Raw genomic sequence first — 67,529 nt, forward strand, 5'->3', positions numbered from 1 at the left:
ATCATTATTATTACACTTATTTTGTGTGTATGTATATGTGTATGCACACACATGTCACAGCACAGGATCAATTTATGGGAGACAGGTCTCTTCTTCCAAAAACAAACTCACAGTGTCAGGCTTGAATTCACTTTCACCAGCTGAACCATCTTCCAAAACATGGGTATCCAGGGAAGAGGCCAAAACTAATCCCTGTACTCTCAGCCCACTTCCGGTTTTTTCTCCTCTTCCGCTCCGTGCCTCGTGCTGGGTGGTACTGGGCGGAGACGTAGGCAGGGCTAAGAGCGAGAGGGCGAAGCCTATACGCAGACGGGACTCTCTAAGGTTCCTAGGCTCTTCCGGGGCATAACATGAACTACAGCACCCACAGTGCCTCGCGGTCCCGCGACTGTGTTGTCGCGAGAATTGGCGGCTTGGGGGCGTCTGCGCCAAGAAACCGAAGTGTAAGTGACGGTTCCGAGACATCGCCGCCAAGCTGGGCACCGGGGAGATGGCCGAGACGGACCCGAAGACCATGCAGGACATCACCTTGGTGGTAAGCGGCAGGATCACGTGGGCCCCGACACTCCGCGGCTTCTCTCGGCCCTGGCATGGGGTGTGGCCAGCGGCCTCGGCCCGCTCACCTGCCGGGCTCGCCCTCCCTCAGCCCCGGCGCGGACCCTCCCGACCTGAAACACCGAAGCCGACCTAGCTGGTCCTTGCTGAAGGCCTCGCACACCTACCGGGAGCCCCCCCCCCCCCCAGCCTGTGTCTTCGCCTCCCCCCGCGCGTCCCAGGAAAGGTGTCTCGGAATAAGCTGGAATCGACTGACTTGTTCTGGTTTCTCCTAGGTGGAGACGCTCTTACAGCAGATGCAAGACAAGTTTCAGATCATGTCGGACCAGATCATCGGAAGGAATATCCTTTTGATTCGGAGGCAGATTCGTAACTGGTTGGGGGAGGGTAGCGGTAGGGGGTGATTTGCAAACCGAAAGTCGTTTAGAAATGCCTTTTTCTCCCAAAAGTTTGTATACACACACACACACACACACACACACACACACACACACACACACATACACACATATATATGTATGTATGTATGTACTGTGAGTGACTGAGACCAGAGGCGTTGCATCCCCTTGAACTGGAGTTACAGGCGGTTGTGAACTGCCTAGTGTGGGTATTGGGAACCACACTTAGGTCCTCTGCAAGAGCAAGTGCTCTTAACCTCTGACCCATCTCCCCAGTCCCACTTAGAAATTTCTTTACCGATCTTAGCTATATTGTGTTCGTAAGGAGGACTGCCAAGAGCCAGACATAGCTGACCTACCCAAGTCCCTGTTGAAGAACCTCCAGAACACCAGCAAAGGGACTGACTGCATGCTAACTGGTGGCTGGGAGTGCTCATTAACTCCTTCAGTCTCCGATCCCCTTTGTAAGCTTACCAGTGGGATAGAGTCCTCTGGGGTTGATGAATGGAGAAACTGAGGCCTAGGGAACAGAACTCACCCCGGTTTGCTGTCTGCGGGGGGCCTGAAGCGTAGGGACTGAAGTGGGGTGTTGCTGGTGTGCGCTGGCTCTTTAACTGCGCCACTCGATGACATGAGCAGTCGCATTGACGATCTGGAGAAAAATATCGCTGACCTCATGACCCAGGCTGGAGTGGAAGAACTGGACAGTGAAAACAAGATTGCTACTGTGCAGAAGAGTTGAGGGCGAGGGAGAGCACTGGTACGTTAGTATAAACCACAGAACGTGGCCCATAAGTGCGATTTTGATGTAAGTTGGTAGCTTTCTTCTGTGTCGTTTCCCACAGGCATCTCTCTGCACCCCACCAACAGACTCCCAAGTTTTGACATTTTTCATGCCACACTAGTTCCTTGGGTAGAATTTTCATTTGCAGTTTTTGTTACTTAAAACTGTATTTCCTCCTGGCGTGCCCTTAGCCTTACTCATTGCAACACAATGTCGTTGTCTACAGAATTCCCACTTTAAAATGTAAACTTGATGGCAAAAGACAAAGTTGAGTTTTTTTAAGGTTTATGTGTGGGTGTTTTGCTTGCATACGCACCCAGGCCCGCCTGATGCTTGGGAGGCCGGAGGAAGGCGCCTGCACCCTGGAACTAGAGAACAGACAGGACTTGACCATGTTGGTCCTAGGAACCAAAATAGGTCCTCCTTTAAAAAAAAAAAAAATGCTAGAAGAAGCCAGGCCTGGTGGTGCAACATGTAATCCCAGCACTGGGGAGGCAGAGGCAGAGGCAGGCAGATCTCTGAGTTTGAGGCCAGCCTGATCTACAAAGTGAGTCCAGGATAACCAAGGCTATACAGAGAAACCCTGTCTCGAAAAACAAACCAAAAAAAAAAATGTCAAAATAGGTCTTCCTGAAGAGCAACAGGTACTCTTAACTACTAAACCATCTCCAACCCCTTGATGTTTTAAGTTTACAGTTTTGTGATGGGCCACACTCATGTCCTGGGCCCTAAATTGGACATATGTGGAACTTGGAGACATCTCTGGCTGGTAAGCTGGTAACTGAGGACCACTGGGTGATGTCATTTTGGGCATTTGGTCTTGGTGCCCTGCCCTGACTACTGCAAGATTATTTCATTATTTTATTTTTGGAAATGGCAGGGAATTCAGGCCACCTACATGAGCATCTGTCTTAAGTCCCAAAGACCTTTTTGTGACTTTTATTATAGACTCAACCCTGACTCCTTTAATCTAGACTGGATTGAATTTTCACTGAATCATTTCAGATATCAGGATGACAGAGGCATACAACCACCTAGTGTAGTGAATTTCTTCCTTGTACCTTCACCCATGGGGTTGTTTGTTTGTTTGTTTGGGGGGGAGCACTTACAGACCTTATTTTGGGGAGGGGACACAATCTCACTAGCGACCCTGGCTAGCTGGCGTGGACCATGGTATATAGGCCAGGATGGCCTCAAACTCAAAGAGATACACCTGCTTCTGCTTCTGCCTCCCAAGTGCTGGGATTAAAGATGTGCCCACCTCACTTTCACATACCGTTTGTAGCATTAGTATCTTCATTTTCAGTGCAGCTTACCAAGACTCTTTTGTGAGAATAGTATCAAGATGATGTGTGTTGGAAGACACTTAGCCCCTTTCTTATTTTCTAAGCATGGCCTGCAGTAAGCTTTTCAGTGACAGAAATAGAGGTTGTTCTGAAACCCAAGAGGCTAGATTGGGGTTGGGAGGGTCAGGATACATAAACAGCCCGCTGGGTTGCCTCACTGTGAGATGCTCACATAACTACTTGGTATATGCTGTGTCACCTTCAGGCCTAGTTAGAGATGAGCTGCAAGGTGTCCAGTGGGTCTTGAAAGCTGCTAGGGAGTTTTGCTTTGTTATGACAGAAAATCCCATTAGTGAAGAACTGAAAGACTGCAGGATTGAAGATGTTCAACTGATGGGAAAACACAAAGAGGGAAATGAAAATAGGAGGCAGAGTCAGAGGATTGTGAATAAAGATGTCTAAATCAGAGACTATTTACAATGGCATCTTTAAAAGATTTATAAATAATTTGAATTTTCTAGAGTAGTGTGCATGGAGAATGAGAAGTTCAGCGGATGGCTCAAGGTCTTGCTTGATCTGGGGGTGGCTTTGCTGTGCCTCATTGCTGATGTTGATGGTGTTGACTGTTTTCTTCTCCCACAGGCTGCTGATAATTCACACTGAATCCAGAACGTCGTCTTCCCACGCCAAGAGAAAACCAAGTTGCTTTCTGCAACTAACTACTATGTGTCGACAGGTTTATAAAAGTGCATTCTTATCACAGCCTGCATAGTCTTTAGAGTACCCCGACCCCCCAGTTTCTCAACCTTGCTATCGTCAGGTTATTAAACACTAAAACTTCGGAGATTTCTGCATAAAATTGTCAACGTTTTTAGTAATTTTTCTGAGATCCTTTCCCCACTGTTCTTTCGTGGTAGTTGCTGTTTGATAAAGTGGCAGAGTACTTTTTAATTAGGTGACTAGTCACTCCTCCCCTTGGCTGAAACCGTGCCGTGAGACATGGACGTTTAGGGTCTTTCCTTTTCAGTGCAAAGTGACTGTGGAGCCGACACTAGAGTGTCAGAAATACTTTTTCAAGTGGCCGAGAGCATTTAATAATTGTTTGTGCTGAAGTGTCTATCAGGGTTTGCATGAGATTCTAGTAGTAGGGCCTGCCATGCTCATCTGATGGGATGTCAGATGTCAAATCCCAGTGACCCCGTCCTCCCTTTGAGCTGCTGACTGAAAGGGAAGAGACCAAAAGACCCGGGTGAGTCCACCGCCAGTCACATGGCTGAGCAGGGCCCATTGACTGGTGGGAAGCTCTGGGTTTTAAAAATACTGTTTTACTTGAACTGTTTCTTGTCTAAATTCTTGCACAGTGAGTTCTATTATTGATTAAAGAAGATAGATAGGAAACTTTACATTTGGAATTCTGGTGTCTGGAGGCTTAGCCTCGAGGCCACTGTTGATGAATGACCTGGGAAGGCAATCTATGTCACTGTCCCCACAAAGTGATTTCATACAATAAAAACATGAATAATAAAAAGTTGAAGAATGGTGTGGTCTTTCCTAGAAGAAACCGCGCCCGATAGGGCGCTCTGTTTTCTCATTTGTGGTACAGACAGGTTAAAGACAACATTGTCCTAGTTCTTAATTCTTGAATGGAGGTGGGGTGGGATGGGGTGGACAAAAGCTTCTGAAAGTGTTTCTGGGCTTGCTCTCGGGCAACAGCAATTCCTGGCATTAGCCAGTGGATGGCACTGTAGGTTGAGCCCCTCAGGGTACCTCTGTCAAGCTGGGACAGACCTGCTGCAACCTGCATGCAGGACATTCTTGTTCCTTATAAATGGAAACTTATGGCCTGCTTGTCATCAGAAGTCAGATCAGGAAGCAGTTTGCCTTCCGGGCAGAGCCCATGGCCAGAAACACCTGTCATGAAAAAGGTACTGAAAACTTGCTGCTGCTTCCTTGTGTCCAGTGTGTTTGTTACCAGTTTTCAGATGGAAAAGTGGATGCCATGTGAGAGTGCCAGCTGAAGCCTCTGGAACAGGAGCCAGAGAAGGAGGGGCTGGGTGCAGGAGGAGTTCTGGGAGAAGGCTTCCCCAGGGGCACTGCCTGGGAAGAAAGGGAATGGTCCTGGTGGAGCCCTAGAGATAGCTCAGTGGTTAATAGCAGTGGCTACTCTTCCAAAGGACCAGGGTTCAATTCCCAGCACCCACATGGTAGCCCCAGGATCCGACACCCTCACACATACATGCAGGCAGAACGTTCACTGCACATAAAAAAAGTTCTCACAATGGGCCAGAGTCCTGCCTAGTCACAATGCAAACCAGCCTGGGGCAGGGAAGTGGGCCTGGCTTCCTCAGCTGCCTCCCATCTCACTGATGGGTAGGAGGACACAGGGAAATACCTGTCCTAAGCTCAGCCCGCTGGTGCCCCTGGCTCTCTGTAAATACAAATCTCAAGCTTCAGAGCAAAGCCTGGCCTTACATACATAAAGGCCTGGCCTGAGGAGAGCACCTGCAGGGAACGTGAAAGAGCTCTGAGTTCACCCCTTGTCCCTGTCAGCCTCCATCCCCCACCCAGGGGGACTCAGGAAAGGCTAACCCTTATGTTCCTGGGTCACTGCAGGATCCTGGGGAGCTGAAGATTGGATGGCCTCTGAGAACTTTTGGATCCCAGCCTTACCTTGCGCACTGATACCAATGGCTTCCTCCAAGCCAGCCAGTCCCTTGGAAACGAACTTTATAAACATCCTGTTTGCAGGTTACAGGCTTCCCATAAAGATAATTATTTTCCACTCTTTATTTTGTGTTCATTTATTTTTAATTAGACCAAACATGCCACAAGAATGTAGTATAAATTTATATAGTTGGTGCTAGCCCCCCAAAATGGGCTGGAAACAGTGCTGATGGCCCCATCTCGATGCACCTGGGAAAGGATTCTTGGTTTTCAGGCTCTTTTTAAGGGTTGTTATTCTTGTATATGTGGATATAATGTGCATGCAGGTGCCGTGCCACGTGTGGAGGCCTGGGAATATCTGCCAGTCCTCTGGCCGCCTCTGTAGGCTTGAGTTCCAGGCATGAAACTTCCCCCATTGGCTTTTACCCACCCGCACCTGACCAGCCGAAACGGTTTATTTAGAGGCACCACCAAGGGTCTCCTTCCCCATTCGCCTGAATCCACACGATGCCATTGAGTTAGGGTTTTATATGCCCTTTGAAAAAGGACCCCAAGGGTCTGAGTTATCTGAGATCAGAGCCATGTGCCATGACACCTGCCTGGTGTACGGCACCCTCTCCGCTGTCCCTCCCCTCTATGCACCGAGATGTCAATTTGTCCTTTAGGCTGCGCCAGAATCAGCCCCACAGCCAGGTAGCTCTTGAAATTTAGACTCAAAAGGCCAGTTTTGCAAATTTTTTTTGTTTTTGTTTTTGTTTTTTTGGGTTTTTTTGTTTTGTTTTGTTTTTTTAGTTGAATGTGGCTTAAAATTAAGTAACAAACACACTGGACTTGAGTTGTCTGACTACTTAGGGTTCAGGCATTGATTTACATGAAACACCCCCATATCTCTTTTTTACAGTTTCGCATGTATATACGATGTATCTTAATTATATGCCCCCCCCCCTTTTATTTTCCTCCTCCTCCCTCCTACCCCTGCAAGACATGACCCTCCCCCTCCTTGTCCTCTCTCTGCATAACCTGCTTGTCAAGTTCTATTAGCTCCAGCTGCATGGGACAAGCTACCAGCTCCTCAGCTCCTGAGGCGGAGCCACATAAGCTCAACTCCCACCTGTGCTGGATCTTGTGCAGGTCCCCACAGCTGCAGGTCATGGCCAGAAGAGCATTCTACAGTAAACCTCACCCCGACTCTTATATTTTGTGCACATGCGTATGTGTGTGGACGCAGATGCCATTGCACACATGTGAGGTCAGAGGACAACTAGTGGGAGCCAGTTCTCCCCTCCCACCGTGTGTGCCCCAGGGACGGGACATGGGTTTCCAGGCCCAAGAGGCACCATGTGTGCCCCAGGGACAGGACGTGGGTCTCCAGGCCCGAGAAGCACTGTGTGTGCCCCAGGCATGGGACGTGGGTCTCCAGGCCCGAGAACCAGGTGCCTTGTCCTGCTGAAGCATCCTGCCACCTTCATACTTTCTTTATTACAATCTGTGTGTGGCAGTGCACATGTGGAGGTCAGAGGACAACCTCAGGTGTCAGTCGTCACCTTCCACTTTGTTTGAAATAGGCCTTCTCAGCTGCATAAGCCAGGCCAGGTGGTGGGAATGCTTCTAGGGCACGGGCCACCACATCAGGCTTTTACATGTGCCCCGAAGATTTGAACGAACGTCCTCATGCTTGCATGTCAAGAGCCATCTTCCCACTCTAGGTATTCATATTTTTAATAATTCCCCCAGCTTGTTATTTTTAGTGTTGTCTCCTCCTCGTAGGGAGGGAGGGTAGTGCTCCCTACACTCACTCCTGTTAGTTACTCTGGCCCAGATCAGTCTGAGGTCATTGAAAAGACCAATTCTTAGTTACCAGGAGCAGTAGAGCCCTGGGTGAGACCCTGACCTCACTGGCCCTCTGAAGCCAGCGTCTGCCCCAGCCCAAGGAGCTCAGGGCCAGAGGCCACACCCTGGCAAGATGAGAATCACACCAAATAAGTCTGCTTCTTAGTAAAATAGGCCGCTAAAAAAAGTTTAAAAAGGGGGAAGGGGATGCAGATGTGGTGGCGCACGCCTTTAATCCCAGCACTCGGGAGGCAGAGGCAGGCAGATCGCTGTGAGTTTGAGACCAGCCTGATCTACCAAGTGAGTCCAGGACAGCCAAGGCTACACAGAGAAACCCTGTCTCAAAAAAAAAAAAAAAAAAAAAAAATTATTTTGACCCTTAAGCCACAAACAAAAGACACCCACTCACATAAGGCTTCCGAGTGTCAGTTGATTGAAAAGGCTTTAAAGAGCATGGTAAATATTTTACCGGAAGGATGAGTTCTTCAGTGAGATTAATTGCTGAAAGCTGGTCGTTGTTAGTTTGTTCTTCTAATCCACGCACACCCCTACCCTGCTGAGCTTGAGGCCACACGGGCGACACACCGCTCCATAACACATAATGTAGCTAAATGGGATTTCACTTGTGAAAATAAGATTCAATTGTAACAAATCTGTGAAGAGGGGCTGAGCTATCCAGCAGCCTTAGAAGGTAACAATGTTGTTGCCAGTTTAGAGACATAGAACAAAACGGAGGCACTATCTGCTCACTAATCCTGGGGGATCTACCCCTATCCGGCTTCTGGCGTTCAGCCCTTCCACCCCACATGGGTTCCAATATTGTCTGGCCTTTTTTTTTTTTTTTTTTTTTTTTTTTTTTTTCTCCTCTACAGTGAAAATATTAGAACCCTAACAGCCACCAGCAGTGACTAAAAGTGGCTTAAACAAAGAAAGAGTGCAGTGGCCGCAGGAGTCCAGAGGTAGATGGTTCTGGGTCTTTGCTGGGTTCGTTCCGGCTGGCAGCCCTTGCTGGTCTCTGTTTCCCATCAGTGGTCTCCGAACATATCTGCATTAACCCAACCCTCTCTCCCAAACGCCACTTTCCTGTCTACGTGGAGTGTGGATGGAATCCTGTCCCAAACCCTGGCTCCTGTGAGTGTGACCTTATGAAGAAATCTGGTCCTTGGTCCTCGTGAGAGGAGGCTCAGAGACAGAGCGCAGGGAAGGCCATGTGACAGTAGAAACAGATCAAGGAGTGCTGGCTGCAAAGCAAGGCCACAAGCTTTCCCCTAGGCTGTCCCAAGAGGAACTGAATTGGACTGGACTGGACTTAACAGCCTCTAGACCCGAGAGACCACATCTCTGTGGTCGAAGCCACGCAGGTTGTAGTAATGGGTCACCACAGCCCAGGACACAGAAACAGAAGTTAGAAAAGCTCCCGAATGCGCTTGTCCTGCCCCCACAACTAGATGTGGCCTCTGAGAGGAGGATTTGCTGCTGCCGGCCTGTGTGAGCAGGTTAGGGACACCCAAGCTTGGTAGTGGGGACAGGTATGTTGAATGTGTTTTCCTCATTCAGGGGCGCTTGGACACATCCTCACAAGAGGCAGCTTTCATCTGGAAGGTGACAAGTGGGGGACTTACAGTGCTGATAGAGGAAAATGAGAAACACAGAGCCTGTTACCATATCTGCTCAGCTCTCCAGCCACTTCCCTTCAAGACATAGAAACCTGAAGGTCTTGCTATCAAGGTCACAGCAACATTGTCACACCCCAGACCCCCACCCCAGCTCCCACCATCATTGGGCCCTACCAAGATACCACTTGCTGCTCGTCTCTGAACAACAGAACAGTGGTCTTGTCTCTAGCCCTGAAGCCAGAAGTCAGAAGCCAGGGTGTCCCTCTGAGGGTTCTGGAAGGATCCTGGCAGCCATTCTGGGCCATCCTTGGCTTACAGTTGCCCGACTGAATTGCTGCATCCTTATCACATTGCCAGTGTTTCATGTGGTTGTCTCTAAGTGATGTCCCCTTATGTCTGCATCTGTCAACTTCTTGTAGGAAAGCAGGTGCTGAATTCATCCCGCCCAGGCCCCGTGACCTCCACACAGCTAATAATATCCACAAAAAAGCCAATTGGGGTGGCGCACACCTATAATCCCAGCTCTCAAGGAGGCAGAGGCAGGCAGATCACTGTGAGTCCGAAACCAGCCTGGTCTACAAAGTGAGACTAGGACAGCCAAGGTTATACAGAGAAACCCTATCTCAATAATAATAATAATAACCCACAATGAACCTATTTCAGTTCATATTCACAAATTCTGGTGGCTAAAGGAGTGAGATACCTTGGGGGAGGGGGTGACATCAACCTCAACACTGTGCCTCTGTTTTCCCAACTCCATGCCTGTGGCCACTAACTCAGGTACTAGGCACAGAGAGTTCCCATAGGGCCTTTATTATGGAGTGTCTGCCTGGGTCCAAGAGATGGGGTTGGGGGGTGGGGGAGTGTGGGGTGGAGAGGAATGGGGGCTGGGGGGGGTCTGGGGAGGGGAAGCTACCTGTGAGGACATCTGCCTGTCCCTGAGGTTTTAGAGGCATGAAAACCTCGCCATGTCACCCACCTGTGCCACAAACTGTCTCATTTCTGGGAAAATGTGTACAGAGTCATTTCTTCCTCTGCCTGGGTAGTCATACCTTGACCCCAATCACAAAGCAGGCCTCCCATTTGCTGGTGCAGCTAGCCAGTCTGCGTGCAGACGGCCTGCTGACTCACTGACTGTCCCCAGGACAGTGGCTTAGCGTTCGACAGTCTGCTATTTAAAGAAGTTGTATCCCCAGTATGTCAAGGGTTGATTTGGCTTGCAGAAATTAAGGTTTGGTTTGGTTTTTTTTTTTTTTTTTTTTTTTTTTTTTTTCATAAGCAACTAAATAGGGAATTAAATTAGGTCTAAAATTCATGCAAGGCTTCTGACAACTTGTTTGCAGAAAGTAATTGCTCTGGAGCTGGCAACTTTAGTAATCAAAGGGAAGCTTAAGAAATATGGAAAATTGCAAGAGGAGGGAAATAAAAATGGGAATTAAAGTTCATTTCAAATGCCCCCCTCCCAACAGTTTATCATAAACATTTTCAAACACAGCAAAACTGAAGATTTTTTTTTTTAATCCTATTTATTTATTTAGGCAAGGTCTCACTGTGTAGCCCTGGCTGTCCTGGAACTCACAGAGATTCCCCTGCCTCTGCTCCCTAAGTATTGGGACTAAAGGCAAGCTACACCATACCCTGCGTGAAAGATTTTTTGTTTGTTTTCTGTTTTGTTCTGTTGTTTTCGCTTGCCTTGAACAACTGTATGCCTGCATCCTGGATCCAGGAAAGAAGCGACTGTGCTGGCTCCATGGCATCCCAGCCCACCTGAAGGGGAATTCTCATTAGGTGACAGAGTAAGCCCTGAGCAGACTGGGATGGAGGGAAGGCCCTTCGCCATCACCCAAGACCACAGTTACACTCTAAACTGCTCACGATGGCTTTAGAATGCTGTTCCTGGAATCTGGACTGTCCCTAACCCCTCAGCTGCCTGTGACCAAGCCCCTCCTCAACCTATCCCTTCTCGGCCACAAAAGAGCAGTAGCTACATCCTCTTGGGGTCCCTGGGTATGGTGTGAACTTTTCCTAGGGAGACAAACGTCTCCAGACAAAAACCCCAGATCAAGAATCAATGACAGGGGCTGGGCGTGGTGGCGCACGCCTTTAATCCCAGCACTCAGGAGGCAGAGACAGGTGGATCGCTGTGAGTTCTAGGCCAGCCTGGTCTACAAAGCCAGTCTAGGACAGCTAGGGCTGCACAGAGAAACCCTGTCTCAGAAAACAAACAAACAAACAAACAAGAAGGACAGACCAAAGAAATTCCATCCAAGTCCACCTTGGTCCACTGAGTTGGGCAGTGGCATCTGGGACAGTGACGCAGAGAAATAAGGAGGCATGTGCTTTCTAAAAAGAGGGAAGCAGTCCTATGAGTGTGTGTGAGTGTGCATGTGTATGTGTGTGTGTGTGTTTGTGTGTGTGTGTGGTATATGTAGGCAGGGGAGGATGCATTGCACATAAATGAGAGTCCAATGTCGATCAGCTTATTCCTCCATAGCTCTCTGCTTTATTTTTATTTTTTATTTTATTTTATTTTATTTTATTTTATTTTGGGACATTGCCTCTCACGTAAGGCTGAAGCTCTTTACTGTGGCTAGGCTGGCTGGCTTACAGCCTAGAGAAGCTTGTCTCTCCCGGCTCTGAAACCACAGAGCTTCACTGGTGCTGCTCTGAGGTGGCTGCCTTACCACAGCTTTCTCTCTCTGTTGACATCAGATGGTCAGGTGTTTGGTGCCAGGTGATCTGAGTTCTGTGCTTCCCTGAGCCTGAGATCGTTTGACCCACAAAGGTGCCTCTTCTCGCTGTGGACCCCGTATTTAGCTCCTACGAATCCGTGTACGGTGGGTCAGGAACCTCTAAACCGAGGCTGTCTACCTAAAGGCTCTTGGAGAAGAGAAGGGCGAGACTGGTTGCCTGGTCTTTCCAGCTCTCTCCAGTCCTGCTCACAGTGCTCGCCCCAGCTCTCTGCCCCTTCCAGCCTACTCCTGAGCGGATCCTCAGCGCCTGATTGCCTGAGCCACTGTTTCGACCCAAACATGGAACCCAGAGAAGAATCCTGCTCACAGCTCCATATCCTCCAGGAACTGCACCAGGCTCCACATCGCCCCTGCTCTGGTCTGCTTACTCATTAGAACCACCTGGGAAACTTTTCCACTCACTCAAGGGCCCTGTGGCAGAAAACCTGCTTCTACTGTGCTAAGTCCGGGCAAGTCCAGAAAGGAAACAAGATGCTGCACCCCCAGGTACCTAGGGTAGGGGATAAATGAGGAGGGAGGCAACAGGCTCACACTGGAGAAACAGCCCTAGAGCCACCAGTAGGAGCTCTCACTGAGTGCTGGGCTTGCCGAAGGCGGGGTGGGGGAAGGGGCTCCGGTCTGGATGCCTAGGTCCGGAATTGTCAGCGCCTGGGGGGCCTAGGGCAAAATAAAAACGGAAGGTCTTTGTTTAAAAACAACTAAAACTTTCAAGATGGCAACAGCAGAGATTCAAACCCACCCCCACCCTACTGTTCCCACCGGGACAGGGTTCTGTGCATCCACCCCGTGCCACCCTCTCCACCCTAGCCCCTGGCTTCCCTGTCTCCAGGTTTTACTGCTCAGAGCCTGGGAAGGTCATTTGTCACGCCAAGCCTCCTGACTCTGCTGCAGAGGGGACGCTGGGAGCTGATTGTGCACTGTTCAGGATAGGGAATCGCATTCCCAGGTAGAGTGGGGAAGAGAAGGTGGAAGGTCGCTGGCTGGCCATTCCCTGTGAGCAGATGCCCCTTCTCCGCCCACCATATGATGGCTGGGATGAAACTTGACCTCCAACTGTGGCCAGCAGAGGGCAGTATCTCACAGCTAAGGCAGACCCAGAGCTACTTTGTAAGAGGTGTGGCAGGGAGCTAGGACTGGCAATTCCTAAGCTACAGAAAACGAAGCCCCAGCGGATACTTTAAAGGCACATGACCTGCCTTCGGCTAAACAGACAATAGGAAGTGACCACCGTCCCAACGTCTATAAAATGTCTTTCTCATCCCTTTCTCCAGGGTGGAGAAACTTCAAAGTAGGAAGTAGCTTTCCAAAGCCAGAAAGGAAAAACAGTTGATGGGCCCTTTCCCCTGCCATATTTTATTTAATGTTTGTGCTGTCTTAGAGGGGTAAACATTTTAATAAATTTCACTATTTATAGATAGGGGTTGGAGAGATGGCTCAGTGGTTAAGAGCACTGGCTGCTTCTTTAGAGGACCCAGGTTCAACTCCCAGCACCCCCATGGCAGCCACTGTCAGCTCCAGGAGTTCTGACACTCTCACACAGACACACATGCAGGCAAAACACCAATGAACATAAAATAAAAATAAACTGTTTAAAAATAATAGTAATAACTAAATTAAGTCCTGAAAGCTAAGGCAGATCTTCCACCTTGGGCCCTTGGGTTCAGTGTCCCTTCTGCCTGCTGACTGAAACCTATGCTCAGCTCTGAAATCATGTCCCCAGGAGAGCTGTTCAGATTTCACAGACCTGATCAGGAGCCCAGGCTAGTTATTTTCCTGCCAGTGGCCTCTCACCCTCGCAGATCCCTGGGGCCACATGTGTCTGTGACCATTTTATTGATAGATTTCATTCTCACTTAAAAACAACAACAACAGGGGCTGGAGAGATGGCTCAGTGGTTAAGAGCACCGGCTACTATTCCAACGGTCCTGAGTTCAATTCCCAGCAACCACATGGTGGCTCACAACCACCTATAATGTGATCTGATGCCCTCTTCTGGCCTGTGCGTGTACATCACATTCATACATTAAATAAATCTTTAAAAACAACAACAACAAACATTTATTTCAGGCAGGTGTGGTGGCACACGCCTTTAATCCCAGCACTGGGGGAGGCAGAGGCAGGCGGATCGCTGTGAGTTCGAGGCCAGCCTGGTCTACAATGTGAGTCTAGGGCAGCCAAGGCTACTTAGAGAACCCCTGTCTCGAAAAACAAAACATGTATTTCGGTATTTGTGTGTATGTGTGAATGCCGCAGCATGAATATGGAGCTCAGAACTTGCAGAAGCCAGCTTTCTCCTCCCACTCGTTGGTTCCAGGCATTGAACTTGTGTTGTCAGGCTTGACGGCAAGTGCCTTTATCCATCCTGCCGTTCCTTCCACACTGATATTCTAGAAATATCTTTGCTGGCTAGATGGGGAAGTTTACTGACGAGGGCAGAGCCTCTGAGGAGCCTGGCAGCATCCCTGCCACTCCTCTGACCCTTCAGCCACTCCTCCTATTTCTGGTGCCTCGAGGCAACTAAGCCTAAAGTTGTTGCAGTGAGCTTTCCGAACCCATATAAAAAAAAAAAAAAATTGCCTGGCCTGCAGAGACTATAGGTAGAGTCTCTGAGCCCCGCCTCCTGGCTGAGCCCCGCCTCCCTTCATGACACAGGTGGTGTCTGTCAGTCTATCATCATTTTCCTTCACAAAGACCCACCTGTCTCTGCCTCCAGAGTCTTGGAATTAAAAGCAGGCAGCACCACTCTCAGCTCTGAGCCTGAGGTTTCGCACTGGTTCTACGCATCCAACTCAGGCCTTCATCCATGCACGCACGGCCAGAACTTGACCAACAGAACCCTCACTCCAGTCCCCAGTAGCTGGGATTTGATCGTAAGCCATATCTGATTCCAGAATTTACATCCTTCCACCATAGCTAGTGGTACTGCGGCCTCTGGCTGCCAGGTTAGGGCAAAAGCAGCTTCCCCTGGGGGTGGGGGTAAAGAGGGTTTCTGCAGCACACAGTAGTTGCAAGAATGTCCTCAGGCCAGGACCAGGGCACTCTCTACCCTGTCCCCTCTCACCCGCCCTCCTGCTCTCCCTCTGTCTTTCAGCCCCCTCCCCCTGAGGAAGCCCTCGCATAAAGCCACAATTTCTCTGTGCCCCTGTCACCCCTCCACTCTTCACCATCACTAACTCAGCTCTGACTCTTTTGCTCACGTAACTAAATGACTTTTACCAATGTCAGCCATAAATAGATTATGAGAAGGAAATCTTTTGTTTAAACAGAAATCCTAATTTTCCTAGAGGTGATGAGTAAATACTGTTGGAGCTCAGCAGCTGTGCTTGCTTAGAGCCAGGCTTCCGCGTTCTTTCTAGAAGTCACAAATGGTTACTGGAGCATCCTTGCCAGGACTTCTTTGTGCCAGAGAGTCAGTCTCGCCGTCGTGCCAGTGTGCTTTCGTGGAGCAGGGGAACCCATGGTCCCATCCAAGTGGGAGGACACCAAACTGAACCAGGTGACCTAAGGCTCGCCTCAGAGATCCAGGGCAGTTGTGTCCTCCCGCCCTCTTAGTCTACTGCAAAGAGATGTGGCTTCAAGGTGAGAGATGTGAGGAAGGGGCAAGAGTCACTTTGCAGTAGCGAAAGGTGACCCCCAAGCATACAATCCAGAGCCACATTATCTCCTGCACAAGTCATGATGGGCACTGGGAAGGGACAACTGACTAGCACCAGTGAGGCCCAGCCTCAATCTCCAGCACTGAAAAGAAAAGAAACAGAGAATAGATGTCACACTTGTCAGGGCACTCTAGCAGAATAGAACCAATAGAGCAGGTGTATGTTATAACAGGCAGTTTGTTAAATTAGCTTACACTGTATGGGCTAGGTAGGCTAATCATGCCTCTCAACATCCTGGAGAGGCTGAGAACTTGGGAGTTCGCCCATCAGCCTCAGCAGTCCCCATAAGGTGCTGAAGGTCTGGGAGTTTCCTAGAGAAATGGCTGGTCTTTGGTCCACATTGGAAGGCCAAAGGTTGCAGCAACAGAGTAGATGCACTCACCAGCAAGAAGCAAATGTGAACAGGCAAACAGCACTGCTTTTTCTTCAGACCTTTTTATTTCAGGCTGGAAGGTATCACCCATTCTCAAGAAGGGTCTTCTTCGCTCAGTTAATATCCCACAAATCCAACCCAGGGTTGTGTCTCTTGGTCAATTCCAGATCCTATCAGGAAAAACCATTACAGCATTTGCCTCTAGTTTTTGCCCCAGAACTCATAAGCCAATCTTATGATAAAACCACAAAGTAAACTCCAGTAGATGGAGGGCCCTACAGAACATCATCCAAGTCATCATCAGTAAGAGGGACCTGAGGAGCCAGCCAGCACTCTCAGCAAGTCCAGGGTACCATGCAGCCTGGTGGTGGGGGTGGGGCATTGGCAGGGATGAGATGCAGGACATCTGAAGAGAGGGACAGAGCTGACCACTGACAAAGGAGAGAGGGGTGGCATTAACATGTTCACGTGGTCTCACAGGGGAGCATGGCTTCTAGATGCTGGGAGAAGAACCCCGTGACCAGAGCTCAGAAGGAGGCGGGAGCCTGTGAAGTAGAGGTACCTCTCAGAGGGCAGGAGGGGTGAGGTGCAGGGGTGCCTGGGTGATCACCTTCTGAGAGACTGTGGGCACTCCTGAGCTGAGGAGGAAGACTTTTGTGGACTCAGATTTCAACCTGGCCCCAGTGTATTGGGCTGCTGACAGCTGTGGACCACCCTTCCAGGCATGACATGTAGGTTTCAGGAATGAAACCCTGTGCTTAGAGTTCCCTGGCAGGCATGGACCTGTGGGCATACCCCAAGCGAATCTCCGTATGGCACACAGGCCACTTCAGCAGCTCAGACTTCCCATGACCACAATGAGTTGGTGAAGGAACGCTTTTCCTTGCTCCCCAGAGTTTCCACAGCTTCTGCCATGCAGAGCCAATCAGGATTGGAGACCAGCCTTTGCTGGCTCCTGCAGCTGAGGCCCCTGAAGGGCCCAAGGCTTGGCCTTCTACGTGCCTTGGGCTATCAGGAGACATTGAGAGACTTGGATGAATCAAAGGCATATTTGGGAGGAGAGGGAGAATTAATAGGATTTCAGGGTGGACCGGAGAGATTAGTTCTTCATACAAGGAAGTGTTATTCTACACTCAGCTTCCAGGTAAGCATACCCCAAACCACACACACACACACACATACACACACACACACACATACACACACACACACACACACACACACACACACACACAACCCCATTATTCTCCTAGAGATGTAGGCCTGAAAAGAGGGGGCCCAACGTGTCCTACCAAGCATTTAATAGGAAATCACAGAAGATTAAGGACCAGGCTGAGGAGATGGCTCAGTAGGTGAACTGCTTGCCATGCAAACATGAGGACCTGAGTTCAAATCCCCAGCAGCCACATAAGCCAAGTGATATCGTGCATCTCTGTAACTCCCGTGCTTTCAGGACAAGAAGGACCACGCTGGAAATCAGAGAGAGTTAGAGGATCCCTGAGATTCACAGGCCAGTAAGCTTAGCCAGATTGGGGGTTCCAGGTCCAGTGAGAGACCCTGTCCCCCAAATAAGATAGAATACAGCAAAGGAAGTAATCTGGCAGTAGCCCCTGGCCATAGTATGTACACACATGGGTATACATTTGTACACACTCACATGCACACGTGTGCGCGCGCGCACACACACACACACACAACGCTAAAGATCTAATTTATCAGGATCTGCTTTGGTTTTGAGGCAGTCTCACTGCGTAGTCCTCACAAAATGCTGGTGCCTCAGCACTCAGCATTGTTATTACAGGTGTGAGTCATCACACTCAGTCTCCAGGAACATTTCCTATCCTTGCCAGTAAGTTCAAATAGCATTCCAATCCTAAGAATTTAGAATCAACACAGCCCAATCTGAAGTCATTTTTAAAGAAAAAAAGAAAACAAACACTGTATACAATCAGTCTCCTCTTTAGTAAAATTATGCCCCTTAGGATTCCAATATGATGAGACTTAAACTATCAGCACGTAGGTAGACATAAAGAGGGCCTTTTATTGAACCAGCTCCTGTCAAAAAGCTCAGTTCTGACTTCCTGAGCTTCTGTCTGCGTTCCCTGTGGCCGCTTTCAGGAGCGTCTCTGAAGTAATACGGCTAGCCATTCTCAGCACAGACCCTGTCACCCTGTCCTGTGCAGGACATTATCACATTTGCTCTGCTCAGAAGGGAAGTCAGGTTTCCACTGTGTGTGAGACTACCTGAAAAGGAAGCCCAAGAGAAACAAATCACAGAGGCCCTGTTAATCCGAGCTCCCAGAGAGTGGCCAGAGAGCACTCCTCCCCCCCCCCCCCCTTGAGCTTTTCATTTTATTTGAATGCAATTTAATCCTCAGTCTATCCACAAATCATTGAAGAACATGGAGACATTTTCCAATGCAAACTGCTCTGCAGGTGACATGTGTCCTTTAAGGTGGCCCCTTTGAACACATCAAGGACCACCCTAGATATCAAAGAGCTTCAAGTAATAACACTTGTTTTCAAAGTCTGTGAGTGATCACCCTACAAGGGGTGTGGGGGGGGGGGGAGTTGCCCATTACTGCAAAGCAGCATCTTCTCTTTTCTGCTTGGCTTTCCAAAAAACAAAAACCAGGGTCTCATGTAGCCCAAGCTAGGCTTAAACCTGCTGCCTAGCCAGGGATGACCTTGAATGTAAGGTCATTTGGTCTCCCAAGTACCGAAGTTGCTGGCATGCATCACTCCTAGTTTATACAGTGCTGGAGGTGGAATCCGGGGTTCTGTGCACTTTACCAAGTGAGCTGTATCCTAGGGCATGTGTGTGTGTGTGTGTGTGTGTGTGTGTGTGTGTGTGTGTGTGTGCGCGCGCGCGCATGTAAACATGCAATTGAGAAAGCCAGAGGTCAACATCAAGTGTTATTCCCATCCACATTGTTTTGGGGTTTGGGGGTGTCTTTGGTGTGTGTGTGTGTGTGTGTGTGTGTTGCTTTGTTTTTAGAAGGGTCTCTCACTGGCCCTGGCGTCCTCCTGTCTCTTCTCCTCAAACCTCTCATTCTTATGGGACAGATTAATGCCACAGAGCAGGAGGCTCCGCTTACAACAACCAGGAGCTTTCCATTGCTGACTCCATAGTGCCTAGAGCTCTTATCTAAGGGGTTAACACGACTTTGTATCTACTATTAGTTAACGTTTCTTGTTACTGTAAACAAAATACTTGACAGGGAGCAACTTCAGGGAACAAGTTGAAAGGACACCCATCATGCCTTGTGAATCCTCATCTCACGTCCTTTGTTCCAGTCAGGGTTTCTCTGTGTAGCCTCAGCTGTCCTGGACTTGCTTTGCAGACCAGGCTGGCCTCGAACTCCGCCTGCCTCTGCCTCCCCAACTGCTAGGATTACAAGCATGCATCACTTCGTTGGGCTCTCACCTCACATCTTAATGGAACAGGAAACAGATGCGGCTGGTAGAGCTAGACTACAAGGCTCAAGGTCCACCCCCAATGACACACTTCCTCCAACTTGGCTCCTCCTCCTAAGGGTCCACATCCTCCTGAAACAGTGCCACCTGCTGGGCGCAAAGTGTTCCACATCCAACAGTGCCGCCTGCTGGGCACAAAGTGTTCAAACACATTGTTGGGTTTTGAGTGGACACAGGGACTGGATTACTAGGGAATAAGGCGATTATTAGAAGAGTGGTGAATTCTACAGACACACAGGCAGCGGGGCAACAGCATGGCAGGGCTCCAAGGAGGCTTCAGGCCCCAGCACCAGAGACAGACAGCTCAGTGGGTTCCCTGAAGAAAACCAGAGCCTACACAACCCAAGAGGGGGGAGGCCCCTTCTTACAGTTCTCTAAGGGTGGGGGAAATTTTCACAGCAAAAAGCTGCAGCCAGGCTCTCTGATTCCAAAGCCTGAGGCAGGGAAGAAGGTAGGGAGCAAAATGTGTGTCCACCATTGGGCAAAAATTCACTTCCCAGGAGAATTTTGGGTTGGGTTGTCTGTTAGCTAAAGACTCACAGTAAAGTGGCTCAGTAGGGTACCAGTCCCGGACGGTGCTCTTCCAATGCCACAGCCTGAGCAGAGGAGCCCGTGCCAGACATTTCCACATTCAAAACATAAACTGTCTTTTCCATGGATAGCAAAAGAAGAGCCAAATTTCAGATGCAGGTCCCCAGCCTGCTGTAAGAACTAAAATGCCCATTCTTACATTTGGGGAAATTACACTCAAACTCACAATCTTACTTATTGCTAAGGTTGGTAGTTCCTCCCTCCTGGACTGCGGATAATCATGGATTCAGAACCCTCCAGATAATTTGAACTCTGTGAAATTCTTTTCATTTATCTTTATCGTGTCTGGCAGAAATCTTAATTTTCCAGTTGTGTTAAGCTCGTCTCATTCCTGGGGCAAAAAAAAAGAAAAAGAAAGAAAAAAAATCTTCAAAGTCATTGACTGGTGCTCCTGTCTTCTCCGATTGCAGCTTAACACAGAGCTTAGAAAAGAAAGCAGATTAATTAACTTACGCGTCACAACTGTGGTTATCTCATTTGTTTTACTCCCCCAGACTTTCAATCTTGTAGATCCAGCCAACAGTTAAGTTTGGAGGATTTATACAGCACAAACTGCTTTTTAATCAACCACCATAAAAGTGAAGGTTTTTTGCTTTTTGTTTTTTCTGAAGCTAGCAGGGAAGAAAAAAATAGAAAGAAAAAAAAAGTGGTCAGCTTTTTCATGTTTTATCTGAGGAGTCAAAGAGTACCATCCAGAATAAAAATAATTTAATAAGACTATTTTATTAAATAAAAAATAGTTTAATAAGAAACACTGGTGGCTTCCATTTTGATGAGTTTTATCATCCTTTTATCTTAACTCTAAGTGAAAAGAGAATTTATTTCTGACCCATGGATGTGTTTGCCCCTCTCTCTTTGTATTTGTGTATCCATGTGTGTACATGCACTCGGGCACACATACAAGTGTCACAGAACACACGTGGACATCAGAAGAGGACTTGCTGGAGTTGGCTCTCTTCTTCCACTATGCCGTCCCAGGGACTGAACTCAGGTCGCCAGCCTTGGTGGAGAGCTGCTTTATTAAGCAAGCCATCTTGCTAGTCCATCACTCCAAAGGTCAGCAGTTCCTTTAGCTCAGCTTGTTAAACCAAGACCCTTGAGACTGAAACACTGAATCTAAGGAACCTGCGGAGCCAAGGCAGATGCCACCCATGCAAAGGACCTGGTCCTGTCGCAGGTCCCCAAGTCTTCCAGTAGCAAAGCTGGACAGCAGCTGGAAGAAGTGCTGGGAGCATTTTGTATCAAAACCTGAGGGAAGGAAGGCAGGAACTGTTCCTGTGGAGTAGTGAGCCTTGAGCTCCTTCACTTAGCAAGATCCAGGATGCCCCAGAATGCCTTAAACCTTGCCCATGGCTGGAGCCTTCATCTGGATTTTGAATCCAAGATGACACAGCAGACCTCCTCAATTACAGCCAGAAGCACCCCAGCAAAGAGCACCTTCTCAGAATGGGGCTGGGTCAATATGAGAGATAGATGATACATAGATGATGGATGGATGGATAGATAGAGAGAGAGAGAGAGAGAGAGAGAGAGAGAGAGAGAGAGAGATAGGAGCCAGGCATAGTGATGTACACCTGTAATCCCAGCACTCGGGAGGCAGAGGCAGGCAGAGCTTTATGAGTTCAAAGCCAGCCTGGTCTACAAAGTGAGTCCAGAACAGTCAAGGCTACATAGAGAAACACACAAGCAAAATATAGTAGGTAGATGGATGGACAGATGATAGATAAATATAAAGGTAATAGATGATAGGTATATAGATGATAGAAAAATTATAGAAGATATATACTGTAGATTACACTACATACACATCAGATAGATGACAAATAGACTAATGATAAAGATAGAGGATTATAGCTATATCGACATGATAGTAGATAGATGATAGACAGTAGATAAATGATAGATGATGGATATATAGATGATATGTATTTTTATATAGATGATAGATATAGAGGATAGATACAATAGATTACATGCATATCAGATTGACAACAGATATAGATTAATGATAGATAAAGATAGGAAATGATCATGATGGATGGATGGATGGATAGATAGATAGATAGATAGATAGATATAGGTTTGTACAAGGGGAATTACTAGATTACTGTACACTGTGGAGCCTGGATAATCTTACAGTTGCCATCGGCAGACTTGGGATCCAGTCTGGTAGCTTCTCTGTCCATCTGGAAGCCTCAGAACAAGAGGGATGGATGCTGCTACCCCAGTTCAGGCTGAAAGCCTTTGGAAGCTTCCTGACAGGGTGATTGTGGGTTAAAAGACAAAGAAGCTGGAGTCTCCGGTTACAGGCGATGGCAGAGCAGCCGAAGCTTCCCACACTAGCTGGCTTTCCCTTCCCTTTCTCCTCCATCTAAGCTCCCAGATTATTGGATCTCCATCGCAGGACTCCCCACTCCTGCTCCACATGCCGGTCATCTCTGGAAGTCCTGACACAGAAGTGGCAGAAGTGTGCTTTACAAATCTCCCAGGTGTCTTCACACAATACAATCAGGTAGACAGTCAAGATCAACCTACAGGCAAAGTCAGGCATAATTTCCAGTCCTAGTTCATGGACCGTGGAGCAATGGGTTTCTTCCTGACCTATACAGGGCAGCACATGGGACCAAAGGCCAACAGAGCCACAAACCAGAGCTTGAGAGTCTTATCTAATGCTGGCTTGCAGGAAGTGTGTCTAAGATTTAACAGGGCCCTTGGACGGCATGAAAGAAAAAGCTGACACCTTTGACGAGAAAATTAAGCCGCCCTGACTGGAAGTGTGCGCCATAAACAAATCAAATGACATGACAGACTGGGCAAGAACTGTGTGTCTCCAAGGGGCTGATTGATTTCTCTAATATCAGAAGAGCTTCTGGGAGTTGATGGGGCTCAGGACACATCACCCCAAAATAAGACATCGGAGTCCAGGCTCGCTGGAACCAGCCGCTACCAGGATGGCCTCAACCTAGTTATCATGAAGAACAGCAAACACAGAAACTGCAAAGTTACCCATTTGAGGTAACTAAGGAAAAATGTACCTCTGTAGGGAAAGCCTGCATTTTGAACGGATATCCCTGCACATGCTCAGTCAAGAGCTGACTCTTGTCCTGAGGTCTTTCCACCTCCAGAAGCTTTCTCTACACTCTTCTGTCATTATTTCAGGTGACGATATTATTCAGGACTGAGACAGCAACTGCGTCTTGGATGTCTTATTTCCCTGTGTCATCACTCATGGACATGCGAAGGATACGGTCACCTGAAAGCCAGAGACACAATCTGACGCATCTCTGGCTGCAGGGATGGGAGGCATGCTCCTTTTCCAAGAGTCCGACTCTGGTGCAGCCAGATTCCAGTCCTCCACTGCAGAAAAGAATTTCAGGGCTTGCTCAAGGAAGCAGTGTGGGAGTTTATTAAGGAAAGTGCACATGGTAAGAGAGTCAAAAGTGTGTCAAGGGGAGCACTGGTCACTCTTGTTCTGTGAGAAAAGCAGCATTTGTCTCCAAGGACAGAGTGAGGCTGGCAAGCACCCTGGAGCAGCACCTGGCATAGAGGTCTCCTGCAAATAGCAGCTGGACTCAAACCTCAAGTGTCATGTGTCATTGTGCTAACCAAACTGTTCAACCCATGTTCTCGATATTTCATGAACTGGGGAAGAGAATCATTTTTTTAAAAGTTTTCCTTCTTCAATTATTAAAGTTTTCCAGCAATTTTTCTCATTTAGTGACAAATGACCACAAAACAAAGCCTTAGGCCTTGTCACCTCTCCTCTAACGAGTTGTTCGACAACAGTCGGCAAAGTGTTCCCAGAGACATCTGCATCTATCACCATGAGCTGTATTGATCTGTGGCATTTTTCAGAAATAGATTTTTTTTCATGGCTCTAGAATATTCTTTTGTAAGACAATACCGTAATATTTAAGGATTGAATTTTAGATAAAATTTTGCTTTAATGGTCTTCTCCCTGTCCCCAACCTCCACACATAGGATAAAGACATACACTACAGATATATATACATGGGATTCCCAGTTTCTGCACCGGGTCACCATATCACTTCTTCCTTTTCTATGTGCCTCGCCTGGCCTTCTCTCATGACAGAATGAGTTAGCTTCGGTTCTGGCCGGCAGAAGCAACTGACACCTAGCTAGTGGTCCCCTCCCTCCCATTTCTGCTTGCCAACCCCTCTCAGAGATCAGGTCATGAGTAGAGGTCAATCCCTTGGCTGGCAGCCAAGGGAAGTCACCCCTCTCCCATGAGGACAGGGAGTCCTGCTAGCCACCTCCCTGTAAAAGGCCACCAGGGTAACTTCAGAGAGCTTGTTTAGGGCCCTGGAGATTCTATAACTGACGGGCTCACCCCAAGCCCTCTTACACCCTGAGAGTGTCTCTGTCTGACTAACTGGCCCAGACAGTCTACCACCAGTTAGCTTAGGCACTTCCAGCATCTCTCCTACCTGAGAAAGAGAAGGGTCAGCAAGGATTCATCAACACAGAGTGACAACTTGCCCTCCAGAGTCCTCCCCCTCCTCCTCAGCCCACCCTGGGCCCAAGGCTGCTAGAGGGCTTGACCTCTGGCTGCAGTGGAAGGTCAGGGACTGCAGTGTTCCCCTACATCTGTCAGACCCTCCCCAGCTGCCTAGCCTGGATCTGCCCCAGCTTGATGAAGACTCCTGGCCCCGCTGACCAGACCCACACTGTCCCTCCTGAATTTTATATGCCCTACTCTCCTGTCTCAGGTCCCTGCTTGAGCGGCCATATTTACTGCCAGGAGTTTGCAGGGTCAGTTGGATTTCCTGGTGTTGCCACAGCTCCCCCTGGTGGTATCGCCAGGGCAGCAAACACTACCTGTAGCCTGTAGCCTCCGTCCTGTTTCCCTGAGGAGGGGCTTCCCCAGAAGGACCCTCTGGACAGCCCCTCCCGACTGTTCTATGCTTTTCTCCCACTCTCCTCACCAAGTTCAGAAATCAGCAGAGGCCCCTCTCCGGAGAGCACTTGGTCTGTGCTACATCTTGGTACAATGCAGCGCTGTGCCTCTCCCTCTGATACATCACTCTGACCTGACAGAAAATTGCTATAATATACTCATTGTGGATCCAGAAAACTGTCACAATAAATCTGCACCGTCTGCTAGGAATGACAGCCACCTCTCAGGCAGGCACCTTGCGAAGTGCACAGCCCGAACTCCCATGCTTTCCTAGATAAATCATGTGTGTTCTTCCCCCACTCCTCGCTCATGACGAAGCCCTAAGCACTTGAGGACACACCTTGGGAAAGACTCTGGGGTCAAATGGCCCAAGCCAGTGTCTTGTTAGAGAGATGGAGTGCCCACACTCTCCTCTTCAGGGGTGATGCATTCCTGACTTAGCTAGCAAGCTGCCTGGAGGAAGATGTGCTAAAGCAGAAGAAAGGAGTTTACCTAGACATCCACAGAGGGACCAGTTCATTACCACAGACCCCAGGGGCCCGAGAACTCGTTCTTTCCCCTAGATTTTATCTTATTTTTTTAAGTTTTATTTATTTATTATGTATACAATGTTCTCTTTGCATGTAATGACTGTATGCCAGAAGAGGGCACCAGATCTCATTATAGATGGTTGTGGGCCACCATGTGCTTGCTAGGAGTTGAACTCACCACCTTTGGAAGAGCAGCCAGTGCTCTTAAGCTCTGAGCCGTCTCTCCAGGCCTTTCCCCTAGATTTTAAAATAAGGATCTCATGTAGCCAAAGTTATCCTCAAACTCGGCATATAGCCAGGAATGACCGTGAGCTTGTGGTCCTCCTGCCTCCATATCCCTAGTGAAGAGTTGATAAGCATGAGCCAGCACATCTGGTTTATGCAGTGCTAGGGGTAGACCCAGGGCCTCCCGCTCACTCAGTGAGCACTCTACCTACTGACTACGTCCCCAGCCTCCTCCCCCCATTTAACAGGCAAAAAGTAGAAACTGAGCTGCCTCCTGGCTCCTGCCTCGGGAGCCCCTTCTAGTAAAACCCTGTCCTGGGTGATTCTTCCAACCTCCAACAGATCACAAGCAAGAGTCTCAGGAGCATGGGAGACTTACGCTGTTGCACTTCCTGTGCTCTGCTTTAAAAAAAAAAAAAAATGCAGGAAGTGGTACCTTTAATCTCAGCACTCAGGCATGCTGAGGCAGGCAGCTCGCTGTGAGTTCGAGGCCAGCCGGGTCTACAAAGTGAGTCCAGGATAGCTAAAGCTACAGAGAGAAAACCTGTCTCAAAACAAACAACAACAACAAAGTATATTTTAAAAATATATTTCAGTTATAGGCACTTTGGTCACCTGGGTTCTTAAGGTTGTGAACTTGGACATCAGTTTTTACTTGGAGAAATTGTTTTCTCTGCCATCCGCAAATGAGGCCAAATCCAAGATGCTCTTGTCAGAATCTAATCAGCTTCCACAAGGAGCATTAACAAGAAAAAAAAAAAAAGTGCCACCAGCAAAATTGTGAGCAAAACACAGCAAAGGTTAACAGCGTCTCAGCCCAGAGGATCGGAGCTTCATCTCCCTCCATCTCCTCCTCCGAGGGTGCCCGAGCTAATAGTTGGCTTTTTTTTTTTTTTCTTTTTGCTAATCAGAAGAAAAATTGATTACCAAAATTATAATTAAGAGCTGGGAAAATATGCAACAATTTAGCTGCTTCGTTTACCACGTATTTCAGGTTAATTGCGTGATTTTACTAATGAAGATATTTGCATGAGTATTTTCGGTGGCTGTATTCAGTTTATTGTGTTGTAAAGATTCAGGGAAGCAGCTGGCTTCACTGGTGTTGGATTTAGAACAGGAAAACGGGGAGGGGGGGCAGGGGTGCGGGGGAGTGGCAGAAAAGGCTGTTGGGGAGACACCTGAGAGACTGCCTCAAGAAGCCTGGAGTGCCCATGAGGACGTCCTTGAACTCCTAAAGCTTTATTACAGGCCAATTCTGAGATTATAGGAAGTACCCCACTCCCGATTTAGACAGTGCTAGGATTAGGGCCTCTTGCGTGCTAACACATATACCCTGCTACAACCTCTGCCCCACTTTTTTTTTTTTTTAAGATTTGTTTATTATTTATACAGTATTCTGCCCGCATGTGTGCCTGCAGGCCAGAAGAGGACACAAGATCTCACTGTAGATGGTTGTGAGCCACCATGTGGTTGCTGTGAATTGAACTCAGGATCTTTGGAGGAGCAGCCAGTGCTCTTAACCTCTGAGTCATCTCTCCAGCCCATCTGCCCCACTTTTTATTGGTTGTTCTTGAGACAGGGTCTGACTATGTAGACCAGGCTTGCTTTGAACGTGAGATCCTCCTGCCTCAGCTGTTGAGTTAAGCATGGAGGTTAGCAATAGAAGTTGGACAAGCAGATACATGGCAGAAATGGGGCAGATTAGAGGCTGGTGAGCTTCAGGAAAAAAAAAAAAAAAAAAAAAAAAAAAAAAAGACACGAGAAAGCTAGAGTGTCCAAAAGATGTGCCCAGACTGTGGCCAGTTTCTCGTTGGTTTTTCGGGATAGTTTCTCTGTGCAGCTGTGGCTGTCCTGGAACTCACTCTGTACCTCAAGCTGGACTCGAACTCAGAGATCTGTCTGCCTCTGTCTCTGCCTCCCAAGTACTGGGATCAAAGGTGTGTGCTGCCACCACTCATCACTGTGGCCTATTTTGAAAGAGGTAGAAGAGAAGAAAAAAGGAACAGTCACGCTTCTCTAAGTAATTCATAAAAGTAGGCAGGCTTGTGGTAGAGACTCCACGAGCCACTCTACCATGTCAGGTTTCCTGGGAAGAAAAAGTACATTATTTTATTATAAGGATGATTATTCCTCCCATTTCTTTAGGGGGGCACACATTGGAGGGGGTGGGGGGAACGATGAGTTCTGGTAAGTTTCCTGAGGGAGGGAGGTCTCTTCCAGGTGATTAACAGACCCAGCTAGATTAATGCTTATGTTTTTGCTAGCTTGGAGTATTGGATCTCCACCAAGGCCAGAAGTAGAGTCCCTTCTTTTCTCATTAAGGGAAACATCGTCTCCTTAATGGGCTTAAACAGAACCCTGATCAAGGCTACTGTAATATTTTCATCTTTGAGAAGGAAAAATCACTTAGGAGACAGCTGAGAGTAGGGGATAGCTAGAACCTATTTCCCCCTGAAACATCTAGAGATCTGGTGCTAAAACTGCTCACCCGGAGGGACTAGTGTTTGGCATGGAATGTCAACTTCATAGTCACATATGGCCTCCAGCTGGGGAACCCACTGAAAGGAGGTAAGAAGCCAGGGTTCCTTGCCGTTAGTCAGAGACAGGAGGACATCCCCGGAAGGCTTCTGCGGGTCCCAACCTGAGCTGCCTGTCCAGTTTCTCCCTCCTGTCTGTCATCACTTCTGTGCTCCAGTGGAGACTTGGCCTTCACGCCCAGGCTCATGCAATTTTTTGTTTTTTGTTTTCAAGACAGGGTCTCCCCTACCCAGATTTAGCCAATAGACAGAACATTCTCCACAGTTGAGTAGAAAGTGGGGTATGACTTTCATACGAACTCTGGTGACTCATATTTGACCGTGTCCCCTGGAGGGGGAGACCTGGTGGCACTCAGAGGAAGGATAGCAGGTTACCAAGAAGAGACTTGATACCCTATGAGCATATACAGGGGGAGGAGATCCCCCTCAGTCACAGTCATAGGGGAGGGGAGTAAGGGGAAAATGGGAGGGAGGAATGGGAGGATACAAGGGATGGGATAACCATTGAGATGTAACAAGAATAAATTAATTTTAAAAAATTAATAAAAAAAAAAAGGACAGAGTCTCTCTGTGTTATCTTGGCTGTGCTGGACTAGCTTTGTAGACCAGGCTGGTCTCAAACTCACAGCAATCCACCTGCCTCTGCCTCCCAAGTGCCACACCCGGCGCTCCAGAGTGCATGGCTCCATAGCTTGCTTTTCTGGCTCCGTGTTGCTTAGGAAATGCATCCAGCACCCTAGATATGGTTCTGACCTATTGGATTTACTGCACCTGGTGTACTCCACTAGACTCGGTAGGCTAATACGTTAACTGTTCTCCCACAGGTGGGCATGCTTGCCAGTCGTGTCACATCCACAGCCGAGAAGCAGAGCGCAGTGAGTGCGTGCTGTTACGCAGCTCACCTTCTCCACTTGCACAGTCCCGGACCTCAGCCAGGGAATGGTGCTACCCACAGTTGGTAGGTCTTTCCACCGCAACTAATGTACTCAAGATAATACACACACACACACACACACACACACACACACACCGGCATGATCAAGAGCTGGCTCCCAGGTGATTCTAAAGTCTATCACGTTGACAACTGACTCTAACCATCACAGCACAGGCTCTCCTTTAAGTAAAAATTGGTAGGCCATTCTGGGGGTCACCATGGGAATGCCTAATGCAATATCCCTGGGATTGTATTTTAGAATGCAGCAATGTACTTCTAAGAAGCCCATTGGTTGCAAACATGGAGGGAGGAGAGGATAGAGTACTTAACAAGGAAGCCCCCTTTGAAACAGGCACCATTTTTCTCTTCTTGGGCAAGGTCTCCACCATCAGTTGCCAAACACAAGCTGGCTTCCCTTGCTATGGCCAGAGAATTGAAACACAAGATAGTGCTCTTCCTACCATCGGCAAAGTCTACTGTATGAGGCGATCCAGGAGAAGAGCTGCCAGGGATCTGAATGGGGTTCCTCTAAGACACAGGAACGATACAAATTATTAATGCCACCCCCACAGTCAGGAAGCCCCTGCTCCACTCAGAGAGCTATGACAGTATGTATCATAGCATTGAGAGAATATCTTGTGTCTGTATGGAAACGTCACCTGTCAATAATAAAGCTATAGATCAAGGCCCTCCCACCAGTGTTGTTAGTGACCAAGCTGGAGAACAAGCTCAAGGCCAAGACTATGGTTTGTTAAATTAGAAGAACTGCAAAGGGCCCCAAGTTCCTCCTCCTCCTCCTCTTCCTGCTTTTCCTCTTCCTGCTTCTCCTCCTCCTCCTGCTTCTCTTCTCCTCCTCCTGCTTCTCCTCCTCCTCTTCCTGCTTCTCCTCCTGCTGCTTCTACTCCTCCTCCTGTTTCTCCTCCTCCTCCTGTTTCTCCTCCTCCTCCTTCTCTTCTTCTTCTTCTTCTTCTTCTTCTTCTTCTTCTTCTTCTTCTTCTTCTTCTTCTTCTTCTTCTTCTTCAAAATGAAGGAAGGAGGTTGAGACAGAGTCTTGTGTATTCCAGACAAGCCTCAAACTCATTATGCAGCTGAGGATGACCTTGAACTTATAGTCCTCCCGTCTCCTCATCCCAAATACTGGGACTTCAGGCACATGATACCTAGCCTGATGTGTACAGTGCTTGGACTCAAACCCAGGGATTCATGCATGTTAGGCAAGCACTCTGCCCACTGAGCTATACCCTAAGCACTCAATTCTATTCTTTATTCATTTGTTTTGTTTTGTTTTGTTTTGTTTTGAGATGGGGGTCGCCCTGTAAATTTCTGGCTGGCCTGGAACTTGATTTGTAGGCCAGGATGGCCTTAAACTCACAGAGATCCACCTGCCTCGACCTCTCAAATGCTGGGATTAAAGTCATATGTTATATAAAAACAGACAGATTGATCAATGGAATCAAATCAAAGACCCAGGCATAAATCTACCCAACTGCAGATACTTGATTTTTTTTTTTTTATAAAGAAACCATAAATATACAATGTAAAAAAGGAAGCACCTTCAATGGATGGTGCTGCTTCAACTGGATGTCAGCATATAGAAGGATGCAAATAGATCCACATCTGGCCCCCTGCACAAAACTCAAGTCTAAGTGGATCAAAGTCCTGAGCCTAAACCAGATGTGCTAAACCTGATTGAAAAGAACGTGGGGAATAGCCTTTAACTCATTGGTACAGGAGACAACCTCCTGAACAAAACACCAACAGCACAGGCACTAAGATCGACAGTTAATAAATGCACCTCATGGAACCGAAAAGCTTCTGTGAGGCAAAGGACACCATCAATGGAACAAATCCGCAGCCTACAGAATGGGAAAAGATTTCCACCAACTCCGCATCGCACAGAGGCCCTAATATCCAAAATATATAAAGAACTCAAGAAACTAGATATCAACAAACCAAAAGTGACAGCTCATACTGGTGAGGATGTAGAGCAAGGGGAACGCTCCTCCATTGCTAGTGGGACTGCAAACTTGTACAGCCACCTTGGAAATTAATATGGCAGTTCCTCAGGGGGAAAAAAGTGGAAATCTACCTCAAGGCCCAGCTATACCACCCCTGGGCATATACTTAAAGGATGTTCCATCCTACCACAAGGACACTTGCTCAACTGTGTTCATAGCAGCTTCATTCATCCCAGCACTTGAGAAGCAGAGGCAAGTGGATCGCAGTGAGTTCGAGGCCAGCCTGGTCTACAAAGTGAGTCCAGGGCAGCCAAGGCTACACAGAGAGACCCTGTCTCCAAAAGAAAAACAAACAAACAAACAAAATAGCAGCTTCATTCATAAAAGTCAGAAACTGATTGAAAATTAAAGGAAGCCTCTGAAACTCCTTAGTAGAGGGCAAAAGAAGTGAAGAATATTGAAAGGGGGGGGGGGGAATGGAAAAAACTGCATTTTCTTGCCAGCATTGCCATTAGCAAAGGCACCGAGAAGGTGTGGGAGAACTGCAGTGCGTGGGAGTTTTCACCACAACTCCCGGAGTGTGCTGCGCTTTTTCTTTTTCTTTTTTTTCTTTTTTCTTTTTTTAACAGAAGAAAACATGTCATAGCTAATGGTATTTGCTAGATTTTGTTTCAGTAAAGCAATGTGCAAAAGACCCACTTTGTGAGCCATTAAGTGAAAGCTATCTGAGGGCATTTGTGTTCTCAATAGTGCATTACCTTCATAATAAGAATAGACTCACAGCGAAGTCGCCCAAGTTAACTCGCGGTAGACTAGAATAGGAAGCTCAGGGGTGCGTGTGTGTGCGTGTGTGTGTGTGTGTGTGTGTGTGTGTGTGTGTGTGTGTGTGTGTGTCCGTGTGTGTAAGTATGTCACATGGATGGATGAATAGCAGGTTGTTTACTAAATGGTGCAGACCACCTACCCAATACCAGATTCCTACATAACCACCTTACAAAGTAGCTCTATTTTTTATTGTTTCTGAGGACTGACATACTGTTTTCCACGATGGCTACACGAATGCATTCTTGCCAACAGATTGCAAGAGTTTTCTTTTTTCTACCTCCTTACCAACCTGGGTATGCTGTGTTGTTTTGCTTTTTAAGTTACGGCAACCAAACAAATGGGATAGGACACCTTGTTGTAGCGTGAGTGTTTGTCTGCATGTGTGTGTGCGCACCATATGTGTGCTGTGTGCACCATATGTGTGTGTGTGCACCATATGTGTGCTGTGCGCACCATATACGTTCTGTGCTCATAGAGGCGAGAAAAGAGCATTGTTGTTCCCTGGAACTGGAGTTACAGATGGTTGTGATCCATCAAATGGGTGCTGAGAACTGAACCCGTGTCCTCTGCAAAAGCAGCCAGCGTTCTTAACCCTGAGCCATTTCTCAAGCCCATTGACTTTTATTTTTGTGCAAAGGATTGAATCCAGGGTTGGTCACATGCTAGGCAAATGCTCTGTCCCTTTGGGCCTTATGGGAACCTTAACAGTATCAAGTCCAATCCACATACACATGGCATCTCTCCGTTTAGCTTCGGCCTTTTGCAATTGCCTTCATCAGCATTTTCTAATTCTTTTTTGTTTGGTTGGTTTGGTTTTTCAAGACAGGGTTTCTCTGTGTAGCCTTGGCTGTCCTGGATTCACTATGTAGACCAGGCTGGCCTTGAATTCACAGTGATCCTCCTGCCTCTGCCTCCTGAATGTTGGGATTAAAGGTGTGTGCCACCACACCCAGTGCAAGCATTTTATTGAGACTGTTTGACTCTGTTTCTGGGAAATACTGGCCTCTGATTTTCTTTTCTTCAACATTCTCTGGCTTTGTTATCAGGTTATAAGGTGAGTTTGGAGGTATTGCCACTTCTAGTTGAGGAAGAATTAAAGAAGGATTGATGCTAATCTTTGAACGTTGGGTAAAATTCACCCAGAAGACCACCCAGTTCATCATAAAACAATGGTGTATTTTTCAAGGACACATACAAAAGGATACATCCAGCACACTGAAGGAGTTACTTGGGGCCTGGAGATTTACTTGGGTAAATGTTCTTGATTTACAAGCATTAGGACCTGAGTTTGAAGTCCCTGGCATCCACATTGAAAGCCAGATGTGGCTGAACATAACTGTAACCTTATGGCTGCAAGTGAAGCTAGCTAGTCTAGCCCACATGGCAAGTCTCTAGTCTGACGATAAGTCCTGTCTCACAACTGCGAGATGGAAAATAATAGTGGATGACACCTGATGTCTTACTGTGGCTTCTACGTGTGTACAACACAACACACACACCTACACACACATGCATGCACACACATACACATATGTGTGCACACGCATGCATACACATATCTGCACACATGTGCACGAGTGTACACACACACACACACACACACACACACACACACACACACACACACACACTGAGGGGCCTCTGGACCTCAGCGTTAGCTATTGAATATGTTAACTCCTTTTCTATCTTTGTGCTAATGAGCTTTAACTGTCATCTTACTACTGTCAGGCCCAAAGGAAACTCTATTTTCCCAAATTCCAAAAGCCAGTTCAAACATCCAGAAATGAGCTCAACCTGGACTATAGAGGATTTCCCAGCAGTTAGACAAAAGCCAACATTCCTCAGGAACTTGTGCATGAGCTACCAAAAGGAGCTATTTCTCTTACCACTGGCAGAAGGGACAAATGGCTACCTGTGGTATGCGTCACCACACCTAAGTGCATGCTGGCCTCTAGGCTTCCTCTGTATCATAAATGCCTGTTACACTTCTCAAAGTCCAAGCTAGCATCCTAGCATGAAGGAACACGACCCCGCTCCTGGCTTCCTCAGGAGTGCCAAGCCTGGCCATGGACATGAAAAAAAATTAAAAAGCAACCAATAAGGCCCTTGGAAACAAAGATCTTGGTGATGTAGCCACACTGTGCTGGCATGGTTTCCCAATGTCTCTAGATGTGAACAAAACCAGGCAGCCTCCTCCCTTCCCATAAACTCTTCCTAGCTCATGGGCTTCCCTTCCCCACAGCCACTCATTCTCCATATAACCCTGCTATATCAGCCATGCCTACTGGTTCCTCTCTGTGTCTCTGTCTGTCTGTCTGTCTGTCTGTCTGTCTGTCTGCCTGTCTCTCTGTCTCTGTCTCTCTCTGTCTCTGTGTCTCTGTCTCTATCTCTCTCTCTGTCTCTCTCTGTGTCTCTGTCTCTGTCTCTGTCTGTCTCTGTGTCTCTGTCTCTGTCTCTGTCTCTCTCTCTCTCTCTCTCTCTCTCTCTCTCTCTCTCTCTCTCTCTCTCTCTCTCTCTCTCTCACACACACACACACACACACACACACACATCTACAATAAAAACCTTGGCCAAACCATAGCACAGTCATATCATCGGTTTATACAGATACAACCTACAATCACTTGGGAAGCAAGCCTCGGTGAGGAGTTTTGGGGTTGCCCGTGTAGCCAAGTCAGAAGGGGAAGTCTGCTTGTTAATTGATGTGGCAAGACCCAGACAACTGTGGGTGGCACCATTCCCTAAGTGCAGGTTCCTAAATAGAGAAAGCAATCTGAGCACAAGCAAGCAAGTGAGCCTGTGTGCATGAATATACTCCTCTCTCTGCTCTTGTCTATGGCTGTGGTATGGTGAGCTCTGTCCATCCCCTGTCATTGTGACTTCCCCAGGGACATGGGTGGCTATTTTGTTTTCTACTCAGCCATTGAGCGTCAAAGTCCAGGTCACAGCCCAGCACCTTCTGTCCTGATGAATCTGACCCAGTGTTTCAGTTTGAATCTGAATCGGAAAAGGTTGGAGGCTTGGCAGAGTGGGGCATGTTTGGGCCTTCGGGGCTCTGACCTCATCGCTATATGAATCCCCTGATGTGTTCTGCAAGGTGTTTGCGACACATCTGAGGTATGCAACTGTCTGGGTGGAGTCCTCTCAGGGCGGTATCTTCAACTCCTTCCCTACTCAGGGATGGGGCACTCAGAACATCCTTTTCCAAGCAGAGTGTTTTGTTTTGTTTTGTTTTGTTTTCATTCACATGACTATACCCCCATCTACTGGAGCTTGTGGATTTTGCTACAAATTTGTATTAGGTTAAAAAAAAAAAAATTTAACATAGGCTCTTAAGCTCTCATATACGTAAGAATATGCCAGAATGGTGTTCGATGGTTATTGCTGTTATTGTTTAACAGATGCATGTGTCCCATGATATCTGCTAAACGTTGTTTGGCACTATCTGAACCTTGCTGCCAGCTTCACGAGAGCAGCTATGTCCGCTTTGCAAAGGGTCATGTCAGCTGAGCTTGTTGACCTTTGACACTTCCTCACAGATGGAGGATGATGGGACTCTCGCCTGAGTATCCAGACACTCCCCTAGCCAATTTTGTTTTGTTTTGGTTTTGGGTTGTTGTTGTTGTTTTGGGTTTTGTTTTGCTTTGCTTTTCGAGACAGGGTTTCTCTGTGTAGCCTTGGCTGTCCTGGACTTGCTTTGTAGACCAGGCTGGCCTCGAACTCACATTGATCCACCTGCCTCTGCCTTCCGGAGTGCTGGGATTAAAGGCGTGCGCCACCACACCTGCCCTTCCCAACCCCAGCCAGTTTTATGTGATCCTACCACAACTGTATATGGCTTCAAGGTCTCAAGGAGGCCTAGGATAAATAAACTGGGGGCAACTGAAGGATGGGGACCCCAGTTCTTATGTTTTAAGTGTCATTCTTATTTCTTCTAAGAATACTCTGGCTATGCCCCTCCCCTATTTTCTCGCTGTGTGGAGACTTTTCCCTTCGGCATTATCACCTTCCATGGACTTGGGAAATCAGTTCTAGATATGTCATGGTTGCTGAAACTTGTGTTTTGCTTTTTATTGAAAACACTGGGGCTTTTTGTGGTGGTGGTTTTGGTTCTGGGTTTTCTGAAACATGGTTTCTGTGTAACCCTGGCTGTCCTAGAACTCACTCTGTAGTCCAGGCTGGCCTCAAACTAAGAGATCCACCTGCCTCTGCCTCCTGAATGCTGGCATTAAAGGTGCGTGCCACCTCCTGCGTGGCCTGCAGGACTGTGTGTTTCTCTCTCAGAAACAGCGATCCATTTTTATTTCCCTTTAAATCACCAAAAGCCTCAAGCATCAGAGTTTTAGTGTATACAGTCCAAAGCTGACATCCAACCCTGTCCTTTCTCCCAGGAGACACAGATCATGTGCAAGGCTTCTGTAACCATGGACATGAGGCAGGACAGCTACTTAGGGCTCCATCCACCCCTGCTTATGATTTCTCTCTCCCAGTGGTTCATATCCAAAAATCTCAACATAACTGACCAGACATGAATCTGTGAAAGGACCTATAGCGCCCCCACACACACACCACCCGCTGAGACACTTCACACAAGATTGCTACAATGGCTAATGACCCGGGCCTTCAGCCCAGTTTCTTCATGACCCCCTATGTAAGCAAGAACCCTGGAATGGGTGTTTTCTCCCTCCCCCACTTTCCACTCCAGCAGCAGGCTTGCATCCTGTGCCTAGGAGCTCATCTTGAAGGACAGAACTCCGAGGCTAAGAAACAGGTTTGCACCCGCTCGTGGCTTCCCTGACATCTAAACTCAGCCGAAGCACTGCCATACACTGAAAGAACTTGTCTCAAGATGCTCCTCCTCAGTGCGTTGAGAGGGCTTTCCTCAAGAACTCCTTGTCTTTCTGCCTCACCAACAAACTTCCTAACTGCTTCCCAAAGACTGGATCTAAAATTCTTTTCTGTGGTAGATGTTAAGGAACCCCACCCCTGAAGGCTGAAAGGTCTCCTCAGGCTGCCCTGCCAGCAACATCTAATTCTACTTCCTATTGCTAGTAACAAGCCCTCCTTCAGTGCCTCCTCCCCTGTAACAGTCACTGACTCAGTGACAAGCTGGCATAGAAAAAACGATGTCATTGGAGAGCTGGAAAACCAAAGAAGATGCAGGCCATCACCAGCAGAAACCATCTTGCCTCAGGGTTCCTAGTGCAAGGTCTACCTACATATGAGACTGTGGGGGAGGAGGGAGGTGGGAGTGGGGGTGGGAGGAAAGCGGTGGGGGAGGAGGGAGGTGAGGGTGGGAGGAGAGCAGTGGGGGAGGAGGGAGGTGGGGAGGGAGGAGAGCAGTGGGGGAGGAGGGAGGTGGGGTGGGAGGAGAGCGGTGGGGGAGGAGGGAGGTGGGGTGGGGGTGGGAGGAGAGTGGGGGGGGAGGAGGGAGGTGGGGGTGGGAGGAGAATGGTGGGGGAGGAGGGAGGTGGGGGTGGGGTCGCTGCTTTTCTGATGCTCTTGGCTGCTGCTTCTGAAAGCCGCTGGATATTCTGTGAATCCAAGGAAAAGTTACTGATGAGAAAAGTCTTATGAAACCTACCTTCTTAGTTCCTTTTCTGCCAGAAACGGTTGGTTCTGCAGCTGACTATTGTAAGATACAAATGGCGGGAGACTGGAGAGATGGCTCTCCATAGTTAAGAGCACTTGCTGCTGCTTTGTAGAAGAGCCAAATTCAGCTCCCAGCACCCACCTCTGGCCAGCTCACAACCACCTGTAACTCTAGTTCCAGAGGATCTGATGCCTTCTTCTAGCCTCTGGGGTCACTTTGGTAAAGCCAGCCAGTTTACTCATTCCTTGTCACACACTAAATACCCTCACAGTACTGGGCCTCTTTCTGAGCTTTCAATTATACTTACGGATGTTCGCTCACAGTTTTGTTTTTTGGTTTCTTGTTGCTTTTGTTTTTGTTTTTCGAGACAGGGTCTCTCTGTGTAGCCTTGGATGTCCTGGACTCCTTTTGTAGACCAGGCTGGCCTCGAACTCACAGAAATCTGCCTGCCTCTGCCTCCCAAGTGCTAGGATTAAAGGCATGCGCCACCATGCCCAGCTCGCTCACAGTTTTAATCACTGTGCTTTCATCATTGTGATAGTTTGAATGAAAATGCGCCCCCTCCAAGATATTATTGGCTGGCGTGCCCTTGTTGGAGTAGATGTCTTGTTGGAGGAAATGGGTCACTGGGGGCAGATGCTAAAGCCTGGCCAGTGTGTCACTGTCTCTTCCTGCTGCCTGTGGATCCAGATGGAGAACTCTCAGCTCCGTCTCCAGCACCATGTCTGCCTGCACGGTGTCATATGTCTCCACCATGACGACAGTGGACTAAACCTCTCAAACTGTAAGCCGGCCCCAATTAACTGTTTTTCTTTATAAGAGTTGCTGTGGTCATTGTGTCTCTTCACAGCAATAGAAACTTCAACCAAGACAATCACTTTGTGGTGTTTTATTCCTGTCCTGGATATTGAACCCTGAGCCTCACAGAGTGGGCAGGTGCTTTACCACTGAGCTGCATCCTGCATCCTCTTTTTGCTTACGATTTTGGCACAGGGTCTTACTAAACTACCCAGGCTGGTCTTGAACTCATTCTGTAGCCCAAGCGGGACTTGAAGCGGTGATCCTCCTGCCTCAGCCTCTCAAATAGCTTGGCTCATAGGCCTGTGCCACCAAGTCTGGCTAGTGCCATCAACTCTAAGGTCTGTTGAATATCATCTCCCATGGTAAGGTCTCAGCAGCTTCTTCCTGGATGCATCACCATCATCATCATCATCAACAACAACATTGGTACCCAGCTGGGGAATAAAGACAATATTTCCCTCGGGCTCTAGGAAAAGGAAACCTCTAGAAGTCTCACATAGGGGAGCAGAATAAAGGAAGAGCTTTAGAGTCACAAGACAAAGGTCAAAAGTAGGCTTTGCCTCTCACCCACACATTTGCCCTGGTAATTCATGTGATCCCATCAGGTCTCCACTTTATCTGCTGGCTGATGTGACAAATATGAGAATTAAAAGCATGGAATATCCTGACGGTGGCTACGGTGTCTGCTACATTCCCAACTCTGTGTGTTTCCCTCAGCACTGCAGCACAAAAAGAAACTCGAGCCTCAATATACAAACAAATGCTCATTGGAGCCCAGAAAGTCCTGGGGTGGATGAAGCCTTGGCTGAAGTATGGCAGGCCCAGGTTCAAGTCCGAACACACCTACTGCAGCCTCGGAGCAGTCCACGGAGTCTGGCTGCCATCTACCAGCTGGGGGGCATTCATGAAAATCCCCATATCTCTCTGGGCTTCTGTTCCATCTTCATCACTGGGATGGGAGCAACGGGTCTCGCCGTATAAGGTTATTGTGACATTAAACGTGCAACAACTCTAGAAGGCATGCATCTAGCACATGCCAAAGCGATGGAGTAGTGTGTGTGTGTAAATACAGAAAGGGCTCAACTGCTTTGTACATCTGTCTCTTCAAGGCCCTGCAAGGGGGCCATACATTTCTGACTACTGTGACTACAAAGGAGAAGGGCCCACCCTCTAGCACCATTGATCTCCTGGGGGGGTCCTGTCTCAGCGAGACCCAGAGTCCTTCTGTATCCACCTCCTCAGGTCGAAGTCTCGTCTTTGGAGCCCACTTGCCCCGCCCCACCCCACCCATGCAGAATCCATCCCCTCCCTGTTTAAAAAAAAAAAAAGTCTTTTTTCAAAACTGATATGTCAAACTCTCTGTGCTTAGGAGGCATCATGATGCAAGGAGAGACAGAAGATGGGCTGGAGAGAGTGGGAGCGTAAAAGCTAAGTCTAAGTGTGTTCAACTACAGTGCCTGCTCGCTAAGCAAGTGAACAGCATGTGTGCATAAGGAGGAAAAAAACCCACCATACCAGACAGGTAGACCAGATGGTGGGCTTGAGAGAGCAAGCCTGGATGCAAAGAGGTGCTGCAGGGGTCCTAGTGAGATGTCACAGGAACCTCAGGAGCAGTGGGCCAGAAAGAAAGAGAAATCAGTGACATTTGGATACTGCAATGGAGGGCAGGGCAGGAGTTATACATTGTGTATTTGATCTAGAAGAATAGACCGCAGCTTTCTTTGTCCCTGTTCCATAACCAGCGGCTGCTCTCAACTTAAATGTCACCTCCTCTGGAGCTGGGCGTGGTGGCACCTTTAAATCCCAGCACTTGGGAGGCAGAGGCAGGTGGATTACTGTGAGTTCAAGGCCAGCCTGGTCTACAAAGTGAATCCAAGACAGCCAAGGTTATGCAGAGAAACCCTGTTTCGAAAACAAACAAAAAATGTCGCCTTCTCTGATAGGCTGTTCCTGGCGATCCTATCCATGATGGTAAACTCTTCCAAAACAGCAGGTCCTAGTGTGCACAGGCTGGCTGAGGTGCTGGGAGACCGAAGAAAGATGTAGGCAGGTGAAGAACTGGGGAGTACAGTTTATTGGAGGACTTACTAATAAAAGTGTAGCCTTGGGAGACAGAAAATCCAATTGGACTGCACTGTATGGGTCAGAAAGAGAGTCACAGGCAGGGTAAAGATGAATGACATCCCCTGGCTCATCTTACAGGCACAGGGTGGAGCCAGGGTCCGATCCTAAGGTCCCACAGATCATTCTCAAAGTATGATCTCTCTATAGCCTGAAGTGAAACCATGCATCAGAAATGACCTGTGGTTTCATGACAGTCTGGATTCAAGATGACTCTGGTCAATACGAGCTGAATCCATAGAGCGCCTGCTCCAGCATTCTGCTTCTTTTTTGTAGTTATTTTAACGTGTCTTCTCTTCAGACTGTAAACTGAATGAGAGCAGGGGTGGGGGGGGGTGTATTTCAAGTGCAAACCTAGTGTGTGGCCTGGAATAACGTTCTGTTGAGTGAATGAAGGAGGCCCAGCAAGGAGGCTGGTGGAAAACAGATTCTTAGGAAATACCCATTGGCGGCATGACCAGAAGCTCTCCAGGGTGCAGCTCGAAGCATAGGCTGGGTCTCTGGCAGTCCTCTCTGGGTGGGACCCTAGACATGGGCCGGTGAGTGCCTAGGCAGGATGAAGAAAATGTCAAGCCAGAGATTTATTCTGAGCGTTTCATGTGTCCCTACGCATTTTCTTGTACATACGTGTGGTTCTGAAAGCCAGAAGACGCCTCGGGTATTGGGCAATAGCCACCTGATTACTTTTGTTTGTTTGTTTGGTTTGGTTTGATTTTGGAGATAGGGTCTCTGGCTAGCCTGGACTCGCCATGTAAGCTGGACTGGCCAGATAGCCAGTCCCAGGGATCCTCCTGTCTCCATGCCACCACCGCCACCACCACCACCACGCCGCACTGGGATTACAAGCGTTTTCCCACAGGTTCTGGGCATGAACTCAAGTTCTCAAGCATTTTATCAACTGAGTAATCCCCATCCCTAGGAGCTTCTTGTTCATCATGCAAACTCAAATTTCTCAGCTCCTCGCCCACGCCTGGTCCAAACTATAGCCCAGGAACCAGCGTGCACAGCATAGTCCCCGGAGCAGCTGAGATGACAAGCACTCAGATGAAGAGAAGCGCGTGCATAGTGGGAAGAGGCAAGGGGCTGAGAGAATGACTCTCAGAACAGGTGTCAGGATGCAGGCCAAGGGGGCGAGTCAGGCGCCCTGAGGACATACGGTTCCCGGGACCTTTGGCTACATTTGGCTTCTAGCCTGGGAAAACTGCCTAGCCCCGCCCCTCAGTTCCGCCATCCGATTGGCTGATGCCCCCGTCCGTCGTCCCGCCTCGACCAATGGAACGGGTGAGGCATCGGAAGCCGAAACCGGAAGTGCGGCAGAGGCTGCTTTCCGGTAGCGTCTCCTGTTAGCAGCTGTTGCAAGCTGTCATGAGAGGCCTCGGGCCAAGCCTGAAAGCTCGGCGCCTGCTCCCACCGCGGTACCCGCCGCGGCCGCCGGGGCCTCGGGTACCTAGGCTGTGCAGCGGGTTCCCGGCTGGCGCCATGGACGAGCTGCTGCGGCGAGCCGTGCCACCCACGCCGGCCTACGAGCTGCGCGAGAAGACGCCGGCGCCCGCCGAGGGCCAGTGCGCCGACTTCGTGAGCTTCTACGGCGGCCTGGCCGAGGCGGCCCAGCGTGCCGAGCTGCTCGGCCGCCTGGCGCAGGGCTTCGGAGTGGACCACGGCCAGGTGGCCGAGCAGAGCGCCGGGGTGCTGCAGCTGCGCCAGCAGTCGCGCGAGGTGGCCGTGCTGCTGCAGGCCGAGGACCGGCTGCGCTACGCGCTCGTGCCGCGCTACCGCGGCCTCTTCCACCACATCAGCAAGCTAGATGGCGGCGTGCGCTTCCTGGTGCAGCTGCGAGCCGATCTGCTGGAGGCGCAAGCCCTCAAGCTGGTGGAAGGGCCGCACGTCCGGGTAAGGCCCCGCCCGGGCCGCCGCGACCCCGGGGTTCCCGCCACCACCACCCCGGGGCCCTGCCCCTTCCTCTCCGCTTTCCAAGCCCCTGCAACCCCCCCCCCCCAGTCCCACCTCACCCACAGGTACACAGTGCTTACTGCGTGGTATGGAGCGCTGTCCTCTGGGTGACTGTCAGGTGTGGCACCCGTTGCTCTTACTCCAAAACAGCTCTGGTTTCAACTGTGCTCTACCTGAACAAAGATGGAGCACGGCATTGGCCAAAGGTTGGGCACCCACCGCGAGTGCCGCGTTGCCCTAACAGGTTCCGTGAAATGCACAAAGATGGCCGCAAGTGAAGGTCACCAGTCTGATTCCCCAAAGCCTCCAACCTTCTTTCTGCACAGGAGATGTGACCCCGAGCTCAGCCCTAGACACAGTGAGCCTAAGTCTACTTTGTAGTACTTTGAGCTAGTCAGCTGCTTACCCCAGTGAGCATACAGATAACGGGGAGGTTTACATAGCTGTAACCCAAAAGATAGCCCAGCGTAGCTCCCAGCCCCTTTATACCATTAATATTCCATAGCAGGGAGTACTCGCCTGACTCTGAATTCGTGCACAGTGATACGACCATTTCAGAGGTTCTTGGCATTCAAAGCTTTGTCTACTTTTTGAAAAGCCAAAGAGCGGCGTGATTCTGTTCAGACCCACTTAAGAACTCTAAAACAAGCATGACGATTTTTACTTCCATTCCTCTGTTTCGGGTGACGTGTTTCCCCTTTACAATAAAGGACATGGCATGCTAGGTGATGAGTTGTCCCAGACCTCAGAGCTAATACGTATGTCTCTGATACCCGTCCCCAATCCAGGCTCCTTTGCACTGCCCACCACCAATGTGAGGGTTTACCCAGGACTTTCTTCTTTGGTTGCTTAGCCTTGGGTGTAGTTCAGGGGTCAATATGAGTCACAACAGTGCATATGAAAGCTGGTTTATTGTTAAGGTGTTCACTGGATATTAAAAGGTTTCTGTAATACCTTGTTCCAGGCTCCGTCATAGTCTGAGTGGCTGCTCTTTTGTATTCCATGCTCCACAACTAAAGGATGGTTCTTTGAAACCTGGAACCTTGTCCTAAATCTCCTGTGTAGTAAAATGATGCCTGAGTCCTAGAGATAGGCTCCAGGGAGGCAGGTGTATTTGAGGTCAGGCTGCTTCATGCCAGGCCAGGAAGGACCTGAGAGACCCACGACCAGCCACAGAGCAAAAAGGCAGTCCTGCTTGGATGGCTTCTAATGCCCCATCCAGTTCCAGGGTCTCTGACTCTGGATGCTCCTTTACCAGCCAGAGCTCTTGGTAGCTCATCACCATCACTGACACTGTAACATTGAGACTGACTTTGGGGAGGAGCTTGTATTTGGCAGTCAGAAACGAGCCACACTTAGACATGATGCATACAAGTCCCCTTGGGTTTTTAGCCCTGATTGTCCTCCACGTAAAGGAGAAAGGCATCATCTGCTGCAAGCCAGGAGTCATTATATCAGCCACTGCCTGACCTTTGCCCTTCCACATGGTAAACACGTTGGAGGCCTTGTGTGTTTCTCTACCTAGATCCTAGGCTAATTGCCATGTTTAACTGTACACAGTTAAGCCAATCAATTGCTTTATCCTTCACTGATTTATCAGTTAAATTATTTTTTAAAAAGATTTATTTATTATTATGTATACAATGCTCTGTCTGCATTTACACCGGCAGGCCAGAAGAGGGCACCAGATCACATTATAGATGGTTGTGAGCCATCATGTGGTTGCTGGGAATTTAACTCAGGACCTCTGGAGGAGCAATCAATGCTCTTAACCTCTGAGCCATCTCTCCAGCCCCAGTTAAATCATTTTGAGAATAGAGATTTTTATTCCTCTCCCTAGCGTTTGTCAGTCAGAATATGGTATTATCACCTATCACTAGAAGAACTGAGGCGAGGGTGTACATGTGCATGTGCTCAGGCATGCAGAGGACAGCAGTCTACCTTGAATATCATCCTGAGAGGCTGTGCACCTTAGTTTTTGAGGCAGAGACTTGGGATTCACCAGTTAGATTAGGAGGACTGCTCAGTCAAACCTGGGAGTATTCCTGTCCCACCTCAGTGCCAGCTGACAGAGGGCACCGCTACACTGACCTTTCTTTTAAAGATTATGTGTACCAGTGTTTTGTTTGCATGTATGTATGTGCACCATGTGCATACAGAGGCCAGAAGAGGGCATCAGATCCCCTGGAACTCAAGTTGGCAGCTGTTGTGAGTTGCCATATAGATGCTGAGACAGGGTTTCTCTGTGTCGCCTCAGCTGTCCTGAACTCAGTTTTTAGTAGACCAGGCTGGCCTGGAACTCACAGATATCCATCTGCCTCTGCCTCCTTGAATGCTGGGATTACAGGCTCGCTCCACGAGAGCCTTAAATGCCCAGAGGAATCACCGCCCACAGTGAGCTAGGCCCTCCATGTCAATCATCAATCCAGAAAATGTCCCACTTACAGTGTGATGGAGGCGGCTCCTCGGTGGAGTTTCCCTCTTCAAAAGTGTGTCAAGTTAACAACTGAAGCTAAGTAGGACAGCAATGTGCCCAGTGCTGAGTGTCCTCAGATCTCAGAACTACTGGTTAACAGGCATGCAGCTTGGCTGGCCCCTGTTAACTTTTGTATTTTCTGGACACTTGGTTACAGAGACAGTTAGTCTGAGCCTGCTCCTGAGGTCTCCCATCATGTGACTTCAGGTTTCTTTGAACCCTGGGTGGTGCCATCACCTTAGGATAAGTGGCAAATGCCAGCTCCCAAGCACATGCTGACTCCATGTGTTTCCCAGGATGTAGTAGAAGAAGCTCTGAGTGAGGAAATATACCTGTGCTTGCCGTTGTCCGTGTGGCATGGTTTAGACAATTGTGGCTAAGTTCCTAGGCTTCATGGGGCTCTGGGGCTGTGCCATGAAGTGAAGCTGCCAGCTGATGCTGATCTCAGGGAAGCGACATAATAAGAAGTCAGCCTGGGCTACATAAGACCCTGCCTCAAAAAGCCAAAATGTTAACCCATAGGAAAAAAGGACATGAAAGGATTATTCAATGTGGGGACTAATACAAAATCCTAAAAGCAGTGTTACCATGCCAGGCAAAGTTCCCCTTGGTTACAAGTTAAACAGTGTTGTTTTAAAAACAAAAAAGCTTCTGAGTTCAAAGGCTCTTTGTGGTGATTAGCTTGGTGGTTTTCTGGAGATGGCCACCAAGGGCTCTGGGCTGAAAGAGGCACCAGTTCAGATCTGAGCCATCAGTTTCCTCTCTAGGATGCTCTTAGGTGATCAGGGAGCAGTGTGAGAGGCGATACTCAGTATCTGACAGACAGAGACTCCTAGCAGGAGCTGAGTCCTCAACAGAAGACAGTGGCCAGGGTCTGGTCCAGCCCTGTGTGGTGGCACCTGCCTCAGGCTGTATCTGTGGATGTATAGGAGGATGCCAGGGGAAGTACCCACTAGGTGGAGTTGACAGGCATTTGGGTTTTTTCACACACTTGCAGCAGCCCACATGGTTATTTCTTACAGGTAGAAACGCAGTGAAGGGAAGGACAGTCAAGTGCTGTTTAGCAGTTGGCAGTTACAGCCCCCAAAAGGATTCCAGATGAGCAGGTTGAGCATCGGCTTCATAAGACAGGAGGTAGTAACCCTTGCCAGCAGGAGAGTCAGAGGAAGGAAACTGCCCACCGTCTCCCAAACAGCCGCCATGCGTGGTGCTGCTGGACAGCCTCTGCCTGTTAGGCAGTGGAGTCTGAGCACTCTAGCAGTTCTGTGTTCTAATACGTTCTGTGCTAATTTTTGCTTTTCTGTGTTATAGCAAAGTTTATTTTTTGTTAGGAACAAAGATTGCAGTTTATCAGGTGCCCTTCCCCTACCCCCATGGCCCCATGAGCTGGAAGGGTACTCTTTGTGGCCCTGCCCTCCTTCCCTGACAACAGCTTCACCTCCCTCCCGGCTCTGGGCTTCTGTGCAAGGCAAAGCATGCCCCAAAGAGGCCACTTATAAAGCCAAGCATCTCAGAAGAGAGGCCAGGAGAGCATTCTGCTGAGAAAAGAGCAGCCTCTGGGAGCCAAGCAGGCACTGGAGGAAGGATAGCAAGGTTCTTGGGGCTCCCAGGCTCCTCAGCTTTTGCTATGGCTCATAACTGCTGTGTGAGTGAGCAGAAAGCATGAGAGACTATTGTTGCTTTCCGTCTGTGACCTGGTGACCTGGCCATTTGCTGTGGTTACTTCCCATTGGAACAGCTGTTTTAGAATTACATGGTGAGACTTCTCACCTTTAGCCCACATTCCCTGCTCCTGTGTCCAACATCACATGTTGTGTCTGTCAGCAGCCCAAAATAGAAGAGGCTTCCAGAGGAGAGCCGCCATCAATGGAGCCAGGCTTCCTGGCCTTCTGCCCTGAGTGTCAGAATGTAGCTCCTCACGCCTGTGCAGCCAGCCTGCTCCAGCCCCACAGTGAGGAGCAGCCAGCCTGCTCCAGCCCCACAGTGAGGAGCAGCCAGCCTGCTCCAGCCCCACAGTGAGGAGCAGCCAGCCTGCTCCAGCCCCACAGTGAGGAGCAGCCAGCCTGCTCCAGCCCCACAGTGAGGAGCAGCCAGCCTGTTCCAGCTCCACAGTGAGGGGCACAGAAGCAGATCCATGAGCCCCAGAGGCGGGTATAGGATGCGCTTGCCTTCTTCCTGGGGTAGAGTTGGCGCTTCTCTGCTTTACAACTGGGGAGGGCCTCAGGACCATGAAGAGCCATCATAGTCAGGTGCAGAGTATGCAAGGGCTTGCTGGATTGTTTTGCTTTGGAGATAGGCTGGCCTCAAAGTCATAGAGATGCTTCTACCTCCTTAGTGCTGGCATCAAAGGTGTGTACCACCAGCATGCCCAGCTGTTTTTTTAATCAGTGTGTGTGTGTGTGTGTGTGTGTGTGTGTGTGTGTGTGCGCGCACGCATGTGCGCGCGCGCGTGCGTGTTGTGAGTGCATATGCACACACAGTCAGAGAACAGCCGTATCAGCCTTGGCTTCTAGCTTGTTTAAGATAGGCCTCTTGTTCACCACTGTGAGTGCTGCAGGCCTGAGGATCCCAGGTCCCCTCTTGACTCCACCTCCCATCTCTCCCTAGTGCAGTGGCTGCAGGCACACGGGCCACGTGTCCAGCTTGTACTCACAGGTTCTGCAGATCCACTCAGATCCTTGTACTTGAGAATAGGAAGCGCTTTACCCACTGAGCCATCTCTCAGCCCAGTGTCTCCAGCCTGCGGCTCCCCAGGCACCATTCTCAACACCTCTTTCTTGCTCGTATTGGTGTGTGGATAGATGCTTTAACTAAGGTAGACTTTGCCCTGCAGAGCCTTCTCTGAGTAAAGGAAATGAGATTGACAGCCTAAGGTAAAGGACCTGCACAGCTCCCACCCAGCCTCTTTTCCAAGCCTGCATTGACTTCTCATGCACCCCGCATGCAGTCGCTTCTAACTCTTCTCACACTCTGCCATGAGCCTGATAGCTGTGGGCAGCCCTGCCATTCCACTCACCTTCCTCACATTAGATCAAGTCCCTTGGTCCTGGGTTTGTACTCCCCACCCTGTGAAACCCCACAGGACAAAACTGTGCCTCCTCTGTGTCCTGGTACTTAACTATACGGATGGAAATGGCATATATGTATGTAAAGGCTTTCCTCTAGAGCCACTACCCTCCCCTTTCCTGCAGCTTCTGCTCAGGTCACCCAAGTTGGAGACCTTTCATCTTTTACCAAGAGTTAAGATGCATTGTATAGTTTTTATAGCTGTGATAAAACTAACTTTCATAAATGCAGGTCACACATGCATTGAACCTGACAGGGTGTGTGGAAGGTCACCTCAGTGCCAGATGCACTGGAATGTTTTCCATTCTGTCTGTCAGAGTGGAATTCACCTGTGAGGAGTAGATCCAGAGGCACAGAGGTCTGTGTAGCAAGAAGTAGGTGACTCAGGTCAAAGTCTGGAGTGAAGCAGCCCCAGGCCAGGCCCGCCCTTTGATGTCCTGTATTGGGGCTTACTGGTCTGCCCTGAAAACCGTCACAGTTACCCTTGGCCTACTGTGGCTGCTCCAAAACCTTCCATTCTAGCTACTCAACTCACAGTGGAAAAGATGAAAGAAAAGGGTCAGCCCATGTCCCTGATGTCATTTAAGGCTCCCAACACCATTACAGGGCTCCTGCCAACAGCCCAGGAGCCAAAAGTCAGACCATGGGTACTGCCGTGTGCAGTGCAAACTGATTCCATAGCCAAGAGCTTAGCTGGCAGTGTGCCTGTGGACTCCACGACACCAGGCTATGGAAGGGAAGATAGACTCCTGGACAGACACTTGCTCCCCTGACGCCTGCCTTCCTCTCTCTTGTCCAGGAGATGAATGGAGTGCTAAAGAGCATGCTGTCCGAGTGGTTCTCCTCTGGCTTCCTGAGCCTGGAGCGGGTTACCTGGCACTCACCCTGTGAGGTGCTTCAGAAGATCAGCGAGTGAGTATGGCAGTCCTGGTCTGCATGGGTTGTATTTCCCCGATACATGAACACACTGAATGTATGGGTGCTGGGCTATTATCACAGGGAGGATGAAGATAGGGGTGTACCCCAGGAAGACCCTGACCGACTGGTCACCCAAGGTCTCACACCCTGTTACTTAAAGCAAGTGGCCCATCACCAAAGCTGTGGGGACTGGTTAAAACAAGCATCGGCATCAGTGGTCAGAACAGTCCTGTCTCATCCAGATGTTGAATGCTCTCTTGGCATAATCCCAGCATGTCCCAGGTACAGTGCAGCACGTGACCTGCTGTCCTGCCCACACTGCACACTGGCCCATAGACTCGAAGGCTAGAGAGCATCCTGGGATGTAAGCCTTGGTAGTGTGCACTGTTCCTCCCCATGCTGGCAGCAGGAGCATGTGGGACAAGACCAGAGACAGGCGTGACCACCAGTGTTTGCAACACGGACATCTACTTCCTCCCCCTTTTCTGTAATAATTCAGTGATCTTCAGGTCCACTGTCAAGGCATCTATGGCTTTTTGGAGATGGCGAATGAAGACTGGAAGACAGATGACAAGAGTAAGAATAGCCCAAGTGTACCATGAACTAACATCGGATTGGGTGAGGATGCAGAAAGAAAGCTATCCAGTGCAGAGGAAAATGCAGCAGCCACCTCCTCATGAGAGGCAGAGTCTAAATGTGAACTACCAATGTTAATTATCTTTCCATGAAGTACATCAGGATTAACTCCCAAATCAGAATGATTCCAGAGTCCTTTAATATGGCTCTGTGCACGTATCTGTTCATGTTCTGATTCATTATATTGTAATGGAGTTTTGCAAATCCATGTAAACACTGAATGGCATGGAACTGCTAATCTAACCTTGATGTTCTGAAGATGATTTCCCATAAAGCTGCCTCCTCAAGAGCACTGACTCTATCCTGAAGTCCTCTATCAATGTTTTCCTGATAAAATAATGCCAGGGAGACATTTCTAGATAGCTGATCTACATAACGGCCTGTATAGACTTCCTTACTAAGTGACGTGGTGGCAGCAGCAAAGCTGGAGATAGTGGCCATCAGTGCTGGAATTCCTAAAATAAGAGAAGCCACAAATCTTCTTGCTCTCTTTAAAGATGAAGTAGCCATATGCAGTGCCTCAATTCCAGGATTGCTAAACCAAGACCCAGTGATGCTCACAGGCAGCATAATATAGGGGCGTTGTTTCAACAGTGTAAAGGTGTCCTGACCAGTTTCAGCGGTGTAGTTAGTCAAGACACATCCCTTACCAGAAATGTGACAGACACCTTCATTTCTTTTTTTGAAATGTAAAATTGCATTTGTTCCTTTATGTAAGATGGAAAATGGGGAGGAAACACAAGCAGTGACTGGTTCTCTTGTCATATTATCTCTGTACTGGACAAGAGACACTTTTTCAGTGGCTGCAAAAAGACAAATTATCTTCCAAGGGCAGCTCTCTTTCCAATCATTAGAGTCACCCATCCTGGGGAGAACCAGGTCTCACATTTTCTTTTTTGTTTGTTTGTTTTTTGTTTTTTGTTTTTGTTTTTGTTTTTGTTTTTGTTTTTTGAGACAGTGTTTCTCTGTGTAGCCTTGGCTGTCCTGGACTCGCTTTGTAGACCAGGCTGGCCTCGAACTCACAGCGATCCGCCTGCCTCTGCCTCCCGAGTGCTGGGATTAAAGGCGTGTGCCACCAGGCCCGGCTCCAGGTCTCACATTTTCAACAGCACATAGCCATTGAAGTTCATGTTCTTGGTCAAGATGTGGGCTTGAAACTGACCAATCCCAGAGCTGTAAATCAGAATTATTAAAGGGAGCATACACCACAGCATGGGGGGAAAACCACATGAAAACCATTTTGGGTATTCTCCCTCAGATACTAACTATCTATACTAAATGGTATAGGACAACGAGACAGTGTCCTAGGCAAAGGTTTCGAAGCCCATTCAAAATGAGCATCATTGTAAACCTGAGGTAAATGTAATTTAAGGAACATACATCCCTTGGAATCTCATGATCCTGAGAAGGAGAAGCCGCTACTGAGGTATGTTCCTTCAGCACAAAATTATCTTGAGTTACTTCACCAGCTGTAAAGCAAATGGGCCGTGAGGGAGCAAAGCCCTCAAAAGTAAAATTACTTTCTGACCGCTGAGTTAAATAGTTGTTACTCTTTCTACCCAGCAAGTCAACATTGTCAGCAGTGACTTTAATTCGGTCAGTATCCCGTGTAGCCACATGACATATGGGAGGATCAGGTATATAAGCCCAATAAGGCAAACAGTTTCCAAATTCCTGAGCATTGGCCTTAGGAAAGCAAGAAAAACATACCTCTACTGCCAAAAGAGCAAGTATGCCCACAACCAAATTCTGTGGGGATGCAGGGAGGTTGTCAGTAGAAACCAGGACCTGGGCTCCACTAGCCAAGGCCTTGAGCTGACCCCATGCAGGACTCAGATCATCACGTGTGGCTGCTGCAACTGGGATAGATTTCTGTTCCTCCCACTTTAACCGAGGAAATGGTGCAGCCAATGCATGATCTGCAAACCCTTCCACTGAGGAGGATGAAGCCATGTTCGCTGTGGAGTGAGGGGGTGTCTTTCTACCCTGGATCTTTCTTTCTTCTCTTTTTCAATGGATGCTTTAAGTTCTGTGACTGGTCAGATGAGGTGGTCTGGGATCCAGATTGGTGCTTCAGCATCTGTTGGGAAAAACACAGGCATCTCCTCGCTCACTCGTTAGTAAGACATCTGGTCCTTTCTATTGTGAAGTTAACAAATCTTTCCACAGAACTTTAGGTTTATTTTCATTTTGTTGTCCCCAATGTCTTTCCATGGCACTTAAGCCATCTCCTCCCTTGTTTAAATAATTTAAAACAAAGATGGAATGTGCCAGAATATGAGCTGGGGAATAAAAACGCAAATCACCTTTTTAAAATTTCATTATTTGGGCCTTAAGAGTCTGATGTGTAGAAGCCGGGCATGGTGGCGCACACCTTTAATCCCAGCATTCGGGAGGCAGAGGCAGGCAGATCACTGTGAGTTCGAGGCCAGCCTGGTCTACAAAGTGAGTCCAGGACAGCCAAGGCTACACAGAGAGACCCTGTCTCAAAAAACTAAAAAAAAAAAAAAAAAAGTGTCTGATGTGCTTGTTCCACAGTGGCTTGTCCTTGAGGATCATAAGGAATTCCTGTGGATTACAGGTAGAGCAAAACCTTTGCTGGAATAAGCTGGAGCGTTACCTGTTTTTAAATGTTTAGGCATTCCTAAGTGAGAAAAGCAATGGAACAAATGCTGTATAACATCCTCTAAGGCTCCTCCTGTATGGGCAGTGGCCATCAGCATCTGTGACTATGTATCTATACAAACATGTACAAAAGAGTTTCTTCTAAAGGAAGGAACATGTGTGACATCCATTTGCCACAGATCTCCAGCCCCTAAGCCTCAAGGGTTTACACACAACTGTTGGGTTGGATGATGAGTTGGACAGGCCTGACACTGCTTAACAATTTGTCTTCTCTGAACAAGTGAAATTGACGTCTCAATGCTTGTGAATTTTGATGGTGTGAAGCATGAGAACTCTTCCTGGCTCTATGGGGCGAGTACTGGCATAGGCAATCTACTAGCTTCATCTGCCAAGCGATTTCCCTCTGTCAGAGGTCCCAGAAGGGAGGCACGAGCTCACAGATGAGTAATAAAATAGGGGACTCTCTTGTCTGTACCAAAGTCTGAAGTTCAAGCAAGAGGTCATTAATTTGAGTCTTATCATAGTTAGCAACAGCGCGTAGTTAGCCACAGTAGTGGCAGCAAGCTCAACCTTTTGAGCTGAAGTAAAAGAAGTTTGCTTTTCCACTGTTTGGGCCTCTGTAACCACTACTGCCCTGCCTGAAGCTGAACCCTCAGTAAAGGCAGTGATGGCACCAAAAATTGGTTGTTGTTGAAAAAACCTAGGAAAGGTGACAGCTTGTAATTTAAGGAGCCGCCCCAAAGGATGACAAGGAAGATGAAACTTTGTCCTGTATAATTAAGAAATGCCAACTGCCAATCCTCTGACATATTTAAAAGCCAAATAAACTGTTCGTTATTATAAGGTACTGAGATAAAAGTAAAGTCTGCTCCTAATATTTCTCTACTTCATTTCCTCGCCTTCATAATTACCATAGCAACCAAGGTATTGTAAGCAGTTAATATTTTTCTTGGAGCAGCTGACAAATGGACACATTCTAGAGGGCCTTCCTGCCAAGTGACCCCAGTAGGTGTAAAGCGAGTAGGTAGGACCAAAAGTTCCCAGAACAAAGCAAGGGAAAGTCTCTGTAACTGAGGTTTATTTAACTCCTGATGTACAAGTTGCAAAGAAGCCTTTCCCTCTGGCCTTAATTGACGAGGGGAGCTTGGATCTGAAGGACCTTTCAAAGTATTAAATAATGTTTTTAATTCCTCATTAGTCAAGTTTAAGAAGGGTCTGTTCCAATTTATCTCTCCCAGCACCTTTTGAAAGTCATTTAAAGTTTTTAGGTGTGAAAAACTCAAATGCAGATGCTGATGAATCACAGACCGTGTCTGGATGATTCTACCAAGATAGTTGAAAGGAGGTTGTAGCTGAATTTTGTCAGGAGCAATTTTAAGTCCATAAGCTACAAGAGCCAGGGACATTTCCTGCAAAACTTGCATTAAATAATCATGATTAGGGCGAACCAATAAAACATCATCCATATAGTGGATTTTAATGACAAGGGGATGCTTCTGCCTTATAGATAACAAAGCTTCGTCCACAAACTTCTGGCACAGTGTGGGACTATTTTTTCATGCCCTGAGGCAAAACATTCCATTGACAACATTGGTAGGGTCTCTGTAAATTAACTGAAGAAAGGCTAAAAGCAAATCTTTTTCCATCCTGTTCAAAAAGCTGGATTTCAATCAAGTCCTCTTTTGTAGAAGAGCCAGAAGACTTACCAGAAACCTAAGCTCCTTGTGAGCAGCCTTCATGAAAGCTAAAGTCTGGCAGGTCAGGCAATGTTAATTTTTCTGCTCTCAGTCCCTGTTGAATTATTACTCACAGTGTAAAGGCATTTTTCTGGCATGGGCTCATCAACATGGCTTACAATCCATCTTTTTAATTTTTGCCCTACTTTTTCCCATTCCTCCTGGCTTAATGTATCTGATTCTGGGAGCCATGGAGTCACCTTTTGAATGAAAGTTATGAATTCCTTCAGAGCATCAGAATGAACCACAATACCCTTTGTTTTTAAAGTTTTCTTAAGAATCTGAATATCCATGCTCCATTTCTTAGATTCATTTTGACCCATGATTACCAGCTTCTGATCTGACAGCCCCTTGTCATAGAGTCTGCAGCACTCTATGAGCGGGAGCCTAGCTCAAAAAGCCAAAAAGTAATAATAAATTATGATTAATTACCCTACCGTCTGCCCCACAAAGGCATGCCAAAGAATGCTGCTCCCCAAGACCAGCTCCAGGAGAGAAGTGGATCCGTGGTAGGGAGAATTGAGCAGGCGGTGAACAGCTGGTTAAGGGAAACCAACCGTTGGTTGAACAGCTAGCTAGTCACTGAGGAGAGGTTGAGGAACAGAGGAAAAAGAAATACTTGAAGACTCAGGCATATGTGGTACAAGCTGAAGGTATTAAGCCCAGGAAAACTTTTCTTCTGACTCTCTGTTTCTGTCTCTGTCTCACCTGCTGTCTGACTCCTTGCTCCTTGCTCGCTTGTTTGCTTGCTGTCTTTCTATCTAACTGTCTCTCTTCTTGCTTGCTGTTCCCAATCTTTCTTGCCAGTCCCCATCTCACTCTAGCTTACTCTCTCATGTCTGTTTCTTGTTTGCCCTTTTTCTTGGGCCAACCCACGGTTTTATTGAAATTAAGTTCAATTTTTTTCATTATAGATTATATCATGAATTTTTTTCATCTTTTACAATCACTAGGACAATCAAAAACCAACAGAGTAACAAGGAAATACAAAAAGTTCTGTAACCTACAACAAAAATCAATTTCCAAGCGATGGTCAGCATAACCTGATTATTACTTTTTAAACAATACTTAGGAAAGTTTAATCATACATTTCCCCGGGCTAAAGCCAATGTGTTTACAAGATGGTCATAGCAACATAGCTTGAGCCAAATGTTCTCTAAAGAAAAAACTTGACCTACTTCCAGTCTCAGACCAACAGGTGTGCTGTCCAAGCCTAGGCTAACTGCCAAGGGGTCCCCTATTGTAAAATATCTATAAAGCATGACATTCCAAGCCCACCTTCTATTGCTCTCAAAGCAGATTCTAAAGAAATGTTTTGATAGATAACTGTATCTAGCCAGGTACTGTTATGTCAAGGTCTTAACTTTCATGCCGTTTCTGCTTGGGTGCTCACAGTCAGAAAACAAACAAACAAAAAACCAAAAAAACAAAACCCAACTCTATCATTGTCTCAAGCCTTTGGCCAGATGTCCTCTTTCAACATTCTCTGTGGGAAAAAGTTTTCCCTGTATGTATTTCCTTAGGCCTGAGAAATAAAAAGAAAAAAGCAGCTTTAGGAGAAATAGCAGATTTCTAAACAAGATTACACCTGGACCATACATAATATTTAGGGGCAGTGGTGATCAGTCGGAGATCTTTGGAACTTTATCAAGCAAAGCCTCAACAGCTGTTCTAGATGTCTAGAGATCATGCTGGATAGTCGGAGGTCTCTGGAACTTTGCAAAGCAAAGCCTCTACGACTTATCCTCATGTCTGTGACAACTTCCAACCTGCAGGTACCCAAAACAAAGATACTGTTCAGGAGCAAGACATCCCATGAAACTGCTACATAAGTGTACCAGAGAGCCCCACAAAGTACTCTGAAAACAGGTACTGAACTGGACAGCACATGCCCGCTATCCCAGTATTTAGAAGGCTGAGGCAGGAGGATCATCAAAGGTCCAAGGTCAGTCTGGGTTATTGTATCAGCCTATCCAGGGCTATAAAGCAAGACCCTGTCTCTGATAGAACAGACAAACTGGTATTAAAATGCAGAGCAGAAGTAGCTAACATGAATAGGCCTCAGTAATTGTCAGTTTGTAATTCTCACATCTGTCTTATCTCTGTATTACTTGGTCAGGTGTGAGGCTGTGCACCCTGTAAAAAACTGGATGGACATGAAGCGGCGGGTAGGGCCATACCGGAGATGTTACTTCTTCTCCCATTGCTCCACCCCTGGGGAGCCCCTGGTGGTTCTGCATGTGGCTCTGACTGGTGACATTTCCAACAACATCCAGGTACTTATGAGTGGTCCTTTTAAGACAAGATGGGCCTATCACTGTGTGTGTGTGTGTGTGTGTGTGTGTGTGTGTGTGTGTGTGTACACCTATGTATGGAACAGTGAGTGTGTGGACATCAGAGTATCAGCTTAAAACACTAGTGAGCTAGGCATGATGGCATACACCTAGAGGCCAGCCTGATCTGCATAGTGAGTTCCAGGACAGCCAGGGGTACGCAGAGCCATCCTGTCTCAAAATAAAAAACAAACAAACAAACAAAAAACCAGTAAAACCTGAGAGCCAATAAAGTCAGTGTCAGCTAAGAGACTTCAAAGCACAAGTCATTTCTTAGCTTGCTTTGTGGAGGTGTCTGAGAATGTGTTTTCATTTAGGAAACATAAGGATGCCAGCACAGAGCTAAAGAGGTACATAGGAAATCCTTTAAAGGGTACATTTTGAGAAAGAAACAGACACTGTACTGCCTGCAGTCTTCTGGAACAGATGTGTGAGCCGAGCAAAGGAACAGAGATAGCAGTGGGCAGAGAGGTGGGCTTAAGAAGAAAACATCGAGATCCCATGGGTGGCCATTGCCCTCGTGAGCAGCTACCCGAGGAGCTGCTGTTGAACAGGACTGGCATGGGGTCTCCAGATGTGGCCGGGGCAGGGCAGTGTGAAACTATTGCCGCCAGTTTTCAAAACAGATGGGCTGGGATGGAGGGACTAAATTCTCCTACAGTGCTTTGACTCCATGGGACTTGTCCTGTGACTAGTGACAGGGTGACTCTTGTGTGAGCAGTGCACAGGGAGCCTTCCTGACGCGCACTGTTGGTGTTTCCCAGGGCATCGTGAAGGAGTGCCCACCGTCTGACACGGAGGAGAGGAACAGGATCGCCGCCGCCATCTTTTACTCCATCAGTCTGACCCAGCAGGGTCTGCAGGGCGTGGAGCTCGGGACCTTCCTCATCAAGCGAGTAGTCAAGGAGCTGCAGGTAAGCTTGGTGGGGCAGGGGTCCAGCTCCATGAGTCACTGTCATGACGGCAGGTGAGCCCTACCGTCTCTCTGGGGACACAGGATCCAGATACAAGGGATGGACAGAAGAGAAGGCCAACAGCATGGGGTGCTGGGGGCCAGGCCAGGGCCCATAGAGCCGGAGTGGGAAGCTCAGCATCTCACTGCTGTGCAGCATACATATGTCATGAGGCTGTGAGCTACCTGTAGAGACCTTGCCTGTTTGCCTGTACTTCTGGTGGCACACATCTGGGCATACATGTGAACATGGCCACCCATCACTCTCTGCTGCTGCAGTCCAGATAGTACAGTTCACAGTCCTCCCTACCATGCTCCCTCCCCACAGCCTTCAGGGCCTTGTGAGGGGAAATCCCAGGTTAGACCAGACAATATGAAGGTAAATGGATTAGCCTGTGTTGGTCTGATTTCCTTTTCTTTGCTGCCTGGGAGGACACTGCCTTAAGGTTTTATTGCTGTGAAGAGACACCATGCCCATGGCAACATGGAAACATTTAATTGGGACTGGCTTACAGTTTTAGAGGTTTAGTCCATTATCATCATGGTGGGAAACATGACAGCGTCCAAGCAGACATGGTGCTGGAGAAGGAGCTGAGAGGTCCACATCTTAATCTGCAGGCAGCAAGGCTTGAGCATCTGAAACCTCAAAGCCCGCCTCCACAGTGACACACTTCCTCCAACAAGACCACACCCCCTAATAGTGCCACTCCCTATGGGCCAAGCATTCAAACACATGAGTCTGTGGGGGCCATTCCTATTCAAACCACCATAGACATGTTATCTGTCCTAAGACAGTAATGCTGCAGTTTACCTTGGACACAGCTTTTCCAGCCGCCGCATGGAGTACCAGGTGGCCACAGTGAGGAGAATCTAACTCTGGGCAGCCAACAGTGACTTAGGCACAGTACTCAGGGGCACTTGACCTCATGCCAGCCAAGGGCAGTCAGGTGCCTCCTGGCTGACACAGGAATTGGGTGTGATCGTGTAAGCAAACCTGCCTTTGAGCTTCAGCCACAGTCCCTGTGCCCCTGTGCCCCTCCCCCCAGCATTTCATTTTGAGACAGCGCCTCTCAGAGTTTTTCAGGCCGGCCTTGAGCTCATCAGCCTCCCATCTCAGCTCCCAAGGCCCTGGGATGACAGGCGTGGCAGCCAACATGCCTGGCAGAAGTCAGACCTGGAGATCGTGGTGTCTGCTTTATCATCTTTCTCCTCCTATCCCCCAGAGACAGCCAAGCACACCCTTCTCCCTTTCTCTGCCGATGGTGTTAAAGAGTGCTTCACGGGGAGGGGACACAAGCCTAGGAAGACAGGGAGAGAGCAGGATCCAGAGTTCTGGGTGATCCACCCAAGACTCTTCATGAGCAGAGCCGAAGCTTCACCCAGAGGCCACCTGTGGCCACTTCCTGCCAGAAAGTCTCTCTGAGTGCCCCTCCTGAAGGTGGCCGAAGACCAGAGCCCTTCTGCATCAAAGGGCTCACCCAGGATTTTCAGAGGCCCCAGTGTCTGTGAGGAGAGCGTGGGAACTGCCGGCAGATCTTTCTGTGCTGGTCTATTGATTTTAAATGATAGAATATGTATACAGCATAAACTTGCATACAGGATGTAAAGCAGACACCTCAGCTGTGAAAGAGCTGCAGAGAAAGACCAAAGGCACCGTGATGTGGTGGACTCAGCTGTGTTCTCACAGCAGTGGAATTTTCCCATAGTGAGCTTACTGTGCTTACAGCCACAGAGTGCTTGGGTCTGAAGACCATCCATGAGATCTCTATGTAATGCATATGGTGGTGATTAAGCTATTCCTGTGTGTGGTAACACATTTTTTTGCCTGGCCCTGCTGTCTCTCCTCTGCCACCACTGAGGTAGAGCTGGACAGTCACAAATCACTGGGCATCTGTATGCCAAGCAAGCCTCAGGACCTGGCTCTGGGCCACTGGAACACTCCTAGAAATAAATGTGGTGCAGAGAGACGGCAAAGGCCACGTCTTGTCACAAGAGCCAGCTCTCTGGTTATAAGCAACCACCCACTCCTGACCTGCTTCACCACTGTGCAAAGGTATGGCTGGAGATAGCATGGTTGTAGGCTGATCTTGGGAATGCAGTATGCCTGCAGGCCTCGGCACCCACCAGAGTCCTCATGAATATGGTTTGAAGGAAAGTGCAGCAGTGCCATCCGCTGGCCCTGCTGCTAGAGCAGCATGCATAGGCTGTGTTGGGAGTGTCCCCTGTGTGTACCACCCTGCTGACCATGTGTTCTCTGCATTCCCTCCCTCTCCTACCTGCTGTGCAGAAGGAGTTTCCTCACCTGGGGGCCTTCTCAAGCCTGTCACCTATACCTGGATTCACCAAGTGGCTTCTGGGCCTTCTGAATGTGCAGGGAAAGGAGCATGGGAGGAACGAGCTATTCACAGACTCAGAGTGCAAGGAAATCTCAGAGGTCACGGGCGACCCAGTTCATGAGAGCCTTAAGGGCTTCCTGAGCAGTGGTGAGTGGGTGAAGTCAGAGAAGCTGGTGCAGGCGCTGCAGGGGCCGCTCATGAGACTGTGCGCTTGGTACCTGTATGGTGAGAAGCACCGAGGCTACGCCCTCAACCCGGTGGCCAACTTCCATCTGCAGAATGGGGCGGTGCTGTGGCGTATCAACTGGATGGCTGACAGCAGCCTGAAAGGCCTCACCAGCTCTTGCGGCCTCATGGTCAACTACCGCTACTACCTGGAAGAGACAGGCCCCAACAGCATCGCCTACCTGGGCTCCAAGAACATCAAGGCTTCTGAGCAGGTCCTCAGCCTGGTGGCCCAGTTCCAGAAGAACAGCAAACTCTAGGAGCATCCTTCCCAAAGCCCAGGCCCCTGCTCAGAAAGGGGGCTGTGTTATGGTGCACCAGGTTACTCACCACAGGAGCCTTTTCAGGGAAGCCACAGCTGTGCTGTGTCCCCTGTCCTCAGCAGGCCACATCTCAGCTGTCACCATGCTGGCCGACTCACTGCTTGAAGGAGGTAGTGTGGGTACACATGCCCTGGGGATAGCACTGTCCCTCCAGAAGCCCTGCTGTTGCCCCATAGCCTCTGCCTTCAGGAAGCTGCACGGCCTTAAGCACAGGCCACCCAGGGCAGAGCCCAGAGCACAGACCCCTTGGCACTTGCAGAGCCGGCAGTCATGTCCTCTCTGTGTAGTAAGAGGACTAAGGTGAGTGCTGTGGCTACTACCGCAGTTAAAGCTCAGCCTAGGGAGGGTTTGTGACGTGCAAAGGGCAGAGACACACTGCGTGGATGCTGCTGCTTGAGGCCAGAGTTGGCTATAGGGCTTAAAGGAGATTCCAGTTCATAATGAACTGAACAGTAAAGAACAAGTTTGTTCTGTAACATTAAACATGATCATTCACTGTACACCTTTCTTTGAGTGTGCTTCACTGCCTACTTTTCTTCGAGGTTAGAGTCCTGGCGAGGCAGAGGCTCAGCTCTAAAATATCCAGTGTCACAGTCCCCAGCCAGCCCATTGGGAACAGTGTAGATGAGAGCAGAGGTTAGAGTGAGGAGCGGAGGAGGTGTGTGTGTGAGTGTGTGTGTGTGTGTGTGTGTGTGTGCGTGCACTTGCATCTACACTCATACGTGTGCATCTGTGGGCACATCACACATCAGCAGGACAGTGCTGCTGCTCCCAGCTGGACATGCATGTCCCCTGGACTCCCCAGAGCATCTTCTAGACTTTCCCAGATTGGCTGACTTCATAGCCCCAGGTCAATATGGGCCTAGGTGGAAATGTCACCTCAAAGGGTGTGAATTAAAGACTGTTTATACTTGAGCCAAGCGCAAGTGACCATGACCTAAGGAACATGGCCTCAGGTTGCCCCAAAAGACAGCCCCACCATGAAAGTGTTTCTGCATAGATTTATTGATTATAGGTCTAAGCCATAAAACATTTGCCAAACATGGTCCATCAACGCAGGAAACCTGATAAAAGTCCAGGTCCTGGTGCCATTCTTGTCTTTTTGATTGGTGGGAGCCAGTGGTTTGTTACATAGCATTTTAGGACCAGCAAGACAACTTGACAGCTTGTGGACACCAAGCCTGACAAGTGTAGAACCCACATGGTAGAAAAGAATCAGCTCTCACACATTTTCCTCTGACCTCCAGATTTTTTCCCATGGCACACGCACAGAAGGAATAACAATGAAAATATAATAACATCTCTTAATACATTTTAAAGGCTTTGACAGTCACAAGATTACTAGGTCAACCCCAGGAGATGCATTGAGCATACTAAGGTCAAATGAAAGGCAAGGATAGTTACCAGTTTGACTATGATCTGCAACATTCCAACTTTCCACAATCAGGAAGTCTAGTCTCTCTGCCTTATTGAGTCTTTAACACTGTGGTTCCCCATCCAGCGGGCACCTGCAGGTCTGGGTCCCTGCAGGTCAACAGCAGGTCTGCCTGCTGTAGTTCAGTGTCCAGTGGTGCCTCTTGGGTCCAACCTGAGTCCCGAGACCCACTCTCTCTCAGGGATAGCTAGAGTGCTTTAGAGTTGAGGCTTTGGCTTGGGCACAGGGCCAGGTTCCCAGCCTCTCCCAGGAGATGGGGAATGAGTGTTACAATAAGTGTCTTTTCAGAATGAGCCTGAAGGTCTCAATAGGAATTGGGGATTCCAAAATCCCACCAGTGTCACAGTTCTTTGGTTCATAGACTTTGCCCAACAAGGTATGGGATGCTGATGGATACCCAAAATCCGCAGGCAAACAGGGTGAGAGCAAGCTCAAGGGATGCTTCCCCAGTATCCAGCGTCAGTCTTGTGTGTCTCAGGAGCCTCCCCCACCCCACCCCAGAATGACAAGTCTGAGACAATCATATGAAGTGAGGAACCAAAGCAACTCTACTTGTAAATTAGGGATTTATAAACCCCGGGTAGTAAGAGTGACTGTGTTTGATTCGCTAGGGCTAAGAGTGCCAGGATACTTCATCTACATAAATGATACAGTGACTCCATAACATGGGGTCCTTATCACAGGAAGGATCACAGTACTTAATTATCCTATGTGTGAGAGAATGGTGCTTAGTGTAATTCAGGACCATTTGCTGGAGGCTAGGATCTCGGCACAGGTAGGGAGCTTTCTGGGATTCCTTGTGCTTATTATCAGGAAAGGCTTGGGCCTGTACTTTCTTTTAGGACTCTGTGACTCTCCTTACAAGATCTGGGCTTACCAGATCAGGTGGAGTGAGAACCCGCTGAGAAAGAAAGTCTGTTCTTCATAGCCCAAGGGCTAAACCCGCTGTCCGGAAAAGACAGACTTCAACCTTAACCAGCAGAGTCCCCCACACACTGTGTGGCTTTTCTTGGTTTGGCTTCAGCTTACAGAAACGGGCCAGCTGCAACACATAGAACCTCAGGCAAACATCAGGTCTCCCTGCAGAGGGCTCTCGGGAGCTGCTGGGAGTACGGGCTAGGGTTATCTTCACGTAGACAGAGGCAGGGAGTGGCTGAGACAGGGACATCTCCAAAGTATAGTCCTTGCCCCAGCTGCACTCCGTGCCCTCTTCTGTCGGGCACCCTCACGCTGCCTAGCTCTCTACATCAGCTTGCCAACCACCCTTCAAAGTGTGGCCCTAGAGCCCTATCCACTCTGGTCTTCACCTTTCACCAGCACTCCACTAACTGCCCACATGGTGCCAGCTTCCCTTTGCAGTGTCCCTGGTACTGGGTGTCATCTGTTCACCTGTTCAGACCCCACGGTGGCCCTGACCCTAACCCTGGATGGCCCTCCAGCAGCTCTGGGGCTCCAGTCCTTACTAGGACCTGTCACAGGAAGCTCTCATCTATACAAAAGGGAAACTTAAAAGACACTTCTCAGTAATCCCACTTCCCTTCTGGGGAGCTGGGCTGCTTCCACCAGACACATTGTGGTGGAAAATGTGGCCTCAGCACTGCCACTTCCATCCTGAATGACATTCCTGGTTGATCCCTCTAGGGCTTCTGGAGATCTAAATGAAATGACGGCCTGGAATTAACACAGTGGTCCTGAAGACAGCTCAGGCCCCTTCCCAGGTTGACTGGTCCTACTAGGCGCTCTTCACCCCACAGCCATCAGATGGCCCTTCAGTGCTTTGCCTGTCTTCTTCCAAAAGAGTGGGGCTTTGGTTTGAGGTGCTCCCTTGCGTGCTTTCGAAATCAGTCTGCCCAGAGCCACATCTGCCCACACAACCCTTGAGCCTGAGCTCGGGCTCACAAGGTGCATGGGGTACACATAGGTGTTGGGAAGCAGAGCTAGGGACATGGAGCTGCCACTTCCCCCTCCTCCCAACACTCTCTAGCTCTTCCAGCCCTGGTCTTGTTGGCCAACAGAAACTGTATACACTTTTCATACCCAGGTCCCCTCCCTTCCATAGTTTCCTTCAGGTTGACTGAAAAGCAAGTTCAGGCCTACACCTGGATCACAGACCCAAACCCCAGTGGTGCACTAATGGCCAGGTTTTAGGTATCAGCCTTTGAGTGGTCATTGTTAGAATTTTCATATCACCATTGAGCATAAGGATTAAGTATTTTGTGTCCTTGAATACAGTCTAAGACTGAAAAATAGGTTATTAAAAACAGCAGTATTGATGAATTCTTACAGTTGTTTTTTTCTCTCAGAAAGGGGTGGGGGATAGAGAATTTGGCTCAGTGGCTAAGGTGCCTGCCATGTAGGCATGAGGGCCTGAATTTGGATCCTAAAACCCACAAAAAATGGGGCTGATGCCATACCTGTAACCCTAGCACTGGGGAGGCAGAGACCCCAGGATTTCCTGGAATTCACCAGTCATCTGTCTAGCCAGTCAGTAAGCTGACTTTAAAGAGACCTCTAAAGATAAAGTATACGACAATGGTGAAAAACACTTGTCAACCTCTGGCCACATGTATGCATGCGATGTGTCACTCCACTTGTACAAGCACGGCTGAAGTGCACACATTAGAAAACATACGAAGCATCACACCAAAGCCAGTCAAGCCTGAGAAGTGCTTGCATTTTACAGTTTGTGAAACGAAGGCTGAAGTTGTAGGTTGTGCTGCCACCAACAGAGGCGGAACCCTGCTTCAGAGTGGACAAGTTGGGGTGAAGCCTGGTCAGGCTCAAGAGGAAATAGGCCTGTGGCCCAAGGACCCTTGGCATGACAAGCCCAGAAGATACAGGACAGAGCAGAGCATCCCACCCGTGTGACTTGTGGATGACACGTGCTTGCACATTATCTCAGCCAGATCTCACTGGCCTCCAAGGAACCTTTGGACAAAGCCATGTCAGCTATTTGTAAATCGTGCAACCTGTGGACATCCGTCACAGCCTGGCCCAGGCTTGCAGCTTTGTGGTTCTAAAGTGGAGAGCCTAGAATGCATTTTATTAGAGCTCTACCATGGATCTTGTTGCATTACTTCTCCCAGGGAGTCCATTAAAAAAAAAAAGGTTTTTAATAAATCAGAAGCAAGAATTCCAGAGTGATTTGTATATACCATCTGCTTTGACGTTTGTTTTTTATTGCATTTGTTTTTCTATCTATGCACATGTGTGGGTGCTCAAATGCTATGGCGTTCATGTGGAGGTCAGAGGACAACTTGTAGGAGTCAGCTGTTGTAACAGCGGGTTTTTTTCCACTTTGAGACTTGATTATTTATTAATAAAGCCTAGACCATAAGCTTTGGCTTGCTCCCCTGCTGCTCATGGCTTATAGTACCTGTTTACCCTATTCTGTGTGCCACCTGGCTGGTTACCTCTCCTCAGCTTCATATGTCCATGTTCCTCAGAGTCTGAGGTGAATCTCCCTCTGACTCTGTCACAGAGTTCATCTCTTTCTGCTGGAATTCCCACCTCCTAGTGTTGTCATCAGGCACCTTTATAGGTGGAGTCATCTTGTGGGCTCTCATGTTTTCTCGCTCCCCATCTTGTGCATTTTCTGATACCGCCTACCCCTACAGGAGAGATTTGTAGAACATTAGTTAAGGACCTATTTACCTTAATGTCAGCCAGTGATGGACTTCTATTAACCTGTAGTCAGTCAGTGTTCTTGAAATGTTTAAATTTACATTTTAGAACCTACAGTACCCTTTGTAATAGAAACGGTAGTACAAATAAAGACCGGCTTCCTGTGTTAGCCTGAAAGCCTTAAAAAAAAAAAAAAAAAAAAAAACTGTTGCAACTGGTCTTTCAATAGCATATAGAGCAGAGGTTCATTTATTCTGAGACATTTTTCTAGAAAGTATGCATACAAGAGCCAAGGTCGCCCAGTTTACTGCTCTTCCCCTATGTGGCCAGATGTGAGACACCTAGAGCTGGGCACAGGGCAGATCTCTGAGTAATTCTTGTTGGCATGGAGATGAGTGGGTTGTCTTGATCTTCCTCGTGGAAGAACTAGATATACGCCATAATGTGTACGTATTCAGGGAGAGAATGCACACAGCTAGCTTACAGTGTACTCCACACGGGTCCTTTGAAACCAGGACTCAGACTTAAGAGGAAGAAAACTGTGTCATAAGGAAGCTATTACTGCTAACCTCTAAGTGGAAAATCAGTGTTTTCTGCAATTATAAAGAAAAACATGACAATTTAAAAGGTTTTAATTACATTTTTAGTTATTTGGGAGGGGTGCAAAGCATAAATATGGGGTCAGAGGACACGTTGTGGAAGTCAGTTCTCTCCTTCTGTCATGTAGGTCCCCCAGGATTGAACTCAGGCCATCCGATGTGGAAGCAGGTGTCTTCACACACTCAGCCATCTCGCCAGCCTGTGCCTTTTTCCTTCTCCCAGGACTGAGAGACCCAGATAATTCTTAGATTTGCAGTGACTCTGCAGAGAACCTGTTGTCCACGTCTAGCTCCTCGTGAGGCACCATTTGTTGCTGTTACTCTTGGGAACAGAGGGGTGGAGTTTGCAGAAGGCACCAAAAGGACCCTAGCCTGGCCTGGCCTGACCTGGTCCCCATCCCACTTCTTGGGGCAGCACTTGGGCTGATGACAGGTGCTTCTGGGTTCCGTTGGAAGAGTTCCGGAGGGAACTGGGTTCTAGCCTCTTTCCCAGCTCTATCCCTGGAGAACAGTTACCTCCATTGGGGCTGAAAGACAGGCAGCCTGATTAGCGCCAGACTGTGGGATCAAGTAGTCACGGTGAAGACCTTGTGAAGGTCCCGTCAGAGTCCTGCAGGCCACAGCACTGTCCTCTGGCTCCAGTAGGCCCCAGGCTGCCAGAGTGGGTGGGTCTCCAAATTCTCTTCCCTGGAGTCCAGGCCATGGGGGAGCTTTAGGTCTCCTCTCTCAGCAACTGCAGCTACTAGCTGGAGCCTGGGCACCTCAGGAAACACTGGCAAACCCCCTTCCCCACAGGCCACTGCTACGTACAGCAGCCACACAGCCGCCCACCCCCCTGGGCTGGCAGGACAGGCTTCTCCCCACACCTTTGTCAGCCCCACAGTGACCTGGCAGAAATGTGGAGAGCAAGCCTCCTCCCCATCCCCCCACCCCCCACTTCTCCCTCAGTGACAACCCAGGTGCTCAGCTGTCAACCTGTCCCGAGCCTCCCCAGACTCCATTGGCCTGTCCAAGAAGCTACGAAACCTCTCAGCACAGGAGGGCAGAGCCTCTCCTGGTGCAACCTAGCGCCTCTAAGCCTCCCACTAACAACCACCTCTTCCTGGCCCCTCATACTTCACTCTCCTTCATCCTTCCCCACACACCCTCCCGGCTTTGCTTTGTTCCACCTCTTCCCTCCTCTGGCATTCTTTGTGACCTCCCTCTCCCACACCCACCTTCTCTCCCACAGCCTTATCCCTCCCACTTGCCTCCTAGACATCCTCCTTTCTCCAACCTCTCACACACCTCCCCTCCTTCCTTCTCCACATCCTCCCTCCTCTCCCTCTCCGACTTCCTCTCCCACACACCCTCCAATACGCTTATTTCCTTTCCCTCAAACTATCCCCTCCTCCACCTCCTCACACACCCTCCCTCCTCCACCTCCTCACACACCCTCCCTCCTCCACCTCCTCACACACCCTCCCTCCTCCACCTCCTCACACACCCTCCCTCCTCCACCTCCTCACACACCCTCCCTCCTCCACCTCCTCACACACCCTCCCTCTTCCACCTCTTCACACACCCTCCCTCCTCCCACCTCCTCCCACACCCTCCCTCCTCCTTCCTCCTCCTCCCTCCTTTCTTTTCCCTACCATCCCTCCTTCCAGTCTCCTCTTCCCAAACAGCCCTCTTCTCACCTTTTCTCCAATATGTCCCCCCTCTTCCCACTTCTCCCATACCCTCCACTTGTTTCCCCCCAAATCCTATCTACCACTTCCTTTCCCACACCCGTTCCCTCTTCCAGTCTCATTTCCAAAATCCTCCCTCCTACCTCCTCTCTCTCTCTCTCTCTCTCTCTCTCTCTCTCTCTCTCTCTCTCTCTCTCTCT

The 67,529-nt window shown here is 48.6% G+C and overlaps 2 protein-coding genes across 2 annotated transcripts; both read left to right on the forward strand.

Moving 5' to 3' along the window:
- The first annotated feature begins 368 nt into the window (after nt 1-368).
- Nucleotides 369-4,572, forward strand: Hsbp1 (heat shock factor binding protein 1). The gene is made up of 4 exons (XM_051168834.1): nt 369-535; nt 831-897; nt 1,577-1,713; nt 3,666-4,572. The coding sequence occupies exons 1-3, from the start codon at nt 491-493 to the stop codon at nt 1,693-1,695; spliced, it is 231 nt and encodes a 76-aa protein (XP_051024791.1). The 5' UTR covers nt 369-490; the 3' UTR covers nt 1,696-1,713; nt 3,666-4,572.
- A 37,167-nt stretch (nt 4,573-41,739) lies between these two features.
- On the forward strand, nt 41,740-60,525 carry Mlycd (malonyl-CoA decarboxylase). The gene is made up of 5 exons (XM_051168499.1): nt 41,740-42,315; nt 48,717-48,829; nt 55,952-56,108; nt 56,930-57,079; nt 59,405-60,525. The coding sequence occupies exons 1-5, from the start codon at nt 41,791-41,793 to the stop codon at nt 59,936-59,938; spliced, it is 1,479 nt and encodes a 492-aa protein (XP_051024456.1). The 5' UTR covers nt 41,740-41,790; the 3' UTR covers nt 59,939-60,525.
- Nucleotides 60,526-67,529: the final 7,004 nt, after the last annotated feature.

This window comes from Acomys russatus, chromosome 26 (assembly GCF_903995435.1).
Source record: "Acomys russatus chromosome 26, mAcoRus1.1, whole genome shotgun sequence".
In the NCBI taxonomy this organism is placed as follows: Eukaryota; Metazoa; Chordata; class Mammalia; order Rodentia; family Muridae; genus Acomys; species Acomys russatus.

Coding starts and splice junctions, on each gene's coding strand:
- Hsbp1 (XM_051168834.1), top strand. CDS start 491: ATGGCCGAGACGGACCCGAAGACCATGCAGGACATCACCTTGGTG. Junction 536..830: donor TGCAGGACATCACCTTGGTG/GTAAGCGGCAGG, acceptor GGTTTCTCCTAG/GTGGAGACGCTCTTACAGCA. Junction 898..1,576: donor GGACCAGATCATCGGAAGGA/ATATCCTTTTGA, acceptor TAACTGCGCCAC/TCGATGACATGAGCAGTCGC.
- Mlycd (XM_051168499.1), top strand. CDS start 41,791: ATGAGAGGCCTCGGGCCAAGCCTGAAAGCTCGGCGCCTGCTCCCACCG. Junction 56,109..56,929: donor ACATTTCCAACAACATCCAG/GTACTTATGAGT, acceptor GGTGTTTCCCAG/GGCATCGTGAAGGAGTGCCC. Junction 57,080..59,404: donor GAGTAGTCAAGGAGCTGCAG/GTAAGCTTGGTG, acceptor CCTGCTGTGCAG/AAGGAGTTTCCTCACCTGGG.